At 40.3% G+C, this 60,948-nt stretch overlaps 6 protein-coding genes across 14 annotated transcripts; 2 read left to right on the top strand and 4 right to left on the bottom strand.

Annotated features, from left to right (window-relative positions):
- Positions 1–3,841: 3,841 nt before the first annotated feature.
- Positions 3,842–7,071, bottom strand: LOC115736009 (COBRA-like protein 2). The gene is made up of 6 exons (XM_030667519.2): positions 6,687–7,071; positions 6,511–6,590; positions 5,595–6,048; positions 4,783–4,942; positions 4,432–4,694; positions 3,842–4,143 (listed from the first exon to the last, which is right to left on the bottom strand). The coding sequence occupies exons 1-6, from the start codon at positions 6,763–6,765 to the stop codon at positions 3,842–3,844; spliced, it is 1,338 nt and encodes a 445-aa protein (XP_030523379.1). The 5' UTR covers positions 6,766–7,071.
- A 2,859-nt stretch (positions 7,072–9,930) lies between these two features.
- Positions 9,931–11,282, top strand: LOC115736011 (aquaporin-like). Of its 3 annotated transcripts, XM_030667523.2 has the most exons (4): positions 9,934–10,097; positions 10,227–10,317; positions 10,419–11,214; positions 11,250–11,282. In XM_030667523.2, exons 1-3 carry the CDS (start codon positions 10,006–10,008, stop codon positions 11,211–11,213), a joined length of 978 nt encoding a protein of 325 aa, XP_030523383.1. In that variant the 5' UTR covers positions 9,934–10,005; the 3' UTR covers position 11,214; positions 11,250–11,282. The 3 variants fall into 3 exon arrangements, with proteins under 3 accessions (XP_048128331.1, XP_030523383.1, XP_048128330.1); XM_048272374.1 differs by having other exon boundaries at positions 9,931–10,136; positions 10,219–10,317; positions 10,419–11,282; XM_048272373.1 differs by having other exon boundaries at positions 9,935–10,097; positions 10,419–11,282.
- Positions 11,283–12,914: 1,632 nt separating this feature from the next.
- LOC115736010 lies at positions 12,915–17,142 on the bottom strand. Its single transcript, XM_030667520.2, has 5 exons — positions 16,684–17,142; positions 14,277–14,573; positions 13,762–13,980; positions 13,522–13,650; positions 12,915–13,296 (listed from the first exon to the last, which is right to left on the bottom strand). Exons 1-5 carry the CDS (start codon positions 16,924–16,926, stop codon positions 13,090–13,092), a joined length of 1,095 nt encoding a protein of 364 aa, XP_030523380.1. The 5' UTR covers positions 16,927–17,142; the 3' UTR covers positions 12,915–13,089.
- Positions 17,143–18,101: 959 nt separating this feature from the next.
- On the bottom strand, positions 18,102–20,348 carry LOC115736014 (putative HVA22-like protein g). The gene is made up of 7 exons (XM_048272446.1): positions 20,233–20,348; positions 19,832–19,915; positions 19,603–19,701; positions 19,455–19,511; positions 19,282–19,345; positions 18,959–19,168; positions 18,102–18,505 (listed from the first exon to the last, which is right to left on the bottom strand). Exons 2-7 carry the CDS (start codon positions 19,858–19,860, stop codon positions 18,167–18,169), a joined length of 798 nt encoding a protein of 265 aa, XP_048128403.1. The 5' UTR covers positions 19,861–19,915; positions 20,233–20,348; the 3' UTR covers positions 18,102–18,166.
- Positions 20,349–21,745: 1,397 nt separating this feature from the next.
- LOC115736008 (pentatricopeptide repeat-containing protein MRL1, chloroplastic) lies at positions 21,746–31,479 on the top strand. Of its 7 annotated transcripts, none has more exons than XM_030667516.2 (19): positions 21,746–22,165; positions 22,847–23,522; positions 23,676–23,904; positions 24,032–24,095; positions 24,202–24,346; positions 24,474–24,589; positions 24,797–24,925; positions 25,086–25,259; positions 25,375–25,539; positions 25,788–25,928; positions 26,164–26,263; positions 26,606–26,714; positions 26,809–26,900; positions 27,798–27,888; positions 28,292–28,523; positions 28,619–28,711; positions 29,485–29,533; positions 30,177–30,270; positions 30,744–31,479. In XM_030667516.2, the coding sequence occupies exons 1-19, from the start codon at positions 21,851–21,853 to the stop codon at positions 30,976–30,978; spliced, it is 3,249 nt and encodes a 1,082-aa protein (XP_030523376.1). In that variant the 5' UTR covers positions 21,746–21,850; the 3' UTR covers positions 30,979–31,479. The 7 variants fall into 7 exon arrangements, 5 of the variants coding, with proteins under 5 accessions (XP_030523376.1, XP_048128230.1, XP_030523378.1 ...); XM_048272273.1 differs by lacking the exon at positions 30,744–31,479 and adding an exon at positions 30,331–30,731 and having other exon boundaries at positions 23,673–23,904; positions 30,177–30,292; XM_030667518.2 differs by having other exon boundaries at positions 21,747–22,165; positions 22,847–23,426.
- A 26,425-nt stretch (positions 31,480–57,904) lies between these two features.
- LOC115731843 (auxin-responsive protein SAUR23-like) lies at positions 57,905–58,201 on the bottom strand. The gene has a single exon (XM_030662514.1). The coding sequence runs from the start codon at positions 58,199–58,201 to the stop codon at positions 57,905–57,907; it is 297 nt and encodes a 98-aa protein (XP_030518374.1).
- Between the last annotated feature and the right edge of the window lie 2,747 nt (positions 58,202–60,948).

Raw genomic sequence — 60,948 nt, 5'->3', positions numbered from 1 at the left:
ATTTAAAATTGAATTGACACAATTAATTTAGGACTATCTTTTATAATTTTCCCGCCATCGACCCACCGTCACTTTCCAACTCTCGGCCAAACTCTGTTTCAACAAGACGAAGACTCTCAAGAACTCCCAAGGTTTCGAGCTTGCAGACCCATGGAGCAGCACCCCCGCCGCCCTGCCAGTCACGAACCACTCCGGCGATCGAGCACCCCGGTAAGCCCTCCGATTTTGTGCGATCAGCCTTAATTTTGAGGGTGCCCTTTGCTGGTGGCCGCCACGGCTGAGGTACCCGCAGCTCCCTCTCCTTTTTTTTTTTTTTTTTCTTTCCGTCCCCTGAAGAAACTAACGTGCTCCGTCACTGCGAGGTCAAATTCTGCGGCTCGGGACAGGTTGGCGGGCTTGGAAGATGAATGCGTTCCGCGCCTTCCAAATTGGCCACAGCATTCCGGCGATTTCCTCGTTAGACAACTGGTTCTCGTTTGATTCGAAGCACTGCGATATCCATTTGTCTAGACGAGTAATAGGTTGGTTTAGCAAATGTAGGTTGAGCCGCCGTACAATTTGCAAATAAGGAAGACGTGCTCCACCGTTTCCGGCTCTTTACTGCACAAATGACAAATGGGAGTAGGTAACCCAAGCCACCATTGTTAACCGAGACTGCTAATAAAGTGCATCAACATTTTGAAATCTATCACTACGAGCTTTGATAGCAAAGAAACACTTTCTCGGGAAAAAGCAGAAGGGAAGCAAATCTTCTCGGGACTTTCTGAAATAATCCTGGGGCACAGCCAAAGCATCAGATAGAGGAGGGGGGGCGGGGGGGTGAGGGGGGAAGAGAGAGAGAGGGAGAGGGTTAGAGGGATCAAGATCTACACTGTTACTCACGCCGACTGAGATTGACGTTCAGGACGATGAGTGGAATAGCCTTAGTACTTGAGCTCGCGAGGAAAAACCCGAGCTTCCATTCTACCCAATCTTTGTGCTCCTATGGGCATTTCTCGGCTGCCCCCCTTATGGCTGCTGCTCCTTTTGCCGCAGGATTCCTCTTCGGGTATGCTCTCATTCTACCTGTGATCTCAGGGCATCGTCCAGTACCTTTTAGACATCACTAGCCTTGTATGTGGTTTCTTGCAAAAACCTTATTACTTTTTTCCAGATGAAATTTTGTATTGCCCACAGTTGATACGAGTCTATGATGTGACACCATAATATGGTTCCTGCAATATATTTAGGGAGCTTGGGAATCAGGGCTTTCGGTTTTTGCGTGGATATCACAGTGACATGTTGGTATCTTGAGCTGTGAAGGTTTGAGTTTGGTAATCTTGCAGCAATGAAATCCAGTAACTGGGGGCGGTTATCTTTAGTGCTGCAATGGCTGTGTGCGGGGTATGTCATTAAGGTCTGACTGAGAGTGATTAGGTAATGGAATGCCCGTCATTCACTCTATCATGAATATAGCGTGATTCGGTATTATTTGTGATGTGGTTAACTTGGTGTTATGGGAAATAAACCAAATTTAGGGTCACTTTTAGTATGCTGCAAAGTTCTTCAGACCCTAACTATGTGTTCAGATGATATGGATTTTATTTTGGCTTGACCAAGTGTTGAGATGAAAATCCCCGAGTTCTCGGTGGTTAAGTGCTGAAAGTTAGGACTGTTCATTTCCTAATAATCAGTAGCTTTTGCTGTGTATGCCGTATGTCTAGTGCAAGCTGATGCTAGTGACTTTAAGGTTGATGTAAACACAAGTTGTATCCTGATGTAGGTTTATCTTAGATAAACTGTCTTGTTGTCCTTCTCATATTTTCTTGACATGGTGGTTGGTGATGTTTGCTTTCGCTGGCATATTCTTTTTCTCTTCCTTTGGTATGATTACGAGGGATGAGCAGCTATTGCCCCCAAAAGAAAATGCGTTTGCATACTTTCTTGTCACTTTGAGATTTCAATGATTAAAAGTTTGACTCTGCTCGGCTACAATTTTTGTTAGTCTCTACTAGCCTTTTAGCTGAGATTTTCTTCCTTCTCTCCCTTATCCTTCATGATACCTGAATTATCATTCTCGTGCAGCAGTTTTAAGTTACCTGTTGCATTCTGCGATGCTGGGACACCATGGTCTGAAGATTATGTTTCTAGTACACAAAGTAATTTCGAGAATATATTGTGTGACGAATCTCTGAAACATGGCGCCAAGATATACAAAATAGAGATGAAGCCTCTCTTTTCAGCTTTTGAGTTTAGGACATTTGCCTTGACTCTGTTAAGGTATTTTCTACGGTGCTATTTGCCACTTTTACAGTCCAGTATCCAGGAGGAAGAGGATGATAACTTCCTGCAGGATGCCTTGGAGGAGCGCCAAGTAGATATGGTTGTGCCCTTAAAAATTTTAGTCAAACAGATCATTTGGGAGGTGAGTGCATATATGTTCCGAAGTCTTGAATGCAGTTAAGAACCCCATGATAGCTTTCAACCCTATTCCTAGGTATGATTCTCTTTTACTGGCAGAGACGAACACATTCCGTGCAAAAAGATATGGGGAAGAAGAGGGGTTGCAAATGTGTAAAGAAAGAAACATAGCTGATTGAGAAACAAAATTAAGTTCTAATCATGAAACTGAGGAGGAAGTACGGGAATGACATTTCATTTGGCTTTTGTAATAATGAAGTTTCTCGGAAATTTTTGGTAACAGTTTGAGTTTGAAGATCACTTTGTTCTGCTTTATGGAGATAGATCTTATAGTTACTGTGAAGTGTGGTGCATCCTTATTTTTGCTTCGATCTGGGTTCTACTCAAACAGTGAGGTTCCTTGCAAGAATACCTTCAAGTGTAACCCCAAGTCCAAATGCCAGAATCAAGCCGAACTCATTATGACTTTTGTCTTCCTTTTTCATTTTCATGCTCTCTCCAACATATAATCAAGAACATACACAATGGTATTGCTACTGGCTTTCCCATAGTCCTTTAGAGCTTGCCTACTCGCACTTAATTTCTCCGGCAACAAGTTGAGTCTCTTTTTGGGTTGATTCAAGATTCCTGGTCCACCTGGGTGGACTGCCCAGAAGATTTTGCTATAGTCTTCCTCAGATAGATCAATAGGTTCCGTCAACTTTGTGCAGAATCATTGATCTCAGGAAGCTCTCTTTCCAGTTCAAAGCTGATTCCCTCTTCTGTCAACCTCCCGTCTATTACCGGTTCTTTGCAAAATCATGAAACGCAATATCTCAATGTAAAGATCGTCAAGAATAAAAATAGATGAGCAGCCTATGCAGCTTGGCTTCTCAGAGCACGAAGAATTTCATGAACTGTTCTCTTATTTTTCAATCCTAATAGAGCAACCCCTGATTAAGAAGCTGCAAATTATCCAACAATCTGAAGGAACTTCTCCAACAACTGGTGATATGCCTTTGTAAAGAGGTAACTAATTGCATCCTACAAACAATTTGTTAGAAAGGAAGAAACAACACTCTTAATCTTGTCTTTGGTAATTAGTTTACTCACAAAGGTTTCATCGTCAAATGTCACATATCAATGCTTTAGCAATAAGATTACTCGATCTAAGAGAGACAGTTTAAAGAAACTGAAGCAACAGCATAACATATTGGCAAAGTCTGTCAGGAATTTTAGCAAATTTATTATCAGTCTCTTTCAAGAAGTAAATGCCTATGATTCCAGGTAGTGAATACAGAAGGAACTAGTCTCTTAAAATCAAAGATAAAATGTTTGATGAGGAGGAGGATAAAAAGATTCAACACCCCACAACAATCCTGTGCAGATTTGTGCCATCCCTGATAGGTTCTGAGATGGATAAAAAATGACTCGAGATTTGATAACCTGCAAAATTTGTTTATCAGAGCCAGGAATTCACCAGTTTGAGAGTTAATGTGATTGTCAGTAGAAGGAATAAGTTAGGAATGGGATTTAGACTCAAGCTGCCGCTAGGCAGCACTGGAAATTTGTCTGGAAGAGGTATTTGGCAGCTTTCACCGTCGAAATATATTCTTCGAGGAAAAGCCCAACCATTCCCTAGAGTGAATGTTACCATGTCTTTCTTCAGAAGTATTTCTGTGGTGACTGAACCTAGTTGATCTTTATCTGCCTGCAGAAGTTCAGTGTTGTAGTAGTCTATTCCCCAGAAGAGAGCAACCTCATCTGCAAATATTTTGCACAGATGCAAGACAAGCAATTGTTACATTCTTTTGGGGGTTCAAACTTGAGAGCCCTATCATCTCATTGTTCTTCTGATCCATGAAAGTTACATTCCGCAAATATGGAATGTCCATTAAGTTAATCTACTGGTGAAGATTTCTCTCCTGTCAATATGTGGTTATTTGATATCCTAGTTAATCTAACTTAGCCCTGCATAATACAAAGATGGAAAAATGATTAAATTGCTCTTTGAAGTCTCATCAATTATAGTTGGTTGAAGTTAGCGGTCACCTTCCAATCCGACGGTTGGAAGAACTGAACTGTTGAAGCTATATGCCATTGCGGACTGGCCAAAACCGGGATGCTGGACCAAGACATTCCAGTTGGAGTAGTTTCTCTTGTAATTATAGTTAGAGACTGTTAGTTTCACCCGCCAGTGATCTAAATAGTTGTTCTTAAGGTGCCAGTGAACACGGATTGGGCAGTTATGATCGGTGCATTGCACGACATCTGTATCGCTGAGGGCATCAGACTGAGGCAGGGCAGCTCCTTCACTGGTATATACTCATAGAATAAGATACTAGAATTATCAGATTGCGGTGTGCACTTTTCTATGGGGATGAGCAGTTGACAATGACATACCTTATGCAGGAAGAAGTGTTGGGACCTGCTTCTTTACATCCACAGCTACATGTAGGACAAGAAGTGATGAGAGGGTTATAAAATGTGGACAGTGACACGCAGCAAACCGGTGCTTTGTTTGCCAAAAAGCTGGAATACGTGCAAGTTGATTTCCATGTTCCTGTACATCACAGTTTAGATGGTGAGACTTGAGGTGATGTCGCCACAAACAGAGACTAAAGCAAGTGTTGGATTCAAAGCTGGTGTTAAAGATTATAAACTAACTTATTATTACTCCTGACTATGAAACCAAAGATACTGATATCTTGGCAGCATTCCGAGTAACTCCTTAACCTGGAGTTCCTCCTGAGGAAGCAGGGGTTGCGGTAGCTTGGTCTAGAGGTGAAGTTACCAACGATCCTATCTCAAAATTACCAATGGAGCAGGCCACCCTCCACACACTATACACACTCAAAGCTCGAGAACCAGCAACTTAAAATGTTGTTTTCGATCATTTTCAGCAGAACGAGGAGATAGTCTAACTTTTAAAGGCAGTCAGAAACACAAAGAACGGCGATGCCTACTCCCCATTCAGGGTCATTTATCTGTTATGAAGGATTCAGGAACAATGCAACATGGTGTCCATGATCAGACTCCAGGTACCTCCTCCAAGAAAAGTGAATTTTTCAACTCAGAAACTAATTGCAAGGACTACTGATAGCATGCCGTATGTCGGTAATCTATCTATCGCCAACACCAAACATAACAGCCCTTTGGAATGGGATTCTTTCTGTAATAGTTGTGTATAGTTCTTCACAGCAAGTAGTACTTACTGAAAACCTGAACTTCTCTCCTCCCACCAATATCCGAAGAAACTGTTGGTTCGGTGTCGATGACTGGGCCACATGTGTAACCGGGACCTGGCGCCATCAGAGTAAGATTTAGAGGTGCATATCCAGTAGAGTTTCCCTCCAAGTGTCCAACTTGAATCTCAAAAGAAGAGAATGACTTGGAAGGGTCTATAGCCCACGATGATAGGAGGCCGCCGCGGCAACAGTCTTCTGACCTGTTCTCTGGTGAAGCCTCTGGTGGGAAATCGAGGATCATGGGTTGTTTCTTGCAAGAGTGGGGGATCTGGAACTTGTATGATGAGCAATTCCCTTGTTGGGTGGCGAAAGCGCCCGACATCGACCATATGACTTCGTCCCTAGCCCATGTCCATCCTAACTTCCAACCCGGTTTTTCCACGTGGCGATACTGGTGGTAGTTCTGGATTGTCACTCTCGCCTGACCAAGAAGATATTAGCCAGAGAACGAGGAGTTTCGCCAGGTGAGCTCTTGTAACATCTTAGAGTTGCAGCCTGCCTACTATGTGAAAAGTCACCACATTGCATATCCAATTTAAAAGTTTTCCCATATGGAACTGTGACAGGCGATCCAGAAAAAAGCAGATGGTAACGCTATGTTGCTCCTTAAGCAGAAGGCAAAGTTTGTAAAATGCTAGCATCACTTATTATTCCTTTTTTTTTTGTCAGAGACTACATAGTATTCAATCTTAGTACTACTTAATGATAATTTCCTGGCATTTACTCAGAATAGTACGTTGGAGAATGTCTGAAACTCAATCTTAGTAGTTGTAGTAGGATAAACAACCCAGAGCAGTGTTGAGCAGCATAATTGCCAGAATCTTAATCAGGAACCAAATCAAAGTTCTTCAAATATTTAGTACTTTTTATAGCGATCACTGACCATATATCCATCGATCGTCCACTTATAAATGTCGAAAGTTATTGTAATGTTTCCGTTTGGGTCCATCGGGTCATAGCAATCTGCAGGCAGGATTCAGAAAGAAGAAGAGCATCATGACTTAACTAACAACCACTGAACTTTGAGACAGTAACAAATCAAGAATTAGGGGTTGCTACCTGATAAACTGCGAAAAACAAGTACTAGGGCAGACACAAGAGCCAGTGGCCTAATCTGACCGGAGACGATTAGCTTCATCTTCACTAAGAAGATTACCAAATACCGAGAGGCGCTGTTTTGACTTGGAGGAAGGCTTTGGAGACTTGGACTCTTTATCAACAGGTAGTAACCCAGCTGCTTTTTTGGAACAGACCATGTCCAGTTGGAGCAAAACAAGAATCATAGGAAACTTCAACGTGATATTACCAGACAAAACATCAAAAATGGCTAAATCCTACGAAGACACATCTAGAAAGATTCCTGATAGTCCCCTTCCTACAAAGCAACACCAGATGAGTTCTTTTTTAGGGCGTCTTTCTTGTCCTTCCTGGCATCCGGGGTGCTTCTTGGACGGCACAGAGATGAAGTTGATAGTTACAGGGCGAATGTTTATAGTAGGACACGGTTCGTTATCTGCTGTACAAGGAAAAACCAAAAACAAAAGGGCAAAAAGAAATAAAAAAAAAACTGTACATTTATTCTATAAAAATATGGGATATATATATATCTGTGTGCACGCACGCGCGTAAAATGCGTGTGGGAAAAACCAATGGGATTCATTAATTTTGTGGATAAACAATGGATGTGTATGTGAACAACCTATTCAGGACTTGACTTACTTGGTTCTTGAGATTAGTAGAGTATTTCAAGAATTTGAGGTTTACTTACCTAAGTTGATCTTCCTTGTCGTAGGAAAAAAGTGTCAAAAGACAGAATGGGACCCTAGTGTATATATGAAACTTCATTTATCCAACATATATAATTGATGAAAACATTGCATCAAATTTTATGTTCCGCAAAATCAGAAAAATGTTCCGTTTGGTTCTACATTTGTAACGTTGATACTAAATTCCAAATAATTTTGGTAAAATAGCGCAACCGACAACCTTTTGGTTAGATACACTGGTGTAATTTACGTTTGACTTTATGGACTTACAACCATCAATATAGTATAAAATAAATCTAAATTATAGAGGCGAGAATACTAATATAGGAGCGAAATTAATAGTACCATCAAAGGGACTCGAAAATTCGAAAAAATCTTAAAAAATCTATTATGAATTTGCAATGATAGACAACTTATTTCTTTCGTAAGTTACCATTAATTGTCAACTGACACCGCCAAATAAAGTACATAAACAATTAGTCATCTACCATAAAGGGGACTCATAAATGCGATTTTTTTTTTAATTATCTACCTTGAATTGAAAGGGCAGAAATACTAATTCGACTTAGCAATCAATGAGAGTCTACAAAATGATTCCGGCAATTACAATGGTTGCCTTAGCGGCACGGCGAAGCTTGGCTTGCTGGTCTTTCCTAGTCATTCTCGCTCGTTTTTTTTTTTTTTTTCGGAAAAATCGACATTCCTAGGAAACTCACTCCCCCTTTGTTTTCATGACAAGGTCCGCAGGTTTTTAAAGCCGAATTCTAGGAACCGCGAAAGAGAGCCTGTGGACTCGTGTCGTCCTCTCTAGATTTTGAAAGCATTTTGCTTGGTACACTAGAATATCCAATGAATTCCCAAACTCCTCCTACGTTTTCTAGGCAGATCAGGACCCAACATATTCGGATCTTCTCATCCCATTGGTTTTCCCCTCTTGCCACGTACCACGTCTCCAACTTTGCCCAACTGGGAGTGCAACATCTTATCCTAGGTCATCGGTTGATGTCTCCTAAGATTTATATACTTGGTTTTGACTTATGTAACATTAAGGTTTAAGGACTGCGCAGAGTCTCCGGCAAACCGCGAGCTGGGGTGACATGTGCGGCGCGGAAGTATGTGGCCGAGGATCGGGACAATCTTCGATAGGGACGATCCGCCCCAGTCCCATCAATGCATTCTGTTTATCAAGCCTAATCAATAAGGATTCAGTCGTTATGGCCCGTAACGAGATAATTGTCCAGAATGTCCTAAACCCGTTATATGACGGCTAATTCAATCATAAACTGTTCAATTGTGTCAATTTAATCTTGAACCTTTCAATTGTGTCGGTTCGATCATACACCTTTTGAAGTTTTGCCACTTTAGTCCTAAACCTGTTACTTGAATAATTGTATGAAAGGAGTGCATTCACGAATTGTCAAAAGATTTATGATTAAATTAAAAAATCGTGGCACAATTGAAAGGTTTAGAACAACTTGACAAAAAAAGAAGAGAAAAGAAAATGTTTAGGACTAAATTGGTACAATTGAAAAATTTAGGATTGAATTGACTGCTATACAATATGTTTAGGACGTTTTTAGACAATTCTCCCGTTGATAATGACTTGCCAACATTACATGATTAGGACCATGCGAAGGCCATCATCTGGTATGGAAAGATCTTGTAGTTCGAACGTCCAAAGTGATTATGCCCTCATGAAATCAAAGTACAAAAATGATTATAAGACAGTTGACACCCAGTGACCAGTGCTTTTCCCCTATTTATTGTCTGCTAACTTTTCCGGCCAATCAATGGGGGATTCATTGATGGTTGGTGCAGTTCCATCCTGTGCTCTTTGGTCTTTGCCCCAACGAAGCATGCTTCTCATGATCAAAGGTCCCTCCCACTTAGCCTTTTACAGATAGTACGGAAATTGAGTCTGCGAATCAGACGAGCTGCTTGGGTTTGGATTGATGTCATGCAGTAGTCACGAAAACCGAAGCATGCACACTTTGTCATGAGACCTATAATCCTTGTGCGATCATCTTTGTGCGCAACCCAGAAACCCAAGTTCAGTCGAAGTAGTCGCGGGTAGTTCGGGTTCGACATGCCGACGCGTGCAGAGACGGACAAACTAGCCAGGCTTTTATCGGGCACCTAGAATGTTTTACAAAGTATTGTTAGTACTCGTAAAACTATGACATATGGCACTAAAAAATTTACAGATTGTGCTGTGATATATATAGTCGAGTCTAGTCCAGTCGAGTTTCACAGCACCCTCGATATACTGCTTTATATCCCTCCTCAGCTGAACCAGTGTAGTGGCTCTCCTTTGTCCATGCATTGCTTGTCCAGATGGTCAACATTTCTGTCGGTTTTGGCCTTTAAGAGCAAAAGCAAAATGTCAACGTGAATGTAGCTGAGTGGAACCCTCAAGAAATAAATCAGCTGGAGACTACTTGCAAGTAGTTGCTCATAATGCAGTTAGATGGTCATCAATTCATCCGAACTAAATGCCCAATGTAATGCATTCAAGAGAGCGGTAGTTGTAAGACGGTGGTTAAAAGCCCCCGCGCATCGTTTTCGAACTATATATACACAGCCGAGGGGAAGCCCGATTTCGAGAAAGCGAAATGAATCCAGGGATGGCTAGACCTGGAGTTGTTGCAGAAGATGAAGAGAGTGCGCTTGGTGGAAGCAAAGTCCAGCCATTCTCCACCCCAACGTAAGCATCAAAGTGTTCCTAGCTACTCTTCGGCACTAGTAGGGCGCGTTCTTTTAATGATGTCTCTTTGCTCTTGACTATGTTCGAGCATTTTGGTCCATTCATGAGCGTCTTGGTGTGATTTTGCAGCGAGGAACGGGGGAATATGAAGGACGCAGGAAGGCATAAGCCCGCTTCGCCGACAGAGATCTTGGGCTTGAAGGACTTCTTCTCTCTAGAGGTCGATATCGATATGTGCTCGTATACTATAGACCTTCTTCCTCTTTAGCATCAAAATTCTAATGGTGCTTCGAAAATGGTAATTCATGTCGAAATTGCTAGGTATGGAGAGCGTCGTTGGCGGAGCTCCTAGGCACGGCGGTGCTCGTGTTCGCCTTGGACACCATAGTGATCTCCTCCTATGAGACCGAAACCAAAACGCCCAACCTAATCATGTCGTTCCTCATCGCCGTCACCGTGGCGATTCTCCTCCTCGCCACGTCGCCCGTCTCCGGTGGCCACATCAACCCCGTCATCACTTTCTCCGCTGCGCTCACTGGCCTCATCTCCCTCTCGAGGGCCGCCATCTACATTCTGGCCCAGTGTGTTGGCGCCGTGCTGGGCGCGCTCGCGCTCAAAGCCGTGGTCAACAGCAAGATCGAGCAGGCCTTCTCCCTCGGAGGCTGCACGCTCAACATCGTGGCGCCCGGCCCGAAGGGGCCTGTCACGATCGGGCTAGACTTGGTCCAGGCCCTGTGGCTCGAGATAATTTGTACCTTTGTGTTCCTATTCGCGTCGGTCTGGATAGCCTTCGACCATCGCCAAGCGCGAGCCCTGGGCCGGGTTATCATCTTCGGCATCATCGGAACAGTGATTGGGCTCCTCGTGTTCATCTCAACCACCGTCACTGCGGCGAAAGGCTACGCGGGAGTGGGGATGAACCCGGCCAGGTGTTTGGGCCCGGCCCTGGTGAGAGGAGGCCATCTTTGGAATGGGCACTGGATTTTTTGGGCCGGGCCGGCTATCGCTTGTGTGGGATTCTACCTCTACGTGAAGATCATTCCGAGGAAGCACTTTCATCATGCCGAGGGTTACAAGTACGACGTGTCGAACATTTTGAAGGCCCCGTTTGTTTAGAAATGGTACTTGGGGGTACTTCATGGATTCCCAAGTAATCAGATCTTTAGATCCGTGCACCAAGATTCCTGCGTAAAATGTTAATTGCACCTAAGTTAAGGACTATGAAGGTAATGTATTCCCCCTGAAGGTGTCGAAGCTAATCAGTAGTCAAATCAGCACATGGTCTTTGATTTGATAGTGAGGCAGAGGCCCTTTGATATAGTCAGTTCATATAATTTCGTGAACCGGGTATTATTGGCCATGGCCAATAGATATGCGGCCCTACTGATGCAGAGATTAAGAGATGGGAATGTTAGTACAATAGGTTCGGGGTTAGACAAATTACCAAAAAAGTACTAAATATATTGCTCTAATGCCAATTTAGAGAAACTTCAAATTTGTTAAGTTTGGCTTTGAATCTTTTGACAATTGCGACATTCCGATCAATTTCGGCTAGAATTTCGCCGATATGGACTACAGTGGTCTTACGAGGCACTGCTAGTGTTCACATGGACAATTCTTGCAATTTTTCAATTTCCTTTTTGTTCCTTCTGTGCAGGCAAGGGTCACTAGCAACCCTCGCCAGCCGAGATTGCCTCGCCTAGACCGGGTGAGGGTTGCTTCGCCCGCAAAGGCCTTGGGCGAGCCCATCACCGCCTCGGCTGCCATGGGCGAGGGTGCGAAGCCCTCGGTCGATCCGGGCGAAGTCTTGTGGCCGGCAAGGGTCGTCGAAAAAAAAAAACAAAGAAAAAAAAAAAAATTCAAATGGAGATATTATAATAATTTTCCACGTCAGTACCAATGGTGCCACATAGGATGATGTGCATCAACATTAGTAATATTATGCCAAAATTGATCTAAATGACTCAATTGGCAAGTTATCAAAATGTTTAGGATTAAATTAAAAAAATTAAAATGTTGATGATTGAATTGGTACGAATACAATCTATTTAGGATCTTTTTAGTGATTTTCCCATCCGGGTGAATGTAAGACTAGAAATTGTAAAACATTTGCGATCTTGAAATCTAGTTTGATCCGGTGCACCAAAAGTTTCTCATGCTCTTGTATTTGGTACTCAAAATACGCAGACGTGCGCTCTTTGGCGACCGGAACAAAAAGTTTGACCTTTTTTCATGAGTGTAGAACGGGATTTGGGGTTAGTTGACACAGTTCTGTCGACAATCGGGGCTATTCGGAAAACAAAACGAGGTTCAGGTGTTAATTTTGACAATTCACTATCAGTGTAGGGGGCTAATTGAAAATTTTCCTCTTTGTCTTCCGCTCAACATCGCTGTTCCTGTTACTAGCTCGACTGCGTTAGCAATGGCGTCATCTGTGTCGGCACCAAAGGACCCGCCTACAGCCATGCGCAATAATCGTCCTTTGGGCTAGGGTTTTCTCGTCTGGGACCAAACCGAAACCTCCAATGTTTTGGGTTTTCGTCGTCACTCGACAGTGATCGTGCAGCTTCTGGTTTCGAAGCTGTTTGAAGCTAATCCGTTGCGAGAGAGAGAGAGAGAGAGAGTGAGTTTGATTGCATGCAGATTACGGAGGGTAGCAACTTGAGGGGGAACGCATCGATGGGTCTGAAAACGACACATCCGAATCATGATTTGAACCTGAGCACCGACGCAAGTTGCACGATCTTCTCCAGTTTCTCCTCCTCTGGGGTTGATTCTTGAAGCAAGCGAGAGAAAAAAAAAAAAGCTGATGTTTTCCCGGACAAGAGCGTCTTCTTTACTAGACAAGAACTTCATTCGCAAAATAATACAGACCAGAGAGTACATTATTTACGTCGACACACGGGTAATAACTTAATAGCATCATGCTGCTTCATTTCCACTTTGATCCCCTTTTTGTTCATCTATATATAAATAAGAGAGACCCGACAAACTAGGAAGACGCCTGCAGAAGTGATGAAGAAGAATCCAGAGGCTCGTGCACGACCGAATTCGATGAGACCGAGACGGGATTGCCCTCCAGTTGCAGCATGATGCTTCCCAGTATCTCCGTCAGTATCTTCTTGAATTCTTCCTCCTTCACAATCTTCCCATCGTCGGCGTCCATCATCTTGAATGCTTCATTTATGATAGTGTCCATCTGCGGCATCATCGATGGTCAATTTGGTTTTAGTACTTACAAACTCAGGCATTGTGGAATTGGAATCTATCATCGGCAAAGGCCAAGCGGTCTTTTATTGTTGCTAGATAACTTGCGACCAGGGTTTATCTTGATATTGTTGTTGGTTTTGCAATGGTGGATCTGCCAGCGCATGCAACTGAACCGACATTTTTAAATTCAGAATTAGCGGGAAGGATCACGAACCTGATCAACTGCCCTGAATGGAGGTAGTCCAGCTGACGGGGCCAATGTATCTAATGCCACACGCAGGTACTCCTTTGCGATCTTCCCATGTTTATCCTTTGGCACATTCTCTAGGGCTGCATTTAACGACTGCAAAAGCAGAAATTTTTAAGGTATGCTGGTTTCTGCTCGATGTTTATTTCACCAGAAAGGGAAGGGAAGAAATGTATATATAGTAGCACGTTTGAAGAAATAAGATACCTTGTCAAATTCGAATTTATTGGACAACAGTCTCTTGATTCCACTTCCATCGAAGATATTCTCGCTGTGAGCGACGATCACAGGCTGCTCCTTAAGACGTTGAGCCACCCTCTCTGCTACTTTCTTGAATTCTGCCAGGAATGTCTCCTCAGAGACGGGATTGTCTAAATTACCATCTGCTCCAGACTGCAAAGCTGGTTCCACAATGTTGCTCACGACCTACACAAAAAATCACTATAAGAAGAAGATTGCACCATAGCAGAAGGAGGATTTCAACTGCTAGAAGCGACTAATATCTCACGGGATGACTACATTTACCGTATTTTCTTTGCACATTAAGTTCTCATCAGTCTAGGATGTTTTTAAAGGTATTTCTAGTGCGCAAACTATTATGTTTGTGTAGGAAAAGAAAAGTTTGCCACTTCAGTTTCTTACTTGGCTGCAGTTCACAGGAAAATAAGAAGTATGAAAGAGAACATGGGAGGTAGAGAAAATCAGAAAAGAAAATCAATTACCCAAGAGTCGGAACATGGGGGCATCCCTTGTTCAACTGTCAATTTCTCCAGGGCCTTGACAATGTAATCTCGAACCGATCCTTCGGGCACTTCTATCTGCGAGTATATAGAGACCATTTCTGACTCGAAACTCGGGCTGTTGACGAACTCCTGAAGGTCCTCCCCGTCGATGCGGAGGATAACAATAGGGTCTCTCTTCAAGCCAGCAGCCATGCCCAACAGGATATCTGATAGCACCTCCTTAAACTCAGTCTTGCTCACTTTCTCTTGCTTTCCATGGGTGAACTCATTCAAAACCTGTAACAGCAGCCAAACAAAGCTGAGCAATGGATCTCCTTTCCAGTCGACTAGCCTTAACAGAAGCAGGAATCAAAAGATAAGTAGATTTTCTACCACTGCCCATGACATATGTCATGTCCACATTTTCTTTCCCTTTTTGGTTATGCTGCCATGTTAAGTACAGCTTGCTTTTCTTTACAAGATTCATTAGTTCTCCCAATTCACAACGCATATATGTCTTTTCATCTTCATGTTTAGGCATGGCAAGGTTCTTTTGCCATGTGATGTTAAATTTGTTGCCAAAGAGCTCCATGATCTTCCCTCTCCTTTTCCCTTCTCGACACTTCTTTCTCCTTCTCCCTTCTTGACACTTCTTTCTCCTTCTTGAGATGTGTAGAGTCATTTAGACCTACCCAAGATTTATTCAATTGTCTGTCGTCCACTCGCGTCATTCCTAACGTTCTTTATTTTGGCCCGACCCGAATTGTCGTCCTGTCTTTTTAGTTTCTGATTCTCTCTTTCTTCATCTCTCCGCATCATCCTCACTACTTCCAGGGAGAGACAGCAAAGCCAAACACGTGGCCTGCAATGGTTAGCAAACCTAGCAAGATCGTCTCGCTTCGCGATGAAAAAGATGCCCACCCACTCTCCCCACATTTGTCATGCGCCTAACAGTTGCAGGTACGCTGAAAAAGACGCACGAATTTGTCTTTATTCTCCTGTTTTCACTACAAGCACACGTTGCTCCGCAGCTCAGACCGCATTACATCACGAAGCTATCTTTCTTGGCGAAATTGCTTCGTTCCCGTTGTCCCCACCCCCACCACCACCACATTGGCTTTGGACACAATCATATCAATCTATCATGCGCAGCACATATTCAGGATGATGATCGAACTCGCTCGTAGGATGTAATGACCGTTCGAGCGCCCAACTACTTTCTACAACGTTCGTCACTAGATTCCTGGAGAAAGCTAGAGAGAGACCGAGAGACTGAAAAGTCAAAAAGAAAGGACAACGGGAAAAGCCCTCCCAACTCCGAAAGTTTTTAGACCCACCGCACCGACAAATGTAACTCATAGGCTGGGGCCTGGATCTCTCCCCGACCCACTTACTTACGAACTACGTGATTCCAACGAAATTGTCAACAAAGATTTGGTTGGTAATTACCTATTGCACTTGAGTAACGATTAAAACAATTACAATTTTCCGACCCAAAAAATGTTTTCATATTTAATTATGTTATATTACGAGGAACAAATATTTCGGTGCACTTGTTAACGAAATCCTTTTAACAAATTTCCCTTTTCCAAGAATCACCCAAAAAAAATAAAGGCAAGTACACGTCACCCTTTTGAGAAATATGAATGTAGCAGCATTCACATTGCGAAGGACTCGTCCGAGACTCTTTCGTTTCGTCCCAGGCTTGCACAGGTGACAACTAGGGCAGGAGGGTGACCTTAGAGATGAGACAAACCAATTTGTTTTCGTGGCAGGATAGGACAACGACAAGATCATAATTGAACTTCATCATCATCAGCTGATCTCTTCGCTTATTAGAAGAGACAAAGGGACTGGTCGGCATTTATTAATCTCCCCAGTACAAGCTGCAGAGTCAAAGCATGCGTGACTTTATCTCAATGCTTAATGCTTATCTCCTCTGCGCTTCATAAAAGGATCACATCTTCCTCTGCACCGGCCATCCGCCGCGCCCATGATCAGCACTCAGCAGGTGCCTCAAAACTAAAAAATTTCCACCGATATATTTTCATGACGATTATCTGGGCAATTCATAGATAAATTCATATGACTTTTTACTGAATCGCCCAAAACCGGATCCAAGCAGATTAGCTAAGCACCGATAACCACAAATTACATACGCAAGGTCCTAATCCTCGAACTTACAATCGATCTTATCACTCTGACAACCTCTCGAATGATTTAAGAGAAAATTTTTTATACGGATTATGAATTATATATACCAATTCTACTGTGAAACTCCTAGAGTATGATGACGATGGAGGGTTCCTTTTATAGGACTGGTCTAAGGCTCTAAGGCTTGTGTGACAGAAGTGGTTATGCATGAGCGAAAATGAGTGCAGAAGAGAAGAGTGCGACCGTCTCTGACCTCGGAGTAAATGTGATCGGAATCGGGGGAAGATCCCTGAGCAGGCAAGCCGAGGGCGGCACCGATGTCGGCGACGGCAGGCTCGAGCTCCTTGACCGAGAGTTGGCCGTCGTGGTCGCGGTCCAGCTGCTCAAACTTATGATCCACGAAGTGCGCGAACACCTCCTCGTTCCCAACCAACTTCATTATGTTGGAGCCATCCAGAACCTCCCCACTGCTCCCGCTCTGCCTCTGCCTTTCCATTGGGGTGGTGGCCTCAAAAGCTTTTCCTGTGAACTTGCGCTCGTGAGGCGTTCGCCTTTTTCTGCCCCTTTTTGAGCCTCTCGTGAGCTTTTCCGGCTCGCGCGTGGTGATCGGATGAACTGAGCTGCGAGTCTCGGTTCGAGGGGATGGATCAGTTGAATGCTGTCACGGGCTTGTTCTGAGAAGAGAGGATGGAGGGGGGCTAGCGAAGATGCTACCTGCTCTTTAAATAAGGAGAAGCTGAGAAGAGAGAGAGAGAGAGAGAGAGAGAGAGAGAGAGAGAGAGAGAGACTAGTTGACGTTTACCCAAAGATTAGGAAGGACAAAGATAGAAAATGACGGTAGAATTGTCAATGGCTTGGTTGGTTCGGGTTTTATCTCCGATTGGCTTTCATAGAATGCTCGTGCAAAAAGAAATGTCAAATTTACTTGCTAAGTTGGAATGTACAACTCAAAAACTTAAACTCATAAATTAATAGTAGAAATATAAGTCAAAAAGCTATTCTTTTTTGCGATTTCCGTTTATTACATTATTTTATGACTCTATTCATAACATGTTTTAGTTTCTAATGAGAAGAATATAGGGGAAGCTAAAAAAATATCAAGAAAGAAAAGAATATACCATGGAATTTGGATAAATTACGTGACATGGGTATCAAATTCGGATGCTTGAAACTTGATCAATCCATCTTAATCTAATTGGTCGGTCTAATCGGTCCCATTGAAGGGGAAGAAAGCTTATGGGAATCTCATTAGCGAGGAAAAGATAGGAAACCCCAAAAACAAAAATAAAATAAAGACGAAAGAGTTAGGAACCGAAAAAACCCAAAGGGAACTTTCGAGGGGAGAGAACGTTGGGAACTTCGAATCGAATAGGGCCACTAATCAAACGTGTGGCCCGGACACGTGGGACGGTTTGGAGGGTTGTGTGAAGCGAAGAAAGAGATGGGAGACCCGGCGCCCCAATGGTCGGCCCTCACCTTGCACGACTCATATCCCGTCGTGTTACATCACGACCCGTACTCTTTGGCTCTTCGGCCACGTGGCTCCTGCCCCGGTAAAACGTTTGACTTTAGGAGTTCGAAAGAATGCGATTACGATTACGGTTCTCTTAAAAGTACGACACGTGGAATCTCCAATGTAAATAAAGATTTCTCTGTCAAAATGCCTCTAGTCTTTATCTAGGATTCAGATCAACCAGCAAACAAGAGAAAAGGAAAACGATAACATGTCGTGCTGACTATGTACAACTCCTCCTATGAGTTGCTGCTCTTCGCCGTTTCAGGCGATTAATAACAAGATCAAACGGTCTCCATTTGGGATCCTTCTCCTTATTCGGTGTCCGCCGTGCAGCGTCTTCAAGTTGAGGTGGATTCGATTTGCTGTTTCCTGAGCATGAGCCGTTTGACACCACCGCGTCCGGCGGGCTTGGTCTGGCTTCCCCAGAAGAACCGGCGACGAGTTGACCCGCGCCCGGTTCTCCGCTGCCGCTTCCCGCGGGCCGTGATGACGGAGTTTTGGCCGATGCGTCTGCTTCTGTCTCTTGGTTAGCTTGATCGATGTCTGCTTCGAGATATACCTGCGCGTTGCGGCACGAGGTAGCGTGAAAAATGCTTGTTTTCTCGGACAAATTACATAATTCTTCGACTTCATTAGTATGGTAAAACAGGGAAAATTATGAGACGAGTGCAGTGCGTGCCCTAAGTTACATTTTGACCGTTCACAGGTCTTGAAAAAACCGAAGTACAAACTTCCCACCAAGGAAAGGTCCATAAGTTGCCGACAATCCTAAGCAATAACTTTCACGGACGACAGTGCAAAACTATGGCTACAATAGTTTTCTGTCTAGTGTGTACTCAATCCGCTTAAAACTGTTCCATACAATTGCAGTGTGTACTTGATCCACTCGAACTGTTTCATTTCCCCCGTTCTAGTTCCGCTACGCTAGCTTGACAGAGCAACTTGTGATGTAGCGATCAAATTGATCGAGAAATCAAATTCCCTCAAAAAGTCTAGCTAATTCATAAAATACCTGATTGGGGCACGCGAGCGACTTCGATGGAGAATTAGCATCCTGCAGAAACTCGAAGAGCCTTATCCGACCGTAGCTCATTGCCTTTTGCCACATCGAAACCGCCGAATCCCCCGCCATCACCTTCGGTTCCAGCAAGTGACGGTCGATGACCTTCTCATGGATGGCCAAGTATGGCCGAAAGAAGTAGCAGTAGACGTACTGTGTGCCCCGGAAATTTCAAATACGATTGAAGGGGGGCAAAAAGATCATGAACTCGAAAAGAAGTTCTCAAATTCTGCGTTGGATGAGACATGAAGTAGACATAAATCCTCGGTGCATACCTTTGTCTGGGGATGCCATAAATAGACGAAGAAAGCGAACTTCGCTTCGCCGTACAATGGTAACCTTCAAGAAAAAGCAAGAATCAAAAGATATCAAGGCAAGGATAGCAAGAAAATCTCTTACTCCAAGTTATTGAAGTTAATTCTTCTACTGTGTTGAATTGAAACTATACCATGATATGAATGCATCACCAAGTCTCTCGCAGACCGAAAGAAAAGCTACTAAAATCCTGTGAAAAATGATTGGAAGAGAACGCATTCAAGTCTTATTTCCAACAATATCATTGAATTGTATGAGGACCGAGAAGTATAAACCCCGACCAGTATTGGCACCGAAAGAGAAGTTGTTGGGCCTCCGGTTCGTTGTTCTCAATGGTTTTAAAACAGTTGTAAGCGGGATAAGCGTAACCAAATACCATCCCGCACTGGCAGAATAGAATTCCGACATGAGCGAAATTCATCACTAGAAAAGAAATCAGAGACATTGACGAACCCAAAGCATCAATTGGAACGACATGGGAGAGATCATATTTGGTTTATGGTTACATACAGCAGAGCCCTTGAAAGAAAAGATCCCATGGTTCCGTACACTTAGATAGAAGATGATCCTGCTCTGTTGGTTTCTCTTTGTCAAACCTAAAACCAAGCAAAGAAACATAAACAAGCTAAGAGCCTTAACACTAATCACAATATGCACTTTCAAACATAAAACAGTGGAGACACTCGAGACGGACAACTCGACCATCTCGAATCATCATCGTACCGAAACGACGACTTGTGCGGTCGTGCAAAATAAAGCAAAACGAACTTGTCTACTTGATCTTAAGCGGGCGAAACTGATCAAGAAGTTAAAGCGCACGACATTGCATCAAAAGGAGTATCTTTCCCACTTTGCTTGGTCAGAAATCTGAAAGCTGTCTGAGACTGAGGAACACGAGGGAAAACTACTCACACATGACAAAACAAGCAAACGAGATGCGCAGGCGAGGACGATGGAAGCGACTTTCTTGTGAAGCTGGTCCGTCAGAATGGCGCGAAACGTTCATGAAAAAGGGCCACGAACCGGCACACGTCGCACGAAACGCCGCGCGACGCGCCTCGTTGATGAACGACAAGGCGGTTTTGCCTTCGCGACCTGTTTGGGCTCATAAGTCATAGGTGACTCTTGTCTTGGTTTGTTCGGCCCAAAGGCCTCTTCCATATGATTATCGTTTCTTTTATTTTTTTTTTCAAGAGATAACTTGGAGTCTTTTTTTTTTTTTTTTTTTTGAGGCAGCTTTCGAGTTATCTCGTGCGTGAATGAGTCGGGATTTATTGATTCTACTTACGCAATCAAGTTGGGTTCAAGACACGTTCAAAATATAATCAGAGCCTCACCGAAACGAATTTATGACTAGCTCGATCAATTTGAATTCATTCTGCAAGAATCTCCGAATCTCTACTTGAAAGTCTCAACTCGGACTTTCTTCATAATACTTCGGGTGCTTGGATGAACTCTTAGTCAAAACTTCTTTTAACTTGAACGAATGATTTGGTGTCTTGATTTCAAATGGATATACGATATTTGACGTTGGCACGCAAGTTATGTAAATTAAGTTAATTTAGATTATTATGCATATTGGTGATTCTCCTGCTACATAAATCAACAGGAAAATTGTCCAAAAAGTCCTAAACATATTGTACGGAGGCCAATTAAGTCTTAAACCTTTCAATTGTACCAATTTAGTCATAAATCTTTTGACGATTTGTCAATTCGGTCATGAACCTTTCAATTGAGACAATTTAGTCTTAAACCTCTTGAATATTTGTCAATATAGTCCTTTTTGGCCAATTATGCAAATAATAAAATTTAGGACTAAATTGGCGAAATTGAAAGGTCTACAATTGAATTGGGCACCAAACAGTAAGTTTAGGACTTTTTGGACAATTATCCTTAAATCAATGTTGTCAACATGCATGGCTAGGAAAGGTTACACAATCTGTTAATTATAATTATATGACAACGCAAAAGAAATATATCTCACTTCTCACTCAATTAACACTTGCATATCTCTATTATCCATAAATATCATTCACCTATATTCAAGCAAAATCCCTTATTAAAGTGGCCAAATTGTCCTTCATTGCAAACACAATTATTATGGCACGTCGCTTGGAACTTAGGTGGTTTGGTTTTTACGGTTATGGACATTTTTTTGGAAAGAGCACGGTCTTTTGGTAAATAGGAGAAATTGGTAGAACTTAGAGATGTATTGGATCTTTTGGAAAAATAGAGGTACATAAAAAGTTGAGACATTTCTAATCGCGCAAAAGCGGATAAGCCGGGAAATCAATAATTGGACAACGGGAAGGCCACGTCATCATGAAAACGCCACGTCAGCAACAGATCGTCAAAACCAATATTTTCTCGAGGAGGGGAGGGAGGGAGCCAAGCCAACCAATAAATAGCGCACATCGTTTCGCTCGTCATCTCTTAACCTCCACTCCTCCTCACCTTTTATCCTTTCCCTCCCTCTCTCACTCTCTCTTTCTGTCTCTCTGCAACTGCGACTTCAAAGCTCAAAACTCCATGGAAGCGAGCTTCACCACGAAGCCACAGACGCTGATCCTTACGCCATGCGCTTCCCCGTCCCACTGCCTCTCTCCCGCGAAGCTCAGCTTCATCAGGGCGCGGTTTCTCGGGAGCTCCCATAATCTACGGCCTCCCGGTTCCATCCGCTCGAGGAAAAGATGCCTGAGGCTGTTGCGATTCCGCTCTCATCCGTTCGTCGTCAGAGCTTCCGGGACTTCGCACGCGGTGGTCGTCGTGATCGCCGTCCTCACCGTCTCTGCCGTTTCTTTCTTCTTCTTCCATCACTACGCCAGGAAAAAGAGCGACAAGCGGGTCAGTGTTCTGCATCTTTGTGCATTGTTCTCGAGTTTTCAAGTAATTCTGCTGCGATCGTCGACAGACGTGCTTGTTCTGATTTACACGGTAGATTCTCGAGGACGACGGTAGATTTTAAAATGAGGCGGTTGATTTAATTTTGATCCTCTGAATTGATTGGTGTGGTGTCGCACTTAATATGATGGCATTCCCATGGAAGTTGCATTCTACTGAAGAATATGGAGAATTGTCCTCATGAAGTAGTTTGGATGTTTTTTAAATGGTGAGAATGTGCTAAATTGGATGGACTAATTGCCTACTAAGTGATACTGATACCAGATTAAACTGTATATCAATCTCGTAAATCAGTTTTAGAATACCTACTGGTGCACCTAGTATTTTAGACATTTTGGCCTGTTCCTTGGATTAAAGCTGATGGTGCTTTCTCTTTGATTTGTAAATATCATGCGCGCTAAAGCAAATGAGACATATAAGCTCGCTTGATTTTCTCATCGGGCATGGTTTTATGGGTTCATTCATGCACATTTGGTCGCATTATCATGTTATGACAGTGACATGATTAGTGAAGGTGGGCTGCGTGTATGTGTTTTTTTATGTTTTTGGTTCTTCACACTTTGCTTCGCTGTTCCTAGGCAGACATTCAACTAACCCATCTTTAGTCATTTCATTGGGTGTCAGGTTACCGGTGAAAGATATATTGGTGGTGAGAAATGTGGAAAGATTGAAGGTCTACCACAAGAAAAACTAGAAGAAAGATTTATCCTAGAGGAAGAACAGCAGCTGAATTCTACAGAATCTACTTTAGCTAGTGAAGAGATTCCTGAGACAAGTTTAAAGTCTCCCCCATCCAAAATTTTTTCCTCTAATGGAAATGTAGTATTCTCCAGTGAAAGGAAATTTGAAGATTGCTCTCATTCAGCTGTGCTTCCTGAGTCAAAGGCACTGCAACCTCTTATTCTTGCTGGTGGGTTCGTAGAATTGCTATCACAAGAAGATAAAATGGATGAACACGGTGATGCAGAATTGCCTGAACTAGTGGTGGACTCATTGGTTACTGCTCCTAATCATGGTTGTGATGTGCATGAAGCAGTTGAACAGAATGATCAAATAGAATCCAGGGAGCATGAACCTACCAGCTACAAAAGCTTTTTCATGGATTCTGCAAGAATGGAGCTGTATACATTTTACGAGCCAAGGCAGTCGGAAATGGGAAAACAAAGCAGCTTGAATTTGCCAGGAAGACCAGCGGCTTCACAAGGCACTGTTCTCGATGTAAATGGGCTTTCTTCATTGTCAAGGCACATGATATCCAGAGAAGAGAAACTGTCCTTGCAAGATTCTATCATCACCACTGGTCGTGCCTTCTTAAAGCTACTAGTTGTTAATATTCCTCTTAAACCACTGAGGCCATTTTATGCCATCTTTTTTTTTTTGTTTATATATATATTTTAGTTTTCTTTGCATCACATAAGAATTATCTGAAATGATTATTACATTTTTGGAGAAGATGCTGAAGGTACAGTACCTTTTTCATGTTATAATGGAGCATCTTCAGGCAAGAGAAAAGGCATTGTGGATGACAGAGAATTATCGAGAAGCAAGGAAGTTAAAAACTTCCAACCAAACAAGTCCATGGAGCTACCTGCATTGCCTCACCTAAATGGCATGCATGTCAACAAAAGACGCCATCTCCCTAAGCATTTAAGTTCTTATAATCATTTACTGAAACAGGGCAGGTAGTTTCTAATTTTCTTAATTGAGAAAACTTTTGCTTTGATTAGATATGATTTTCACTGATAATGTTCTAATAGGATTTGTGACTAGTTGAGCACTTTGATCTCATTCATAAGTGATTCTTGACAGTATAACTGACTGCGTACACTTGCTTGAGGACATGGAAAAGTTGGGTACCCTTGATATGGACAAGGTTGGTTGTGAGGATTCTGGTACTCGGTGCCTAGTTTATAATCTTTCTAGCTTCTTGTTGCAATCTTCTTCTGTGGATTTATTCATTAAGTTTCTTTTACTTTCAGATATATCATGCAAGGTTTTATGACGTGTGCAAAGGTCGCAAGGCTGTTGACGAAGCCTTCCGCTTTACCAAGTTGATTTCTAACCCGACCTTGAGTACATTTAACATGCTGATGTCTGTGTGTGCAAATTCTCTGGATTCAGAGGGTTAGTTGATTTCTTTCTTGAACCTTGAGTATATATGTATCTCGCATTGTCCAAAAGTATCTTGTCTTTTTGTTCCCCTTAACTCTAGTTAGCATTTTATAACCCGGTCTTTTTATTATACATCTAGGTGCTTTCCGAGTTCTACAATTAGTCGAAGAGGCTGGACTCAAAGCTGACTGCAAACTTTATACTACTCTTATATCGACTTGTGCTAAGTGCGGGAAAGTTGACAGAATGTTTGAAGTATGCCCACTTCTTTAGATTTACTGGAGTTTTCGCTTGCTCTCTAGAGGGGGCCTCCTTGCATGATACTTATCATTTGTTTTTTCTGTTGACTTTGGAACACCTGCTGATATGTTATTTAAATGTTTTTCGTCTATATCAAACTAAATTTGTTGGGTGCCTAATTTATGAAGTTTTATGGTTTTTGACCTCGGCATGTGGTTGTAGGTGTTCCACGAGATGGTTAACTCTGGGATTGAACCAAATGTTCATACTTATGGGGCTCTTATCGATGGTTGTGCCAAAGCTGGACAAGTTGCTAAGGCCTTCGGTGCCTATGGTATTCTAAGGTCTAAGGTATGATGATTTAAACTGTTTTTCCTCCCTTTGCTGTGATCTTTTATTTTCCATTTTTTTGGGTCTCTGGACAGATTGTGAGATCTAAACCTGCTTTTCTTTCAACAATTTTTTTTTTTTTTTGTGGAGTATGGTAGTGACTGTATTCTATGTGCAGTAGAACGTGAAGCCAGATCGAGTGGTATTTAATGCACTGATTACTGCTTGTGGACAAGCGGGAGCTGTGGATCGTGCTTTCGATGTCTTAGCAGAGATGAGGACTGAGACACATCCGATAGACCCTGATCACATCACTGTAGGTGCACTGATAAAGGCATGTTCAAATGCAGGTCAGGTAGGCCAACTGTTTGTTTGTCAATTATGGTTTCATTCGTTATCTTGCTTTTAGAAATTTATTATGGGATAATATGAATTTTGCAATTGATAATAATGTGAATACTTACTGTTAGGTTGACCGGGTGAAAGAAGTATACAAAATGATGGATGAGTATAAGATCATGGGTACTCCAGATGTTTACACTATTGCTATTAATAGTTGCAGCCAGACCGGTGATTGGGAATTTGCTCTGGACGTGTACAGTGACATGAAAAAGAAAGGCGTGGTTCCTGATGAGGTATTGTTAATCGTATTTGAAAACATTTAACCTGGTTATCGAGTCTAGGTAAGAAAGGGAATCTTGAGTGATTAGTCTCGATTTTCTTCCAGAGAATGCATTTGTATTATTTTCCTGCTTTCTCTAGTTGCACTTAATTATGGAAAGGGAGATTCATTGATTATGCCATTTGATTTCTATCTTCAGCCTTTTACCAAGAGCCACTCATGGAAGTAGCTTATTCTGTCTTCTTGTCTCCTCGTGTGCAGATTTTTCTCAGTGCATTAATAGACGTTGCAGGGCATGCTGGGAGGGTTGATGCTGCATTTGATGTCCTCGAAGAAGCAAGGGCTTGTGGCATGCGTCTTGGAATTGTATCATACAGTTCTTTGATGGGCGCTTGTTGTAATGTACGACTTTCTCTGGTTCTGAAATTTGTGACAAGTTACATTGCGGAATGAAACTAGTTTATAACTTGTCTTCATTGATTGACAAAGTACCCTTGAGGATTACGGCTGTCCTCTTAGGTTTTGACAGTCCCTATGTAGAATTCCTCACCACAACAGTCATGAGTGGTCTTTCTGTCAATTATCTTTGTGATGATTGGAAAATTGGGCTTCTGAAGAATTTTGTATAATGTCTCAGGGCAAAAGCTGGGGGAAGGCTTTAGAGCTATATGAGGATATGAAGTCTATCAGGATAAAGCCGACAATTTCAACAATGAATGCTTTAATCACCGCTTTATGTGAGTTTAAATTAGTTTATTTCTCTAATTTAATGGACCCATGGTTCACTATTTGTGAAACTTTGACCTAGTATTTAAGTGATTGAGGGAAGAGGATCAGCTTAATTCTTTCTACTAGCTTGTCATTTTAGTAAAATGTGCACTATAGCAGTGTAAGGGAAAATATTCTAAATGTAGTTCCTACCATAGAATAGAGCTCACATGCCATTATGTCTTTTCTATTCAAGAAAAGAAGAATGCCGGACTTGTTCTGCAATGAGAATACCGGCTACCCTGAACGTAGATCCATTTCTATTTTGTTTGAGATACCGAAACTGCAATGGGACAGCTTTTTTACTACAGGCGAAGGGGATCAGCTTCCAAAAGCAATGGAGATATTCTATGATATGAAGAGGCTAGGATTATGCCCTAACACCATCACATACTCAATACTCCTAGTGGCAAGCGAAAGGTAAGTAATTTGGCGCTTACAAGATAGACTTTGTTTTAACAATATTCTTCACATTATTTTTCTCCAAATTGCAGTCTTTTTATTTTCTTTGCAGAAAGGATGACACTGAAATTGGCATTGTGCTCTTTTCACAAGCTAAAAAGGACGGGGTTGCTCCTAACATTACAATGTGTAGATGCATGATTGGTAAGTGTGATAAATTTGATTAGTCACAAGCATTGAGTGCCTCTGACATGTCTTTTCCTTACTGTTGCTAGTGTTTTCTTGTCTAATTTCCATATTTGAAATTATATGTTCCGTATGATGAAAGCTACTTTCCTCGACAACATTCCAGTTAAGGGACAACACTGATGAGTAGAATCATTTTGGTGATGGATGTTCCAAGATTGGTATATATCCTGAATACAAAGCCTGAATTTGGAGTATGGTTTGTGTCGCTATTTTGTGAGGTTTTGGTACATTGATGAAGTAAATGCCATCATGACCTTTCAGCTATGTAGTCGATTAAAGCAGTAACCTTTATCCATGATTCTAGGTCATCTTCCTGTTGATTTGCTAATAAAGTCTGCCATATGTACTTTTAAGCTGACCTTTGAAACCTGTGACAAATTGCCCATCCACATATGAACTGAAATTAGACATTTCCGTGATGTCTCGATGCCAAAAGGGTCTTGGGGGTTCGTTTTATGCATTTATGTGTTTACTTTTTGGAGGGTCGATGGATGGGGTTTCAGTGCCAGGAACTACATGTGGCACCTAAAAGCTGTTTCACCTTTTGGTTAATTTATGTAGCTTCTTTGAATATATCTGTCCAGTAAAGGCAGACTAATATGTTTTTGATTTTTCTGCAAGAGACACATAAAAGCAATTTGCATAGCTGGGGGGATAATGTGATTATTGAATAATAGAAAGGTTGAAGTTAGGAGATTGCACCCTTATGTCTCATCATTCTGATAGTTTCTGCATGCTCATCTAACTCTGATTGTATCCTACATTAGGAAAGCTTTCTAGATCATCTGTTTAGAATGTGATTTAAAGTGACTATGACAAACTCACGAGTTTTCTAGTCTGAACTCCTTGAAGGAATGTGTCGTCGGAGATATGTGAAGGCATGCACACTCGGGGAGAATGTTTTATCTCTTAACTCGGGATGGCCACAAGTTGACAATAGATGGTATGTTACTCGTTCTGATGCTGTATTATTCTTATTCTAGACATACTCCTTTTCCTATGGAAGAAAACTACCAATATGACATAACTTATCCTAACAACCTGTAAGTTGGATTCCTCTCCATTCTCTTGTGAGCAGAGATAAATATGCTGCACCGGAAACACTGTTATTTTAACTTTTCCGCTATGGGAAACATACTTATGTACTCGATAGAGCAGTTGCATATTCATTTTGACCAGGTCCTTTGGATGGATGCAATAAGCCGCAAAGAGTCCTACCTTTTCTAGTACTTTGACTTCGTGCTTGCCTTTAAAAGTTTCCCAAATTGGTCACCATAAGTATTGGAGATCTTTTGCTGGAAATTATTACTCAGTAAATTGACTCATTTTGCTTATTTTGGTGCCAGGACCTCAATGGCCTTGGCAGTCTACCGTGAAAGTATTTCAGCTGGTCTCATTCCTACCATCGAAGTTGTTTCAGAAGTATTGGGTTGCTTGCAATTGCCTTTTGATGTTTCCTTAAAAAGTAAAATAATTGAAAATTTGGGAGTAAGCGCTGACACGTCAAAATACTCCAATCTTTGCTCTCTAGTTGAAGGATTTGCAGAATATGACCCTCGTGCATTTTCCTTACTGGAGGTGAATAACTGTTTAGCATTTGCCTCATTTATTGAGTGGGTCATTTACAATCAAAGTGCAGCAGAATAGTCTTAAGTTTTCAAATTTTCAAATAGGAAGCCGCCTCACTTGAAGTCGTTCCATGCGTATCTTTTAAGCAAAGTCCTCTCGTCGTCGATGTGAAGACATTGCAGATTCATACAGCTGAGGTGCGTTTTGCTATGCTGTGCATACCTAATGGTGCATTTGATATGTTTGAACTGCTATTCAGCATTTCAACGGTCTACCCTCCGAAAAGACTTTCAATCTTGCAATAATATCTTCTTAAGATAACTTCCACCCGTTGGAGGTGATCTACATTCAGCTCATGTGCCACTTTGAACTTGCAATCATACATTTTTGTGGCATTTTTGAATGACTCTAATGGGTGTACATGAGAAAAAACAAATTGATGGAACCCTGCATTGGTGAGTAAGTCTAACCTAACCCTTATGAGGTTAATTTTAGGGAGACTTGGAACTTCATGCTCCTGACATTGTCGATGAGCATTTTCTTATGTGCATCTAGTTTTCTGAGTTTAACGAAAAAAAAGAATGGAAAGATTGTTTACACATCGGGGTCCTTTTGGTGCTTTCCAATGCTAAATATCCATTTATTTTCTGGCAAAATGAAAAGAAGAAAGAAAATAAGGTACTCATAGTTTACTGTGTAGAATTTACAGTATTTGTAAATTATTGTGTGAATTTCTCCTTTTTCATTTTGCCATAGTCTCATCCTCTTAGCCAACAGCGGTCAGGTTTTTTATTTTCGAATTTGTTCTTTCAAGTAAACTTTCAGTCTTAACCATGTCTCTTCGGTACAATGTATGAAACAGTATCACTTGTTCAACCCAAAAAAATATTGCAAGGAGCACTATTCTATTACCACCATGCATGTTGTGAAGCTTCATCATATTGTCACTGACTCTGTAAAATTTTGTTAGGTGTACATCTTGACAGTCTTAAAAGGCCTCAAATACCGACTTGCTGCTGGTAAATATATTTGTTTCATTTTTCCGTCCTTTTTATCCCTAATGTTGAATTTGTCACGAGTTTCTCATTGAATGAAAGATCTGATTACGTAAGAGGTAAATGTTTGTCCTCCTTCATATAAAGTTGTGCTAGTAAAATATGCTAAGGAAGTCAATTGTAGTGCCAATGGTCGGGCAGGGGATGACAACATTTGATTTGCGTGATCTAATAGATCTTCCTTTGGGAAACTCCTGTATACGAAGCATGCTATTGGAACTTGCTGTTTGTTTAGATCAGTGATTTCCACTAGGAAAAGAAAAACACCCATTTAAAACATAGTGTGATATTTCCTTGGACAAACATCCTGTGCATGGTCTTGTCGGTGGGTCAGTCTGTCTGTCTGTCTGTCTGTCTCTCTCTCTCTCTCTCTTCATGTTCAGACATTTGGATTTTGGTTGTTTATCACCATTTTCACTTGATGTGCACTTTGTTTTACAAATATCTTTTAGAGCTATTGTCTGCATGAAATTAACTGGGTGTGGAGTATGAAGTTTTTTTTTTTGGGTCGAAGGGGTATGAAGATTTTAGGAGATAGCTTGTGAGTTGAATAGACTCATAATTGAATTGCTTTTGGATGATTCTGTTGCCTCTGAACTATCCACAGGTGCAAAGTTGCCCAATTTAACCATCTTATTGCCTGTTGAGAAAGCTCAGATGGAAGCTTCTCGTGGAGTGAAAACACTCCATGTTGCAGGAAGGTGAGGTGTACCTGTGTCTGATTTACAAGGGACTAGTGGGAGATGTGAAGTTTATTATCATGGAAAGTAGATATGGTTAGATTAAGTATTAGCTCCTGACTGAGCTAAAGTTCATGTTGAAAGACCTAGCACACAGCAATATCTAGATTTTTTTGGTCGAATTTTGATGCCATATTCACATATTTTGTGAGTAGTCAATATGAGCTCGCTTCCAAATCCTTTGTATTTTCTGTCAACTTGATTCGTTTAAAATATAGAACTGAAAAAGCTTAACATACACCAGTAATTAAAAACTAGTAACTGCCTTTTTCTTGCTATCTCTATTTTACGTTTTATGATTTTTTTTTTAAAATGTCGTGATGATAAAGTTTTGAGGTAGTCCCAACCTAGTACATGCTGTTAGAAAAATAAGGACAATCTGCTGGATTGAGTAACTGAGATGGAACTTCAATAGCGAGCGTGTCTCTGAACAGGTTGAGCCAGGCAGTTGCAGCATTGTTAAGGCGGCTTGGCCTACCTTACCAGGGAAACGAATCATATGGGAAAGTCAGGGTAAGTGGGCTTGCCTTGAGAAGATGGTTGCGGCCAAAGCTTTCTTCTCCTTTTAGTGGAAAACCAGGAGAGTTCGGTTTGTCTCAGCTATGGCTTGGCAGTGGGATCAAACATCAGCGGCGGAACATCAGAACTGAGGATCTCTCTTTGGAGTAGAGAAAGGTCACACTAATGGGAAAAACAGGAAAAATTGAAAAGTGAAAGTTATGCACAGTTTGTGAATGTACACTGATGCTCAGAGATACAAGTAGAGAAGCATGTGGAATCCTGTTGGGAAATGCTGGAGATCTTCCTTGTGGACTACGGGATGTGGCCTCAAGATAAATGAATTGAATCAGGCCTCCTTGTACTGTCCTCTTGGGTAGACTGCAAAAGCGAAGTTTTATCCAAGGAAATGACATGCTTGACCTGTTTTGTGCAAGACTATGAATGTGCATTGGCTTTGCACAGATTTGCCAATGCAGATTTTATCTTAACCGCATCAAGAAGTCATGACGACTACTGTTCTAGGTTCCTTCCAGTAAATTTGTATGAGAGTGCTTGAAATAGCTTGGTAGAAAGAGCCACACTGACTTGGATCTGTTTTTCCGGTGTTCTTTTGTAAGAACTTGTTTACCACTGAGTAATATATTTTCTGCATAGTTGCAGCTTCTTTTCTGGATGATGCATCAACAGAGACAGTTTCCAGCCGAATTCTGAAACTGAAATTGCTGAAATTTGAACGTAGCACCATCCTATACACGGGTGTTATCCCATATAATCCATTTGTTGTGATACGGATATAGATCAAAATTTCTGGAGGAAGATGGTTGGAGTCAAGCGTATACTTATTGTAATACAACGCCTGCATTAGCTGGCATACTTTTAGCATTCTTCCTCGCACCATGTCACGTTGCGTGAGGTAAATTTTGTCTGATACCGTCACTGGCCTCTGGTCGACAGTAGCTTCCTAAAGTATGAGAAAAGTAGAACATCAATCATAAAATCTGTAATTGGCATCAACGGTCGATCAAGAGTGCTTGTCCTGATACCGGTAACTTGAACTTGGATCTTGTCGGTGCCCCATGTCTTGGTTAGAAGCACGCGAGCCGCCCCGTTTAATCTCTTATCATGTTTCGCCATTTAATCACAATACCAAAATTTACACTTTATAATTGCTGAACCCGCCCGCGCATGTCTTGCAAGGACTAGATGTTTGGTGTGTTGGCATATATTGGTAGCTTCTTTTGCTTTCGGGGGAATAATGTAAGGTGCCATCTGCCTCTGGTCATTTCGCGTTTGGACAATAGGAAGGAGGCCGCCCGTTCGATGCTCGGACCCAGACTCTTCTTCTGCAAGGAGCAGCAACGGCCTTCTTTGCATCTCGCCAACGTAAGCTGCCACATGGCATTTCGGAACTTCTGATCGATTTCCCCGTGCTGAGAGGCTGCAATTTGAGAACTTGCCTAACATGAGTCAATCACGGATGGCAGATGAATACCCAACTGCTGAAGAAACAACAAAGTCTTGAAGTAAGAAGTGAAGTGTTCTTTTTTCGGATCGAAAGATTTGATGGGATTACTACCAACTGTTCTAAAAGTTTAGATAGTTAGATGAATGTATGGTTTAATATTTAATTATTCTAACACTCTCTCTTACGTTTAGTCTGGTCTTTTTACTTAGTACTAAGAGTGAAAATATTTCATTGGAGAGGTAAATATATAATTAAATATTAAATCACATTTTCATCTAACGCGGGTTAACAACACGAAGACGGGATTTTGTTTTGGATTGGTTTGGTTTCGGTAGATGACTCAAACTGAGACTTTGACCTCTGGTTGTGAAGGTTATGAATGAGGTGCTCGTACATGTAGACATAGATGACATTGCAGATAGTATGGTGCTGACATATTTTTCGAAAATGAGATAATTAATGAGCGGGTGTGGCCATGAGATTCGCAGATAAGAGTGCTGATAGGACCCATGTCTCCTTACTCAAGTAGCGTTTTTTGCTCAGTTAGCTCAAGGTCTCTCTCATCATTCATTCCCGGTCAAGACCCGATGGAAAACAGCCTACAATTCCTTCAAAAACAAATGGGGCCGTGCACTCGAAATTGGAGTTTGTCATAACACCTTTTTTCGATAATCCAGCAGAGTAATCAAAGTTTGAATGTGAAGAAGAAAGAGAAGAAAGATAGGACCCAGCAGGAGGAGGGATGTCAGAAGTAGCCTTGCAAGAATTTGATGTATAGACCAAATTATATATGGCTCGGAATCCCTACATGTTGGATGAGAAGAACGAAGCTCATGTTGATCGCTCCCACGTGATTTTTGAAAAGTTGTATCGCAAACCGATTCAGAACGATTACACAGATAATAGAGAAAATTAGACGACGCACAGTTTACCCAGGTTCACTCCAAAATAAGGTTATGTCTTGCAAAGAGATTTCACCATGATTTAGGTTTACAACCGCACACCTCGTTACAATAATCAACAAAAAACGAGTAAATATATATGTTCTAAACGGGCCCAAAACCTAAACCTATCCGAACCCCTTTTAATTCATCAACAAATGGGCCAATTTAAATAAAAGCCCAAAACTATTGTTGTTTCAGGAGCGCTGCCTCCGAACTCCTGTCCGCTCACCGGCGAGCGGGGCAGCCGTCCGCTCACCGGGGAGCGGAATCCCCATCCATTGACCGGGCAGCAGGACACCCGTGTTGGGAGCGCCGCCCCCGAACTCCCGCATTCCGTGCGCAGGAATCACATGTCATTAGATCATACTTTAGTTTCCCTAAGCTCACGTGGGCGTGCTCGATGTGAGAAACAAGGAACCCCGAAGTATTCGGCAATTTCAACATTTTTCTCGTTAAACAATGTGAATGCGTCCAGGAAAGACGAACCTGTCATGCTCAAGTTCGCTTCTTTAAGCTGTTTCTAGTGGATTCTACCGAAACTGTGGACGGTGAGGAGGGAGATTTTGCTTTCCTGCGTTAGGGATTGAAATGACCCAACTACGTGCATATCGCATGGAAGGCCCAGACAATAGGACCCCATATCACATGAAGCATTTGCCAGATTCCAGGACAGGATGAATTAGGGTTCCGCTACTTCATCAGGAGATGCAAGCTTGCGGATATTTATCTAACACAGGCCGCAAATTACATTTCTGAAGCACCTTAACATATATACCTAGACATGGCCAAAATGAACCGGGGCCTGGAACCGGCCCGTTGACCGGACCCACGGTTCCGACCCGGTTTTGTTTTTTTTTAAAAAAAAGGGAGGAAGCCCGGGGAAAAAGAGCTGTTAGGCCTAGGAACCGGAACCGGAACCGGCGGTTCCAAACCCAAAACTGGAACCGGCGGTTCCACGGAACCGGCCACGTCTATATATACCCACATAGAAAGTCCATGTTCTCAAGACATCGTAAACAAGTATGGAAGAACAAGATATAATAAATGAATAAATTTGTAATAGGAAAATGCTTCCCTAAGAGTGCTGTCGAAGACGGTGTAATCTCAACCGTAAAATTCACACATCATCATTGCGTATTTTGCATAAACCACTAATTGATTGGGAGATTATGTGCTCGGAAATAACTGACAAGATCGTTAGGTTAGCAACTTCCTTTGCAGTATATAGTTATAGACATAACAAGATACAACTCATCTGTTGAGAACTTTCATAGGAAATGTTACCAGCAAACAAGAAAGATCTTTACATCTAGTAAAATTTACATCTTAATATAGCAGCACTATTTTCATTTGGATGTGTATCCTCGGATGATGCCAAATATATATATATATATATATATATATATATATATATATATATATATATATATATATATATATTTGGTCTTTCTTTTTGCAGCAACTAAACGTGAAGTGTAGCTTGGTGATTCTCTTGGTCTTCAATTATTCAATGCCAGTTGACTTGTAACTAGTACTCTGGACTTACCAAGAGAATGAAGTCGTACAGTAAAATTAGTGATGCTAGTTACTAAAGATTATACGATTTATTTATAAAGTAAGGTGATGAATCGCTCAAGTAGCTGAAGGCGATCGACTTCAAACTTAGGGTGTGTTTGTTTGAGTCAAAGGAGTTTTCTCGAATTAACTTCTCCGACTTTCACACATTTGATTTTGCCGAAAATTTTGTCAATGGAAAATTTGGCCACGTCGGAGTCGGCTGTGCCATGTCGACAATTTCCGTCCAAACTTGGCACAAATGCAAAATGTTTAGGATTAAATAGCCACAATTGAAATAGGTTTAGAATTTTTTTGATAATTTTCCCAAAACTTGTGTATCTAGTTTCGTTCGAAATCAATTTCACATTTACTTTATATCCTTACTGGTGTTTTTTTTTTTTTTTCAAGACGTCCCGAATTCTATCCCGGCGAGGCACAATCCGTCGTTCATTTCCTCCTTGGAAAGATGGCTAGAACATGAAATATAACAGAATATTACGCTATAAAGAGGCGTGATTTCATTCTGGAATGAAGTTTTGGAGATACATCATGATTCTCTCTTCCAGAGCGCTATACTTTACATGACCTCGCTTTCTACATGAGGCAAAAGGGGAAGGAAAAGAAAAAGGATGTCAAAACTGTGAATCTTGTCTCTGCATGGCACGATCCTAAAAACTTCCTTTATCCATGCAACAGAGCAGTGAGATCAATGACGGTTCCTTCTCTGCATGGAATTGTGAGGCCACCCATCGGATGCCCGAACCCGTCCTCTTCTTCCGCTCGGAGTAGCGACTTTTGGAAGGACGGGGTGGTTCAAGAATGTAACCGGGACTAGAAACCGCTTCCTTTGGATCTCGCTGACAGAAACAGCCACGTGACATTTCGGGACGCCCGATTGATTCCGTGTTCCAGAAGGCCGCGATTTAAGAACTTGCTTAGCATGTGCAATCATGGAGGGCCAACGAATGTAGTCTCGAAGCGAAAGAGATGGGAGCGATTTTGTTTTGGACTGGTTTTGAGAGAATGATTCGAACTGATTCAAACTGATATCTGACCTTGGCTGTGAAGGTTATGCATTTGAGATGCTTGTATATATAGACAAAGAGATAATGATGAGGACTCATATCTTTCTCATTTATGACTTAAGCGGTTTCTCTGCTCGGTTAGCACAAGGTGACTGAAGCGGTTTTCTGCTCAGTAAGCTCAATGTCACACTACAAAAAAAGAGGACTTTAGCGACAAACTTTGCGACGAAAAAATGGGGAAAATTCGTCGCTAAAAAAATTTCCGACAACAATTGCGACGAAAAATTTTTCGTCGCTAATTCAGCGTCGCAAACTTTAGCGACAAAAAATTGTGTAAATCGTCGCTAATTAGCGACGAATAAATTTTCGTCGCAAATTAGCGACCAAACACGTTCGTTGCCAAAATCGTCGCAAATTAGCGACGAAACACGTTCGTTGCCAAAATCGTCGCAAATTAGCGACGAAATACTTTCGTTGCCAAAATCGTCGCAAATTAGCGACGAAATAGTTTCGACGCCAAAATCGTCTCTAATTTGTGACGAAAAATTTCATGGCATAATTGTTGGTGAATTAGCGACGAATTTGGTTCGTGGCAAAATGCGTAACTAATTTGCCACGAAATTAGCAACGGATTTTGGCACGAAACATAATTCGTCGCTAATTTGCGACGAATATGTTCGTGACAAAACTCCTCATTTGTGACGAAATTTGCGACGAAAATTATGTCGTCGCTAAATCTGACTGGCATGATTTTGCGACGGAAAGCGCTATATGTCGTCGCTAATTTGCTACAAAAATGACATTCGTCGCTAACGTGCGACGAAATAATTCGTGGGACATTTCGTCGTTAATTTGGGACGGAAACCAATATCGTCGCTAACTTAACTTGGTGACGAATTTTACCGACCGCATTTCCGACGAAAAGCAATTAGTGACGAATTTTTTTACCGCGAATGCTGTTTCCTTTTAGGGACGACCGCGTTGATGAATTTTACAATAATTTAGCGATTAAATTAGCGAGATCGGGCACGAATTTCACAACGAACTTTTATAATTTGTAATTGTACGATAAAATAATTTATTTTATTTTCAATTTTAAATCTAATTAAAAGCAAAATTAATTTATAGAATTTATAGTTAACATTCATTAAGTAAGTAATAAGATGTAAATATTATACTAAAATGAGAAAGGAGGAAAACTATATATAAAACACCAAGAATGTACAATTGGTACAAATACACGTAAGAACTGGCCCTCCCATTGTTTTGACCACCCAAAAAAAAAATTCAGAATTAAGTCATGAATAAGATCAGCTCACCCACTTATGTGATATGCCATGACCCCATTCCCAGCTTCCTTAACAAGAATAGTCCGAACCATAAGCAATGAAGTGTATAATTTCGCTGACAGGATTTGAAATACAAGAAGTTCCACAAGCAGTCAAGAGAGATAACCAACCTCATCTTGTTCTTAGGAGAATGGACAACCTATAGACGTGTGCCTATGCATATACTCCCCTACCAAATCTCCTTGAGCTTGAGGTTCAGCAGGACTGTCTATTTGAGGACTTAATTTCGCAGAAGTCAACAATGCTTTGGCAAGAGTCACATCAGATTTGCTGGACTTATACATCTTTGCAAAGCAAGGAAATCTGCAAAGTACAGTGGCACTACAGTCAAGCAGAAGTTGCTTTGCTATATTTTCGTCAAATGTAACACATTAAAAGACACAGACATCAACATCTAAAAAAAGATCAAACAAATATTATGGATGGTGGCATCTTGTGGCTAAATCTCCTAACATATATAGGTACTCAAAAGAGTGCAAACCCACCAGCAGTCAGTTCATAGGTTTGTTATGGGACAAGTATGAGCAATATTAGCAACAATACGTTTGACAACACAGAGTGATCCAACCTTGCCTGAGTGATCCTAAAGCTTCAAGTACTTTTCTTGAAAAGGTACCAAGGTGTACTGCCTGATACAGAACGGCTTCCGGTAGAAGCCACTCATATTCAAAATTATGCACAATTCTGAAATTTTCAACAAATTTGATGTATCTGACCACAAAAAAAAAATTATGTATGAAACTGAAATTTCCTGCTATACCAAAAGTGAAGAGCATACCGCTCATTATCCTTTAAAGAATCCCAAGAGGATTCAAGCCTTCCGAAATGCCCTTTTGTTTCTCTCTCCTATTAAGCGAAAAGCCTAGAAGAGGAATCATTAGTCTCTTTCAACACACGAAGCTCCAAACCCACAGTTCGTGTCTCTAAGACATGAGTGCTATTCAAGCTAAAATTATGGAACAAAAAGGTTCCTAACAAATCAATTCAACACCCTCTCAGAGTAGAATAGCAGATATATAAGGGGGCACATGGTTAATAAGCTCCATGAGATGCTGATGATAAATTTTCGACAATGAAAACAGAAAATTTCTTGGTTCAATGAAGGGATGCCCATATCATCAGCAACTAAAGAACAGCAAAATAAATGACAAACCTCAGTATGATAGATTGTCTCCCAGAGCAAAGATTGTAAGCCTTGGATTCATTCACCTGAACAGAGATCAACAAAGGAACATAGTTTCTCGTCTCAAAGCGAAAAGCAAGCATCCAAAAGGAGGGAGGGAAATTTTCTTCTCAACTCAATGATTAATAATGAATTTCGTGTCCACACAGAGTCATAGGACCAATATTTACCTTCAGTATTGATGACAAAGATCCATAAAGGTCACTTTTCCTAACATCTTCAACGAGTAAATCTTCAATACCAACATGCCGTAGCACACGAGAAGCTTCTCCCTTTGATAGATGTTTCCCAGCGCCATGCAAATTCAGCTTGTCATGTCGATGCTTTTTGACCTGATTTAACACTCTAATTGAAGAATCAAGTGGACAAAGAACGGGATGATCAAAGGAAAACATCTAAGTTACTTTCTCAACATACATAGACTTAAAGAACCCATGTAAACTTGTAATAGGTGAGCTGAAGAAACTGCACCCCTGTTAACTTCACCAACTCAACCTACGCAACAATAATTCCACATTTGAATATGAGCAATACAAAAATCTTACCTCGTAAGAGATTAGAGCAAAAGCAACTGAAAAAGACAAATAGTAAGCATTCAAACCAATTGCTTTGAAATCTCAGTCACATCGAACACAAACAAAACTTTTGATCTTCAGGCAATTGTTGCACGTATTTCTGCAATTATTGGAATCAAATTGTTCTCCGAAATGAACAAGCTGCAGGAGACGTCATCATTTTCACAGTAACTGACCTGAAACAATTGCATGACTTTCAGAACATCTTTAGTAATGGGAACTTTAGAAAGCATAATTTTTTCTTTAGAAAGCATCATTTGAATCAGTACAATACCATAAGCAGCAGATTGTCAGTATTCGTTTGAAGTATCCTTCCTGAATTCAACATATTGATACGGTTATAACCATTTGTGGTTGCCTCTTGAACCTAGATTCAGCAGATTGTCAGGATTCGTTTCAGCACTTCTCTCCTGGCCATATAACAAATAAGCTCACAAAAAATACTAACCTGACTGCCAAACAAAAAAGAAGCTGCGAAGGGCTCTTTTTTAACCAATGAGACGTCTAATTAAATCATCATCATCATCATCAGCAATCTCGTCCTCATTGTGTTGCCCATCATTGTGTCCATCACCTATTTGCTGAGTCGGAGGTGCAGGAGGAACTTGATCTTGATTTAGGTTGAGGTGTCGCAAGACCAATTGCATTTGACTCTGAAGAGAACTGATTTGCTCATCCTTTTGTGACATTTGTTGTGACATTTGTTCTTTGACCACTTTCATTTCTTCATCCTTCTCTGCAAGTAAATGTCTCGGTTGGCTCACTTGTTGTGTCATTTCCTCCTCGAGTCGTGTCCTCCTTGAAACAGCCACATTGGAGGATGAACTTCCAGCAGCCTTTCCCGTATATACCCTTGACAAGGACCCCAACCCAAATATTTTTCCTCTCTTCACCCCACCTGACGCCTCCACCCATAATGCCATATTGTCACCTGCTGGCTCGGATGCAGCCCCATCATCGCCGACACCAGCCGTAGTGATTAAAAGCTCGTCATATTTTTCCTACATGAACGAAATAGATATGAAAATATAATAACTTCATATATGTAACCGCTATAAATATTGAAAGCATTCATGATTTTCATTGTAATTTCCATTAAGACAAAAGTATAACCTTACATACCTTAACAGATTTGGCTCGGTCACCAATCCATGTCTTATCTTTCTTTTGAAATGTGCGTTCGAATGTAGCTACATACGTCGGTTCTGTCCCCAATTCATGTGCCTACAAAATTGAAACATAAATGAGTAATTGAATTAAATTAACTTACAACATGTTTACCAAACTTACCATTCTTTTTCTATGCTCCCCAATGTTGATGGAGCCTCCAAAGATATGTCGCAGACGCAAAGACCCTTCACTAGAACTAGAAGCTCGATTCTTGGCATTTTGTTCACTCCTTTGCTTATTTTTTTCAACTTCCCAACTTCTTGTTATTTCAGTCCAATCATCACCGCAAATAAAGTCCGGCTTCACATTTTTTGTCTTCGCTTTATTCAACACATTGCGTATGTGATCACCAGCTTTCTTCTTAAAAATTCTTCTAACTTCATTCTCTTGCAATTCATCCCAGCTAAATTTCCGCTGTAATCAATAGAAAAATAACTAGCTTTATTTACCCCGAACTTAGTTTGTGAGAAAATTGAAGTACAAAACTTACCTTGAACTCGTTCCACCACAAATCTTTTACTTCTCTTGGAGCGCTACTATAACAAATCCACGGCCCCCTCCAATAGTTATTCACTATTTTATTAAGTTCCCGCACGACATACGTAGCTTCTTCAAATCGGCAAACAGTGACAATTCATTTCACACCCATATGTACAACCCAAACGAAACTCATCCCTAAATATTACATTTACTTCAAAAAAATGAAGCACTTACGAATCTCCATGTGGGCATATGACACGCCGGCTATCTTCTTCAACTATGTTGTCCTCATCATTCGAGAGTTCCACCGAAGAGGGTGGAGCTGAGGCAGATGGAACTGAAGTACATTCAGTTCGGATGTGTCCAGGTGGTCCCCTAAAATGCTCTTCGGGGTCAGCATGTAGTGGTTGAGGATGAGATGAAAGGGAAGGGGAAGATTGCTGCGAAGGGGCAGGCGAATGGGAAGGGGCTGCTGGTCTTATTTGTGAAACCGCACCACGCATGCGAACTCCACGTCTATTATACTGACAAATAAGAATGTTAGACAAATATCACTGCTCCAATATGAACATGTGTTAGGGAAACATAATAACCTACATCATAAAGCTTACCATTTTTGTTCGGAGAGCACGTGAGAAACTTGAGAAATCGAAAGAATCAATGGTTGCCTCCGATAAATGGATAATAATAACACAAGTCAGTACCTAGTTAACGAAATGGATAATAATAACACAATAACAGTGACATCGCCATTTCACGTGTCACCGTTGACTCAAGTCAGCAGCTACGAGAAAGTCTAGGCATCAACAAATGCATCTGCATCATTTTGTTTGCTATGCTGAAATTGGAGAACTATAACAGCAAAAATTTTATCAATCATCCTCGCTCACGACCAATGCAATCTACACTTAGATAAGGGGAAAGCAAAACAAGGCAAAATCATGACTTTACTCTATGTGATAGAACACAAAATCATCTAGTGCAGGCAAGTTCAATACTACGGCCTTTCCCGCATTGGTTTTCTATCCATAACGGAGTAAATTCAGTCGCCACACCAAATTTCTGTTGAGATTTCTATTATACTGTCCAAATCGAGTCATATGAAAACCGACATGTAGCAAAATTAGATAATAAACTTTTACTGTATTTTCCAATAGAACACCCAGAACTCCACAATTTGTCAAATACAAACAGAAACTTCCCCTGTGCTCTGTCGTCTCTATTGCCATTGGTAAGGCTCAACTAGAGTCTTCCACTGAGTACTATTTACAACAGTTGAATTCGACTTTCCGTCCATAGTTGGTACTCCTAAACCGGTGCAGAACAAAAGTCCTTACTAGATCAAATATAAAAAGGAACAACCTTATAGGTTTGAGAAGAAAAATAAATAGATGTTAATGGATACCTACCAACCGGGTGAGATTAAAAATAGACTCGCCTCCCGAACGAAATAAGAACAATTATCATCCTTTCCACCGAAATTATAAGGTACGATCGGGCAAAATCATGACTTTACTCTATGTGATAGAACACAAAATCATCGCAGACCGAAGTCACTTTACTATGTGATAGAACACAAAATCATGTCGAGAGGCATCAACTCCATGCACTAGAACACTATTAGTGCACAGGTTGGAAAAATGCTTGCTTCCACAATTTACTACAGAGACACTTTCTAGCAAATAAATGCAGCCACTTTGATCCTAGCGACCATGACACCCGAAAGAAACAAACATTGTTTTCTAACTACCGACACTCCTCAAGATTAATTAGAGAAGTGGGCAAGCACACAGCCACAAATAACAAATCGAAGCTACGTTGACAGAGGTTCCGCTAAGCAATTCACCAAACAACTAAAATGCATTGATGAGTAAGTGCCCAAAAGCGCCTAATATTCCAATAAGGTTACGATTCCTTTCAAACCCAGTCAAACATTCTTTAAAGAAAGACCGACTTCATGTGAGCCTATATAGCTGATATGAAGTGCAACCCAAAAAAAAAAAAAAATTGGACAGAGGCAACAAATTACCCGATCGGTGAACCCCACGAGTTGGGCTGGAGGGCACTCGCTAAAACCCTAGAAAATCACCGAGAACCGAGAGGGGCCGACAACAGTACCCACAAAGACCGGACAAAAATCACCACGAGATGGACGAAGCCGAGAGAGATGCAAGAGTCTTGCACTGTGTCAAACAGAACCGAGACCAACTCTATGTGATAGAACACAAAATCATCGCACAAACTAGTGAGACAATGAGAGCAGAGAGAGAGGGAGAGCAGATCTGGGACGCACCTGACCTGGTTGCGGCTCGCGCGAGCTCGGCTTGCGGTGAGGCCCGGCCGGAGACGGGACAGCACGAAGGGTGGTGGTGGAGGCCGTAGTGGTCGAAGGAGGTGGGTCGCACGGGGAGTCCGGTCAAACAAAGAAAGCAATGAGGAGGGAATAAAGCGTAAGTAGCAAAAAAGTGCGAAAAGGTCGTCGCGAGAAGGGTTTAGCGATGGCGACGAAAAATTAAATTCGTCGCTAATTAGCTACGAAAAACTAAAGTCGTCGCTAATTAGCGACGAAAAACTAAAGTCGTCGCTAATTAGCGACGCAAAAATAAGGTCGTCGCTAATTAGCGACGAAAAAGGTCGTCGCTAATTAGTGACTCGTCGCTAATTAGCGACTTTAGCGACGAAAACTTAAGTCGTCGCTAATTAGCGACGAAACATTAAAGTCGTCGCTAATTAGCGCCTAAAAAATAAGTTCGTCGCTAATTAGCGACGAAAAAAGGTCGTCGCCAATTAGCGACGAAATACTAAGTTCATCGCTAATTAGCGACGAAACACTAAGGTCGTCGTTAATTAGCGACGCAAAATTAAGTCGTCGCTAATTAGCGACAAAATACTGAGGTCGTCGCTAATTAGCGACGAAAAATGAAGTTGTCGCTAATTAGCGACGAAATACTAATATCGTCGCTAATTAGCGACGAAACATTAAAGTCGTCGCTAATTAGCGACTACAAAAAAAGTTCGTCACTAATTAGCGACGAAGAAAAGGTCGTCGCCAATTAGCGACGAAAAATTAAGTCGTCGCTAATTAGCGACGAAAAATTAAGTCGTCGCTAATTAGCGACGAAAGACTTATATTGTCGCTAATTAGCGACGAAACATTATATTCGTCGCTAATTAGCGACGAAAAATTATAGGCGTCGCTAATTAGCGACGAAAAATCAGGTCGTCGCTAATTAGCGATAATGGGCAAAGATTCCGTAACTAGTGTATAATTTTTTTTTTGTCATAAAAAAGAATAGGTTGAAATATCTATTGGTATTTTCACAAAAGGGCATTTTATTGAAGGATTAAGTTATTACTCAATAAAGAAAAATTTAAATTATTAAAGGATTAGATCAATTCATAAGTGCTTTTTTAGTTATTATTATGGCAAACAGAATTTCATTGGTCTAATTCGGGACCTTCCGATCGATTTTCGTCGCTAATGAACGACGAACACAAATTTTAGTTTGTTGTTTTATTGCTTTGAGGCGACGGATTTTTACCTCTTTTTTAATACGCACAGCAATTGTCTTCCACATCATAACAATAAAAATATATAATAATATTAACAAGAAAATAACAAACCGAAATTTGTAATAATAATAATTACACAAAATTAGTTAAAAGTGTCAAAGATCTCAATCTTCGTCTTCGTCATCATCTTCATCTTCACATTCATCTTCGTCTTGATCTTCATCTTTGTCTTCGTCTTCGTCTTCTTCATGAGCATCATCGTCATCCTCTGTCACGAAATCGGATTCTTCATCACTTTCTACATTTGATTCGCGAATTTCAATTGGGTCTACATCTATCACCGCTCCACATGGATCTCGTAAAGTCGGAATATTGTATTCCTCAACTTGAACGGTGTTACAAACTTCATCTTGTTGATACGCTGTATCCTTCCAGTGTTCCTCGATTTTTCTTCGTGCTTTCGTTTTACATACAGCCCACCAATCAGCTTTGTCGCGCTTCAAACTAGGATACGATGCGTAATATACTTGAATTGCTTGTTGTGCCAAGACAAATGGTTCATATTTCATATACCTTTTCTTGTGATTTATTTCAACCAAATTAAACTTCGTATGCACCTTCATTCCTCCGATGGGGTCAAACCACATGCACTTCAATAACACAACCCGCATTAATGGTCCAGGGTACTCTATTTCTATGATTTCATCCAACAAGTCATAAAAATCATCTTTCACATTGCCACCATTGGATGACCGAACACACACACCACTATTCATTGTGGCTTTTCCCATTCCATACTCTCGTGTGTGAAAATTGTACCCGTTTATGAAATATGCTGGCCAAGTTCGTACCTTTCTTTGTGGACCCCATGACAGATGATATAGCAATCATTGCTCTTCGACTTGATCACGATTATCGTGAACCTGAAGTCACACATGCAAAGTCAATAATATTTATTTAATTAATGTTTTATGAAATATTAATAACTTGCTTTTCGTCCATAGGCAACTTACATATGTTTGAAACCAAGCTGCAAATTCTTCATCGCACAAACGTTCAAACTCATTTGATGGTAGTCCATACATTGAAGTTTGGAAAATCCTATTAACAAATACCATTTATATATTAGCGAACGATTGACACATAATAAATATATTTGCAAAAGTACACTTACTCGAAGTATGGCTCCACTTCCGGACAGTTCAGCAAAATATATGTATGCGCCGCTCGCCATTCTTCGTCGGTTAAATTACGAAACTTACATGCGCCACTTGGTCTACCAAGATAATTGAAAATAGAGAACGATTTGCAATTGGGATCAATGGGCCCTTCATCATTTCTTCCTGCTTTCCGCCTCTTGCACCGCACGTGCGGCTCAAAATAATATGATGCAAATGTTGTCACTTCTTCCACAATATATGCATTACAAATTGAAGCTTCAACACATGCCTTGTTCTTCACTTTTTTCTTCAAATGATATAAAAACCTAGTTGCAATGGGAAAAAGTTTATCGGAACATAATAAGTGATAAAGTAATTTCAAATTTATTAAAAATATATTTTACCTCTCAAATGGATACATCCATCGAAATTGGACGGGACCCGCAACTTTGGCCTCATAAGGCAAGTGAACTAAGAGATGCTCCATTGAATCAAAGAACGATGGAGGAAATATTCTTTCTAAGTTGCAAAGAATGATTGGAATATCTCTCTCCAACTTCTCCATGTGTGATGCTTTTAACACTGTCGAGCAAATATCATGAAGAAAATTACTTAACTCCGTGATGGCGCCCCATACAAAATTTGGTAGAAGTTCCTTGAAAGCTATTGGAAGTAGTCTTTCCATAAATATGTGGCAATCATGGCTCTTCAAACCCGTTACCTTGCATTCATTCAAATCAACACATCTCTCGAGGTTCGAAGCGTATCCATCCGGAAATCGTATGGATTTCAACCATTGACAAACAACCCGTCTCTGCTCCCTGTTCAATGTGTAAACCGCTTTTGGTTTTGGTCCCCTGCTGCTTGCATCCACATCTAGTGCTGGCCGATCACAAATAACTCTCATATCTTTTCTTGCATTCAAGTTGTCTTTCGTTTTTCCAAGGACATCCATCACGGTATTTATGACATTCTCGAAAACATTCTTCTCTATGTGCATGAGGTCAAGATTATGACGAACAACATGGGTCTTCCAATATGGTAGATCCCAAAATATACTGCGCTTAGTCCACTTATGTGTGCTTCCATACGCAATAGTTGTGCCATGGGGGTTTTCAACAACGGTTGGAAAGTCATGAACTCGCTCCCAAATTTGATCACCGGTCAACCTCAATGGTGGGGGTGTTCTTTCAATCTTATTCTTGATAAACTCTTTCTTATTCCTTCGAAATGTATGATTTATGGGCAAAAATTGTCCATGTGATACCAAAATAGCTGGCCTTTTTACCGTGTTTTAATCTGAATGACTTTGATCTCTCCATACAAATCGGACATCCTAAAATACCAGCTGTACTCCATCCGGATAACATCCCATAAGCTGGAAAGTCATTTATCGTCCAAAGAAGTGCAGCCTTCATTACAAATGTTTGATCAGTAGAAACATCATACGTAAGAATACCTTCATCCCATAGCTGTCGTAACTCCGCAATCAATGGTTGCATATAAACATCTATCAACTTTTTCGGATTTTGCGGGCCAGGGCACGATCAATGTCAAAAACATGTAAGGTGTCTTCATGCACATACCAGGTGGAAGATTGTACGGAGTTAAGATAAGCGGCCAACATGAATAACTTTTTCCTGATTTTCCAAATGGGGCAAATCCATCGGCACAAAGACCTAACCCGATATTTCGAGGCTCCATCGCAAATTCAGGGTATGTTTTATCAAACTGTTTCCATGCCTCTGCATCTGAAGGATGACACATCAGACCCTCCTCTGTTTCATGATTTGCATGCCAAGTCATGTGTTCAGAAATGGCTTCGGACGCATAAAGCCTTTGCAATCCGGGGATTAAAGGCGATAAAACAATTGCTTGCATGGTCTACGCTTCTTATTACGACCCCGCCTCCCGCTAATCTTGTACCTCCATTGGCCACAAAATTTGCAAGATTCGACATTTTCATCGTTTCTCCAATATAACATACAACCCCTACTACATACATCAATCCTTACAACTGGAAGACCTAAGTTATCCACTAGCTTCTTCATGTCGTAAAAATCACTTGGCATGATGTTATCGCGAGGCATTGCTTCCCGCATTACGTCAACAAAAGAGTTGAAGCAATTCTCGGACACATTATGCTCTGCCTTGATGTTTAACAATCTTGCAGTCACCGATAACTTAGAGTGGTTATCACAACCTGCCCATAAAGGTTCATCTGCTGCTTTCAACACTTCCCAGAACCGATTAGATGTAAAAGTTTCGTTGGGCACATTCTCATCAAAACCTGTTACTCCCGCTTCTTCCAATTGTGATGCATAGTTAGTACCTATTTGTTCAAATGTAGGAGCAAAACTAGTACTCGCATGGTTCGATTCCGACATGAAATTTTGACCAGCTACATCAATCACCATCCTCCGATATGGGTTCAATTGGTTATAGTAGCTACATTCTTCCCTAACCGAGAATTGATCACTTCTTTGATATTCTTCATCAGATATAAATGGTTCACCATGGCAAGTCCAATTATAATAGTTCGGAGTGAACCCAAATCTACAAAGATGTTCTCTAACTTTGTCACACACATGAAATTTACTATTACTGCACTTTTTACACGGACATCTTAACTTATTTCCATCCATGAACTCAAATTTACTACTAGCAAATTCCAAAAACTGTTCCAACCCAAGACAAAACTCATCGGTCAATCCTCGTCGCCCGTGTAAATTCTTATTATACATCCAAGCCCCGTCTCTTTGCATTGTGTCTGTATAAATATTAAAAAATCTCATCAAATATTAAAAATATCACATCTACAATTTAATATTCTTAATTAAAACCATAAAATCGTGAAAATTAAAATTCTATCCGTGACGCAATAATTACTTCGAAGTTGGAAAAAAAATATACCATCTGAAGAAGACTCACCCAAGTATTTCACTGAAATATTTATAGTACAAGATGATCAATTTGATAAGAATTGCAATGTTCACTTGGATTGCTAGTCCTTGAAATGGACATGTACCTTAAAAAAAATTACATAAGATTCATGAAGCTTATGGCAATTGATAGAAGAAAATGGTGAAATAGGCGGATGTAATTTATTCTACTTAGCGACGAAAGTGGAATTTCGTCGCTAATTAGCGACGAAAAAAATTCATTCGTCGCTAATTAGCGACGAAAAAAATGCATTCGTCGCTAATTAGCGACGAAAGTCCTTTTATAGTCGCTAATTAGCGACGAATGTATTTTTTTCGTCGCTAATTAGCGACGAAATTATAATTTTCATCGCTAATTAGCGACGAAATTATAATTTTCATCGCTAATTAGCGACGAATGTCTTGTTTTCGTCGCTAATTACACCGCATCCTCCCCAACCACCGACGAAATTCACCGCAACCCTATATGAACAATCCAACGGAATAATGGCACAAATATTGTCGCTAATTGTGCATTACTACAATTTTTTACACAGATAGCATAACTTATTTTGATTCACGAGCTCAACTTTACTTTCAAATTGAAAAAAAAAAGTTACATTGTCAATAAGACTTACCCAAGTATCTGATTGTATTTTTTGTAGGAGAAAGTGATCAATTTGATAAAAATTGCAAGGTTCACCTGGATTGCGAGACTTTCAAGTGGACATGTACCTGAAAAAAGGAAAATTAGTTAAGATTCATGTAGCTTATGGCAATTGGTAGAAGAAAATAGTGAAATAAAAACAAAATTAATTCTACGATTACCATAAGGCACAAATAAAAATAGAAGGGAGAGAAGACGGAACGCAAAAACAGGAAGGAAGAAGAGAGAAGAGAGCGGGCAAAAGAGGAGTGCAGAGAGAGAAGGTAATGTCGTATTAAAGGGTGAACTTTTACTCAGCCACGAATTTCGCGACGAAAATATGTGGTGGCGACGCAATTTGAAATTGGAGTACGAAAACTGTCGGTGGCTTTAGCGACGAAACCAGTCGTCCGTCGCACATTACCGACGAACAACAATTTTCATCGCTAATGTTAAAGAAGACAATTAGCGACAAGTAACCCGTTCGTCGCTAATTTAGCAACGAATATATTATTCGTCGCTAAATTAGCGACGGAAACACTTCTTTGTCGCTAATTTAAATTTTTTTTATTAATAGTGCTAATTTTGCGACGCAAATAACACTTCGTCGCTAACATTTAAGAAAATATTTTGCGACGAAAACATATATTCGTCGCAAATTAGCGACCAAACGTAGAATTGCGTCGCTAATTGGCGACGAATAATATTTTCGTCGCAAAGTAATAGCGACGAATAATATTTTTGTCGCAAAATGATAACGACGAATAATATTTTCATGGCCGTTTTCGTTGCTAATATGCGACGACATTTTTTTGTGGCTATTTTCGTTGCAATTTAGCGACGAAATTGGTTTCGTGGCTAATTTCGTTGCAATTTACCGACGAAATTTTTTTCGTGGCTAATTTCGTTGCAAATTAGCGACGAACAATGTTTCGTGACTAATTTCGTCTCAAATTAGCGACGACTTTTTGTGTAGTCGCTAAATGTGTCGCTAATGAGCGACGACCGGTTGCGTCGCTAATTCGGTCGCAAATAGCGACGAATATGTATTTTGTCGCTATATTCGTCGCAAATTAGCGACGAAATTTTTTCGTCGCAAATAGTTCGTGGCTAAATCCGTGTTTTTTTGTAGTGTCACTCGTTGTTCTCATCATCCATAGACCCACTTGTTCCTTTTAGGTCAAGGGCAGATGTAAAACAACTTCCGATGGCTTCAAAAACAAATGGCAAGACACTTGAAATTGGGATGAATTGTACCCTTTGATGTCAGAAATAGCGTATGCAAGATCGGAGAGTCATCAACCAAAATGAAGAGCTTGGAGTCCCCACGTGTTGGATAAGGAGAGAGAAGTGTCGGCTCACTCCCAGTAGCAGCTTTCTTGTTTTGCGAAGAGAAAAATTCATTGAAGACGAACTTATCATGCTCGCAAGTGGTTCTTGAAGCTGTTTTAGCGGCTTGATTTGTTTTATCGGGGTAAGTACGCTACGAGTACCGTAACTTTTGTATGGTGCTTACTTGAGTGCCACATCGGAGAAAAATCGTTCACTTGAGTTCCATTTCCGGCGAAAATCGTTCATTTGAGTGCCACTTCTAGCGAATCATCCTATGTGGACTTTTTTTAAAATTTTTTATTTATTTTTCAGCCACAAGTGGATTTTTTAAAATATTTTCTGAATATTTTCTTACTTTTATTTATTTATTTTGATATTTTTATTTTTATTTTATTTTTGTTGCTTCAGCCTTGGCCGACGAGGGTTACTGGCGAACCTCGCCCGCCACGACCGGCCGGCCCAGGGGCGAGGGCCGCGACGGCCCTAGGTGACGGTCGTTGCGACCTAGGTGGCAGCGAGCAATGGCGCAAAGGCTCTCGTGGCCCCCCATTGGCCATGGGCGAGGGTTGTCGCATCCTCGGCCACGGTAGAGGACAACCCTCGACCGCGGGCGAGGGACGGCCTCACCCATGGCCGGGGAAGCCGCGAGGGCCGTGGCCCGGATCCGGCAAGGGCCTACGCCCTTTTGACCGCCGCCGCCGAGGCCATGACCGCCCGAGCAAGGGTTGTCGCGGCCCCGCTTGCCTGGGGCGAGGCAGCCCTTACCCTTGGGGTTGTCGGAGAACCTTGCCAGCTAAGGGAACAAAAAATCAAAATAAAAAGAAAAATTACAAAAAAAAAAAAAAAAAGGAAAAAATCTATGTGTATATTAAAATATTCAATAGAATCGTTTCGCTGGTGCCACGTCAATTTTTCCAGCATTCATGTCAGCGATAGCACTTAAGTGATCGATTTTTCAAAGTTATGACATTCAAATGAGCAAAAAAAAAAATTATGGTACTCAAATAAGCGTTGTATAAAAGCTATGGCACTCGTAGTGTACTTACCCATGTCCTATATGAAATTTTGGGTAGCGACGAGGGACTGTTTTTGCTGGTGGAGATGGTATTTTTTTTTTTTTTTCATGTGGAAGGGTTTGATGACCCACTTGAGAATTTTATAGGGAATGGCCAAAATTAGGACCCCACATCACACGGTCCTCTCATTAAGCATCTGTCAGATTCTTGGACAAGATAGATAGATTAGGGTTCCACCACTTATCGGGAGATGCTAGTATATCTACATGTATATCCCTGTCTGGAAAACGGATTAATTATTTTGAAGTCTATGATTTTGTTTATCAAACCCGAATACAAATGCTTGTATCCTAGTGTGTATTGTTGATCATCATTCAAGATGTTTTCGCTCTATCTTGAATTAAATATGTTGGAGCATGACTTTGGATGAGTCTATATATATATATATATATATAATCGAGGTGTCCGGACCAGCTTACGCGCACCTCGACTATTATTACAGGTGCTCAGCTGAAGATTCGAACCCGAGACCATTGCGCTTAACCACACAATTCCAAGTGCGTCCTAACCAACTGAGCCATCCATGGATAGGTAGATGAGTCTATTTTTTTAATGGTCTATTTTTGAAAGAGAATAGCACTTCTAAAGGTCTATCTCTGAAACCACAATTTGGCTTGTAATTAGACAATAATTACTTGTGATGTGACAACAAATATCCACGTGAGTTAATTTTCAAAATCATAACACCGTACATTCTATTCTTTCATTTCTAAAATCACAATACTTTTGCAATTAATCACTAGATATTACATCCGCCGAAGAGAAAGAGAGAGAGAGGGAGAGAGGAGCCATGAAAGACCTCGATCCGCGAGCACACGCAAGGGGAGGGGAGGAGAGTTTCAGAAATGGAAAACGACAAATGGTTATGAACTTTTAGTAAATATTCAATCTAGTTCTAAATTATATGAAAGAATCCAATGTTAGCTTTCTATGAATTCTTTTTTTCCGCCTTCTATGAATTCAAGTTGAAAGAATTTGCTGATTTGACTTTTAATCTGGTAACTTTGAATGGTAGACAAAAAAAACCCTTTGTTCAAACTTACTAGATTAGAAGCCAAATCAGTAAATTTCGTTAACTTAAATTAATGAAAGGATAAAATTAAACATTTTCATATATTCAGGGATTAGATTGAATATATACCAAAAGTTTAGAAATCATATTAAGCAAGTTAAAAGCTTGGGATGACATTGCACATTAAACTGAAGTTTAGGGCCTACATTGAACAAATTAAAAGTTTGAAAATAACATTACATATTGAGCTAAAATTTATGGGTCATTTATATCATGTTCCCTTTCAAAAACTATGCTCGACAATTGGGTGGTAGCTAATGATAGTGATAGGTGGCGGACGGATTGGACTTTTAAGTGATTGGAATTGGACTCGTGGGAGATTTGAAGATAAGGGAATATTGAGAGTGCTTTTCAAAAAAGGGTAATTGATTCTTTAATCATCTATTTCTATTCAAAATCAGCAAACCTATAATATTAAAAATACAACGTTCAAGATGGTAAAGTTGCATGTTGCTAGGTACTTTCCCTTTTACTCTTTCTTGCCTTTTTGCTACAATTAACCATAAGATACCAATTCTTCTATTGATCTAACCGATTGTTATATCTATGAAATTTGATCCATCACATATGACTATACACGGCCGGTTCGGTAGAACCGCCCGTTCCGGTTCCACGAAAAGGTGGAACCGGCGGTTCATTCCGATTCATTTTTTAATATTAATTTTTAAAATAATAAATAATAAATAATAAAATAAACATAATAAATTATAAATTATAAAATATAATTAAATTGTACATTGTAATAAAATATGGGGAAAAAAAAGAGAGGAGGAATGGGTTGAACTTAATGAATTATCATTAAGCGCCTACATATCTTCTTGGGGATAGAAGAATCAAAGCCCATATAGTTCTTTTACCTTTGAGAACCCCAACTTACCTCATCGTCAATCATCGCTACCCGTTGTAGTACCTGTGGTGGTGGTATCTCCAACATCATCGCTAAAAAATTCGTGTTCACGATCTAACTCTTGGTGTCGATATTTCGCCCTCGTCCAATCGCCGATACAAGCTTGAGCTTCCACAGAGTCCGGGCTTAATCTTGAACGGCGAGAGTCCAAAATTAATCCTCCAGCACTAAATGCTTGTTCAACCGCAACCGTTGAAGAAGGGGTTACTAATATCCGACGAGCGATAAGGACGAGAATTGGATAATCGATTTGGTGACTCTTCCACCACTTCAGGATTTCGAAATCTATATTATGTTCTGCATTACGAAACTCAAATTGAATGGTTAAATATTTTTCTAATTCAGAAATACTACCCGTTGCCCCTTTTTGATTTTTTTGCTTACTCTTAAGCATATTATACCCTCTACTAAGTGAACTACCACCTTCGCTACGTGAGGCGGTAGATTGTAAAGATCCAGAATCACTTAAACCATATCTACTACAAAATTCTCCATATAATGCTACTATAGATTCTTTAACATCTCCTAGTATATTTGAAATATCTGTTGAATCTTCCAAATGTAAACAATCATGATAATACACATTCAAATAATCTTGTAAACCGTCTAATTTAATATGTGGATCAAAAACAATACCAACTAAATAGACAAGAGGAATTTGCAAATAATAATGCAACCATTTTTCTCGCATTACTAAAATAGTTCGACCTAATTCGGTATCATTTTCATATTCACTAAAAACACTACCAATATTAACACACTCTATTAAAAATAAATGCGTAGTAGGATAATAAATACCAGATAAAGTCTTAGTAGCATCATTAAAAATTTTCAAAATATCTAAAATTTTCTTGCAAACGTCCCAATGTTGAGGAAGTAAAGTAATTTCAGGAATATTTTATGAAATAAACATACATAATAAATCTTTATATTCAAAAGTTTGCCGAAGCAACTCATACGTAGAATTCCAACGAGTCGGAATATCTTTTGGAAATCTTCTTGCCTTTCTCCCATTTTGTTTACAAAATTTTCCCCATGATTTCATACAATAGGGACGACTCCATAAAAATTTAATTGCACTCTTTATTGGGGCGAGAGAAGTGTCAAGAGTTCGTAAACCATCTTGTACACATAAATTTAAAACATAACAAGCACATCTAATGTGAAAAAATTGTCCGCCAAAAGTGGGTTTGCAAATATTTTCTAATTCGGGAATAGAAGCGATATTTGCGGCGGCATTATCAAAACCAATTGAAAATATTTTATTTATTAAATTATATTCTTCTAAAACTTGCCTAATTATTCTATAAATATTATGAGCCGAATGTCTTTCATCAAAAACTCGTAATGCAATAAGTCTTTTTTGAATCGTCCAATCGTCACCTATCCAATGACACGTGACACACATATAAGAATGAATTTGCCAAGGATCACTCCAAATATCGCTACCTATATGCACACGTCCATTGAATTCTGCAAAAAATTTTGCTAAAGATTTTTTTCCTTTTTTATAAAGATGAAAAACTTCGCGTTTAAGAGTATTTTTTGGAATAGTTGGCGCTTACGGAACCAACGCAATATTTATCAAATATTTCATATTAAAATTTTCACCAGTATTAAACGGAGCATGATAAGGACAACATATTCACCTAATGTTTGTTTATAAAGTGCTTCAGTAAAATGAAATATAGGATGAGGATTAAAAGTGGCGTACCCGGAAATTTGTTGTTTCGTATTGTCGATCCCCGCTTGCGTTGGATGTTTTTTCGTCAAATGCCGACGGAATGTTCCGTAGCCGTCTCCTTTCGTAAATTTATATGTTTGCGAACAATATTTACATTTTATATTATACTTACCTTCGCCTTCATCACGTACCTTGTCGAAGTGTAACCACAAATCGGATGTATTATCTTGGCCCTTTCGTTCCGGCTCATTTGCCATTGACGCTTCTTCGACACTAGTGGGAGGATGAAGACTTTCTTGTGTTGGGATGTGCTCGACGTTCGGAATCGGGACATAGTTGATATTATCGTCGTCGTTTTCCGAACTTGCATACTCACGAGGATCATATTCGGGAATGGGATACTCGGAATCTCCCATAGTCATCTTGCCCTTGTCGGCATTTCTGCTTCCACTTGCCATTTTTGAGAGAATTGATCGGAAATCCGATTGAGAGAATTGAGTTGGGATTGAGAGAATTGGGAGAATTTGAGCGATTTGAGAGGATTTCAGAGAGAATTCGAGAGATTGTTCGGAGAATTTGTGACAAAAATGAAAGGGGGAGCATATGTATTTATAGGCAAAAATTAATTTTAATTCTTTTTTTTTTTAATTTTTGGCAACGGCCCAAAGAGGGGGGGGGGGGGGTGGGGGGAGGGGGGTGGCGGGTCCCGGGGGCAGAGAGCCCAACGGCTCTCCGCCAACGGGCCCCGCCTTTTTCTTTTTTCTTTTTTTTTTCTTCACGGTTCCCACGGTTCCGGAACCGTGGGCCCGATCAACGGGCCGGTTCCGGGCCCACGGGCCCAAATGCTCTCTCGCCCCGGGCCCCGCCTTTTTTTTTTCCTTCACGGTTCCGGAACCGTGGGCCCGGTCAACGGGCCGGTTCCGGGCCCACGGGCCCAAATGGCACTCTCTACATATGACCGAAAGGAGAGGCGAAAGGGAGCTTGAATGCAATACCCGCCGAGTCATAACGTTTGTATAACATCCTTCTACATCCCAAGATATGCTTCGATAGGAATGATAGAAGGGAAAAACTTGAGGTACTCAAGCGCTCGAATATGATTGAAGTTTGACTTATAGAAGTGAGTATTTTAGATCAATTCAACTGTTTCAGGTTATATCTATCTCAGATGTAGCCAAAAAATTTAGCTCGGTTTTCTGTTTCTTTATATAGACAATATTTTCACAAACACACCAAAAACATACGACAATAATTTTTTCTCCCACTAGCCATGTCGTTTTGTAAATAGTGAGTTACATATATTATTCTTTGTAAGTCAATCTTTACATTTACATTATATCTTTGACGGTCGTCTTTCTCAGAAAGTATTACGGTATTCAGAAAAATTAAAAACAGAAATCTTATAGAAGATGACTCAAATAGGTAGAAAAGTCATTCGAGAATGAATTTTCCAAGATAGAACTTAAGCCATGATCATTTATTCCTGTGGTATACTCTCCAAGACCTCCATTTGTACATGAGGCATGTCGCGACCTAAAAAATAAACAAGTTAATTTTCGGGCTAATGGATTATCGGGTTAATTATTTAACTAACCTAACTCGGACTCTCCCAAGTCCATACCAAATCGCAACTTAAGGTTCAAATAATTAACATGCAATGTGATTTCAATTTGGAGTCGCCACTAATCATTCTCGGTAGGTTGATTAGAAACCTAAATAAAATAGCAGGAGAAAACTATCTTATTTCCGCGAACCAAAGATTTTGAATTCGGGGATTTGGTTACGTCAGATTTCTCTAACGCCCTTTCGGTACCATTTTCATGAAAAATATTTGATTTGGCAATTTTGATGGATTTTACTTGAAATTCAAAGATGCAATTTTTTTGGTTTTTTCTTCTTTTTTATGGGGATGTAAAACATTGAACTTTGTACGATATACACCATGGGTGATTTAGAAAGAAAGAAAACGCAGCCAATCACGAGTATTTACAGAAATAAATTAACATGTAATAATGCTAAAATTTGGAACACGTGGCATGTCTAAAATAAACAAACGAATGTTCACACCAAACGATTACATTTTTGTAGATCGAGATGGAAAGGATTACCTTCTATTACACAAAATCTTACTCACATACACGTTATAGTTCCCTTCAAGATCTCGGAGCTGGAAGAACGCGGCTGTCGTCGAAAATGGCAAGCAATGGCGTTGTTGGGTTGCGAGGGGCGAAATATGTGTCGGGACTCGTCGAAGATGATGCTCGACTAAAACACTTTTCTTCACTCTCGAATTTTCTCTTCTGATTTTTCTCAAGAACTCTCTTTTTCCTCTCTAAAAATTCCTCTCAAAAACTCTCTCAAAACTCTCTCAATTCTCTTCCACTCTTCCTAAAAAACTCTCTCAATTCTTTTCTACTCTCTCTCTCAATTCTCTTCCACTTCCCCCTTCTCCAAACTCTTCTCAAGAGCTCTCTCTTTTATAGGCAAAGTTCTTCATCCTTCATTCTTCACCTTCATTTCTTCACCTTCCATCTTCATCTTCTCTTCTTCATCTTCATTTCTTCACCTTCCATTTTCATCTTCCCTTCTTCATCTTCATTTCTTCACCTTCCATTTTCATCTTCCCTTCATTATCTTCCCTTCATCATCTTCCCTTCTTCATCTTCTTTTCATTATCTTCCCTTCATCATCTTCCCTTCTTCATCTTCTTTTGGTATTTGCAATACAGTCCCCGAAGTTCCAAGTATTTGCAATACAGTCCTTGAAGTTTCAAATCTTCTCGGTGTATTTTTCATCCCGTGCCTAGTCTAGACGCATGCTAAATTAAGTGTTCTGCTTGCCCAATTATATGCCAATGCAATGTACGCTAAAAATAAATATGTGAGATGATTTTTTTATAATTTTTATGCAAAAAATAGATTAGTCAAAATTTAGGCGTCAACAAGGCAATAAAAACAAATGGGACCAAAGCTAAGAAAAGATGTCAAAACTGGGAATCTAGTCCCTCCCATGACAAGATGTACATCCTAGAACCTTCACAATCCATGCAACTGAGTAGTGAGATCAATGAAGGCGTCTTCTTTGCATGGAATCGTGAGGCCACCCATCGGATGCTCGAAGCCATACTCTTCCTCAGCTCGGCGCAGCAGCTCTCGGAACGAAGGGTGGTTCAAGAACGAGACCGGGATCAGAAACCGTTTCCTTTGGACCTCCCCGACGTAAACCGCCACGTGGCCCCTCGGGACATCCGGCTGTGCATTCCGAGTGCCGAGAGGCTGCGATTTGAGGGCTTGCTTGGCATGAAAGATGATAGATGGCAAACGAATCCCCATTACCGACAGACGGGTGGAGTCCTGAAGTGAAGGACACATTTCTGGTTGGTTTCGATAGATGTCCCAAAACAGATATTGGAACTTGCTTGCGGAAGGTTCAGCATGCGCGAGCTGCTATATATACACACAGAGAGGAAGGAGCAACATTTTTCAAAGGACCCATGTCTCTCTCATTTATGATCCAAGTGGGTTTCGCATGGGCTCAGTCTTAGCTCAGGGGAGACTGATTTTCATCACCTTTCATCAAAGCTTGCAATGCTATATGGCATTGACCCACCCACCACTTGCTTTTTGAAAAAAAAAAAAATCGCCGTGCAGTAAAATAATACCCTTTTAATGACCAAGTCGAGTAATCGAATTTGAAGCAGGTAGAGACAAGAAAATATAGGACCCAGTAAGCGGAGGGATGTCAGAAATGGCGGGCGAGATAGAAAAATGTTTTTGTTTTTTAATTTTTGGGGGGTCAACAGATAGATAAGTGTTGACTACGTACATTTCCACGCAGTTTTCCTGATACAATACATCAGAAGCATCGAAGGAAGATGATAGATGAAGCTATGATGGTTGCAAGTGGATAGCGAGGAGGCACGATTTTTGCTTGTGGAGATGGTTCTTTCTGTGTTAGGGTTTCGATGACCCGATTGAGTATACTAATTATGCATATTGCACAGCATTAGGACCCCACATTACATGATTCTTTCCTAAAGCATTTCGTAATGGCTCGCGTTATTTCCGCCCCTTTATTGGCACATGACACCCCTTTTTATATTGAATTGACTACATTATCCTTTTAGGATCCCACTCTTGATTTAAGGTTATTTCTTACCTTTTTGTTTCTTTCATTTTTTATTTTTTACTAAAGAAAAACTTATCCACTTCCTGTCGAAACAACTTTTTTTTCACTCTAGCCGCTTCTTCCACACCCATTACATTTCAAAGTTTCCACACCCATATTTCATTCTTCGTAATTATAATCTAAGCAAGCACTGAACATATATTAGAGTAGAGAAATGTTAGTTTTATATTCAAATTGTTAACTTTATTTCCTCATATTATCCTCATGATCGCGATTTTTCAACTGTTATTTTTGGATCAAATTCTGCAAGAATTTACTCAAAAAATGAAATATTATAGTTGATATGTTCATTAGACGCAACTCATAGATTTTTCTTTTATTTGTGCTTAAGTAAATTTTCAATAATAGTTCCCTAGTACAAAAAATAAAGAAATATACAACTCATTACTAGAATAATTTTTTTTTGTCAATAATTTTTTTGGGTAAAAAAATATATTTTTTTCCAAAGGGAGAATGAAAAGGCAAAAAGCAAAAAACAAAGAAAAAAAAAAGAAGGCAAACATTAGTCTTAGATAAGGAGTTATCACAACAATTAATCTTAATAAATGTTGTTTGAAAGGAGCATCGGTAGTTTCTTCTCTAGTAAATTTGAAACAAATGAAAAAGAAGAAAAAAGAGTAACAAATAATCTTATCAAAAGTAATACCTGCTAGGGATCATATAGTCAATTCAATACAAAAGGGAGTGTCAAAAGCCAATAAGGGAGGTGGAATAGTGTAAGCCTTCCTTATTTCTAGGTCAAGATTAGGATTGATCCGCCGCCACTTATAACAAGGGGATGCGAGCGCTTACAAATATCAGTGTATAGTTCTATATCTTTGGATATAACTTTAGCCGAACTACTTATAGATTATCCCGTAAAAATATATAATATAGATATGTACACACGTAGATAGTTGTATTCGTTTTGTTCTTAAGCATATCTTAGAATAATGATGCATTTTTTTCTGAAAAATTAATGTGTCATGTTGTGTGTTGATTGTATAATATTACCATAAAACCACGCTAGGGATCATATAGTCAATTCAATACAAAAGGGAGTGTCAAAAGCCAATAAGGGAGGTGGAAATAGTGTAAGCCTTCCTTATTTCTAGGTCAAGATTAGGATTGATCCGCCGCCACTTAAAACAAGGGGATGCGAGCGCTCACAAATATCAGTGTATAGTTCTATATCTTTGGATATAACTTTAGCCGAACTACTTATAGATTATCCCGTAAAAATATATAATATAGATATGTACACACGTAGATAGTTGTATTCGTTTTGTTCTTAAGCATATCTTAGAATAATGATGCATTTTTTTCTGAAAAATTAATGTGTCATGTTGTGTGTTGATTGTATAATATTACCATAAAACCACGCTAGGGATCATATAGTCAATTCAATACAAAAGGGAGTGTCAAAAGCCAATAAGGGAGGTGGAAATAGTGTAAGCCTTCCTTATTTCTAGGTCAAGATTAGGATTGATCCGCCGCCACTTAAAACAAGGGGATGCGAGCGCTCACAAATATCAGTGTATAGTTCTATATCTTTGGATATAACTTTAGCCGTACTACTTATAGATTATCCCGTAAAAATATATAATATAGATATGTACACACGTAGATAGTTGTATTCGTTTTGTTCTTAAGCATATCTTAGAATAATTATGCATTTTTTTCTGAAAAATTAATGTGTCATGTTGTGTGTTGATTGTATAATATTACCATAAAACCACGCTAGGGATCATATAGTCAATTCAATACAAAAGGGAGTGTCAAAAGCCAATAAGGGAGGTGGAAATAGTGTAAGCCTTCCTTATTTCTAGGTCAAGATTAGGATTGATCCGCCGCCACTTAAAACAAGGGGATGCGAGCGCTCACAAATATCAGTGTATAGTTCTATATCTTT

The sequence above is a fragment of the Rhodamnia argentea genome, chromosome 11, assembly GCF_020921035.1.
Source record: "Rhodamnia argentea isolate NSW1041297 chromosome 11, ASM2092103v1, whole genome shotgun sequence".
NCBI lineage: Eukaryota > Viridiplantae > Streptophyta > Magnoliopsida > Myrtales > Myrtaceae > Rhodamnia > Rhodamnia argentea.
The sequence above is the reverse complement of the archived record's forward strand: the minus strand, read 5'-3'. Positions and strand labels throughout refer to the sequence as shown.

Coding starts and splice junctions, on each gene's coding strand:
- LOC115731843 (XM_030662514.1), bottom strand. CDS start 58,201: ATGGGGATTCGTTTGCCATCTATCATCTTTCATGCCAAGCAAGCCCTC.
- LOC115736014 (XM_048272446.1), bottom strand. CDS start 19,860: ATGGGATCTTTTCTTTCAAGGGCTCTGCT. Junction 19,702..19,831: donor TTTCTTTCAAGGGCTCTGCT/GTATGTAACCAT, acceptor CTGCCAGTGCGG/GATGGTATTTGGTTACGCTT. Junction 18,506..18,958: donor CGCTCGCGTGCCCCAATCAG/GTATTTTATGAA, acceptor CGCAACGCGCAG/GTATATCTCGAAGCAGACAT.
- LOC115736008 (XM_030667514.2), top strand. CDS start 21,851: ATGGAAGCGAGCTTCACCACGAAGCCACAGACGCTGATCCTTACGCCA. Junction 24,096..24,201: donor GTACCCTTGATATGGACAAG/GTTGGTTGTGAG, acceptor TTTTACTTTCAG/ATATATCATGCAAGGTTTTA. Junction 24,590..24,796: donor AAGTTGACAGAATGTTTGAA/GTATGCCCACTT, acceptor ATGTGGTTGTAG/GTGTTCCACGAGATGGTTAA.
- LOC115736009 (XM_030667519.2), bottom strand. CDS start 6,765: ATGAAGCTAATCGTCTCCGGTCAGATTAGGCCACTGGCTCTTGTGTCT. Junction 6,049..6,510: donor GGACGATCGATGGATATATG/GTCAGTGATCGC, acceptor CTTCTTGGTCAG/GCGAGAGTGACAATCCAGAA. Junction 4,943..5,594: donor GAGAGAAGTTCAGGTTTTCA/GTAAGTACTACT, acceptor TGTGATGTACAG/GAACATGGAAATCAACTTGC.
- LOC115736011 (XM_030667523.2), top strand. CDS start 10,006: ATGAATCCAGGGATGGCTAGACCTGGAGTTGTTGCAGAAGATGAAGAG. Junction 10,098..10,226: donor CAGCCATTCTCCACCCCAAC/GTAAGCATCAAA, acceptor GTGATTTTGCAG/CGAGGAACGGGGGAATATGA. Junction 10,318..10,418: donor AGGACTTCTTCTCTCTAGAG/GTCGATATCGAT, acceptor CGAAATTGCTAG/GTATGGAGAGCGTCGTTGGC.
- LOC115736010 (XM_030667520.2), bottom strand. CDS start 16,926: ATGGAAAGGCAGAGGCAGAGCGGGAGCAGTGGGGAGGTTCTGGATGGC. Junction 14,574..16,683: donor CCGATCACATTTACTCCGAG/GTCAGAGACGGT, acceptor CTGCTGTTACAG/GTTTTGAATGAGTTCACCCA. Junction 13,651..13,761: donor ATAAATTCGAATTTGACAAG/GTATCTTATTTC, acceptor CTGCTTTTGCAG/TCGTTAAATGCAGCCCTAGA.